The following is a 67,522-nucleotide window of genomic DNA, read 5'->3' on the forward strand; positions in this document are numbered from 1 at the left end:
CCCAGCTCCCAGCTCTGGCTGTGACCTCTTAGTTTTTTGGGTTAAAAAAGTGAAAAAATAAAAGCCCAAAGCCCCTGCTTGTGTCACATGAGACAGTGCTCAGAAGACAGCTCATCCGGGGCTGGAGCGACAACACAGCGGGGAGGGCGTCTGCCTTGCACACAGCTGGCCCGGGTTCGATACCTGTATCCCATATGGTCCCCTGAGCACCGCCAGGGGTAATTCCTGAGTGCAGAGCCAGGAGGAACCCCTGTGCATCGCCGGGGATGACCCAAAAAGAAAAAAAAAAACAGCTCATCCGGGTGCCAGGCCTCACACTGCACACCTCCCCTGTCCCCAAGCCCGCCAGCGTGACCCCCACGTGCAAGCCAGGAGTGAGCCCTGAGCACTGCCAGGCGTGACACAAACCAGACCAAAGGCCCCTGGGTCCTCTTTGGTTAGGAGTGAAGCCGGGGCGGGGGAGCACTATGGAGAGTCTCCCCTTCCCTTCCCCGCTAGCCAGGCACCGGGGGGGTTTCTGCGTGAACGGCAGCCCGCACAGCTGCAGAAGCCCCCCACTCCCTGGAAACTGGCCGAGACTCCGTTCCTTTCCGAGGGGCCTCTGGAGTCAGGGCCACCTCCACGGAACCCAGCCGAGCCCCTGCAGTGGGGCGAGTTGGGAGAAGCGAGCCCCTTCAGTGGGGTGAGCTGGGAGAGGCGAGCCCCTTCAGTGGGGTGAGCTGGGAGAGGCGAGCCCCTTCAGTGGGGTGAGCTGGGAGAAGTGAGCGAAAAGTTCCCGGCCGTGAGCAGGACACCCTCACAGGTCTTCTGCTGCTTCTGCGTGACATGGGTGGGGGGCGTGGGGGAGGGGGCTGTTCTCAGCCCCTCAGTGCTGGACACGGGTTAACCCCGGTGCTGCTCGGCCAGAAGTGTGTACCCGGCACTGGGCTGTGAGACACCACACACTCTCAGCCTCACTTGCCAAGCTGGGTACTTCGAAGTCGGTGTGGGGGCGCCTGGGAGGTGGGGTGCACAGGGCTAAGGCCAGGGCAGAGAGAGGGCGTGGAGCAGTGCTCGCCCCTTGGGTGCTGCGGCTCACCCCAGGGAACAGAGGGAGAAGACACCAGTTCAAGGTCCACCAGCAAGGGGACACAGCCGGCACCCAAACTTACAAAAAACATCTAACACAGAAATCGTCCCGTGTGTGTGCGTGTGTGTTTGTGTGGTGGGTGGTCAGCCCCGGCAGTGCTCAGGAGCCCCCAGTCGGTGCCCTTGGATCAGGGCGCGGGGGAGGGCGCCTGCCGGGTCCGCCCGGGCGTCTCTGCCCTTCCTCCGTCTGCCCCTGCACTGTAGCTCCAAGTCTGCCTGCTCGGCTGCTTTGCTGCCCGGTCCGGGCCGGTGTCTCGTGGGCTCTCAGGTGCCCCCCACGAGCGGTTCTGGTCACTCCCTGTGTTCTGTCCGACTCCTCCGGCCCAGTTTCACGGGTCCAGGCCCGGGCAGCACCTTCCCCTCAAGCAGAGAAGCCGGGACAGAGGGGACACTGTGGCCTGGAGGTGGGCAGGGGTGGGAGCAAGGCCAGGGGGTCTCAGTGGCCTCACCTGGGGCCGAGTTCAGCTGGGAAGCCCACCTGCCCCTCTGCTGTCGCTGGGGGAGGGGTGCCCGTTGGCAGGGTGAGCCGGGCTGAGCACGCGGGGCGCGAGGCCCCCGGCTGCAGGGGAGCTGGGGCTGGACCCGCCCGCACCTGCCGCTCGGTCCGGGCCCAGCGGGCCCCGCGTTGCCCTCCCCCCGCCCCCAGCGCCCCGCGCCCGCTCCCCCGGCGCCGGGCCCCGCGCGCGCCGCCCGCCCGCGCCCCGGGAACTACAACTCCCAGCACGCCCCGCGGCCGCCCCCCGGCTTCCGGTGCTGCGCAGTTTCCGGAGCGGATCGCAACCCGGAGTCGGGATCCGAGCCCGCTGTGCACGTTCCAGGGGCAGGTAAGGGCCGGCGCCCCCCGCGCCCCCGCCGCGCGCGCGCCCCGGGCCCGGCCCCGCCGCCGCCGCCCGGCCCCCGGCGCCGCGCCGCCCGCGCCCGCGCCGCCCGCTCCGGCCGCCAGGCCGCCTGTTCTTTGTCGCAGTCGGGCCGCGGGCGCGGCGGGCGGGCGGACCCAAAACCCGGCAGGATTCCCGGAGCGCGCGGGATCGGCCGCGGGGACCCCGCCTCGGCCCGCCCGCCCGCCCGCGGGGGTCCCCCGCCCGCCCGCCGCGCCGCGCCCCCGCGCCCGCCCGCCCGCCCGCGGGGGTCCCGCCGCCGGGCGTCCCGCGCGCCCAGGCCCGGCCGCGCCGCGCGCGCGGGGGACGCGGGGGCCGGTGGCCGCGGCGCGCACGGGCAGGTGCACGCGGGCCGCGGGCTGGTCCGGGCCGGGTGTCCGCCCCGCCCGGGGCCGCGCGTCGCCCGCGCCCACCCCCGGGCAGCGGCCGGCACGTGGCCGGGACCCCGCGCGGGGCTCCACGTGCCCGGCGCCCGGGAGGACGCGCGTCGCGCCCGCCAGCCGCGGGGAGGCCCGCTCGGTCCCAGCCCGCGCCCCGGTTCTGGGGGCGCCCACCCGGGAGGCCTTGGTTCTCGGCGCCTCCTGGAGCACGGGGTCGCAGGGGCCAGCCTGGACACTCCCGCTGCCGGGTCCGCGCACCGGCCGTGATGCGCAGCCCCGGGTGGTGGGAGCCGTGCGGCTCGAGCCGACCCTCGTTGCAAGGGGGGGGGGGGGGTCTCCCCAGCGCGCCTCACCCTGGCCCAGTAACCAGGACCCAGCACATGACCAGGGGCCACGGGAGGGGACACTGCCCTAGGGGACTCGGCCAGGTGACCAGGCGCCCAGCACATGACCAGGGGCCACAGGAGGGGACACTGCCCGAGGGGGACTCGGCCAGGTGACCAGGCGCCCAGCACATGATCAGGGGCCACAGGAGGGGACACTGCCCCAGGGGGACTCGGCCAGGTGACCGGGCGCCCGGCACATGACCAGGAGCCACGGGAGGGGACCACCGCCCCAGGGGACTGGCCAGCTCCCTGCCCAGCCCTGCAGGGTGATGCTGTGCCGGGCTCTGTGTCCTGGGAACGGCTCTGCTGTTGGCGCTACTCATTACTCACCGCAGGAGGGGGCCAGGTCACCCCTCCTAGCCCCAGGCTGGCTTGTGTCTCGAGGACGACGCTGGGGCAGCTTTGCTTCACCGTCTCTCCCCCACGTCTGGAGTCCCACCTTGACTGCGGGGGTCCCCTGAGAACATTCCAGCTTCCAAGTGGACACAGCAGGGCCACTGCCTTGGCAAGGCACAGACCCATCTGGGACGCGCGGGGAGTGGTGAGGGCCTAGCGCCCCTGCTGGACGTGGGACAGACGGACAGACAGACAGATGGGCAAGCTGGGCCCGTAGGAAGGGACCTGCAGAGTCCTGTATTCCCAGTCCCCGCTATCACACATCATCTCTGTGATGTGTGGGTGACCCGCCCAGCTCCCCCAGAGGGTGCCCCGTCCCCAAGCACATGCTGGCCCAGCCCCGTGTGGCCTGTCATGCTGGCGTGGGGGTCCCTGTGGACAGAGGGCCAGGGCCGAGCCTGGTGTGCCCTGGCCACCGGGGCAGAGTGGGGTGTATCCCACGAGCCCTCCTGAGGTGGGATGCAGGCTCCGAGCCCTCCCTCTGGCCCAGCATCTTCAAACGGCACCTCCGGGCTGGGGTGTCCCCTGGGCTGAACCACCTTCTTTCCCGAGTCTTCTCACCGAACCAGCCCCCTCAGCAAGTGCGTCTTCCTTCCTGCGTCCGGGGCGGCTGTCGGCCTGGGAATGTGGATCTGGGTGCAGGGATGTGCGCCCGAGGAGGGGTCTCGGGGCTCCCCTGTCCCATCTGCTGGCTGAGGAGGGAGGCTCCCTGCTCGCCCTGGGAAATGAAGACCCTGAGGGGCTGGCCGCCTGGCCTGTGAGGGGCCGAGTGTGGGGAAGCCCCGGGCCCCCCAGGTAATCCCTCCCCCATGCTTGGGGCCTTTTGCCCCCACGGACACTGGGCTTGCCTCCCAGGGCACATGCGGGCCCGCCTGAGGCTCGGGGGGGAGGGCCGGGCCCTGCTCCCCAGGACGGTCACAGCACAGGCCGCCCAGGGCAGGCGCAGCACCGGGCCCGGTGGGGGGCAGCACCCCGTCAGATGCAAAGGCCTGGGGGACCTGCTGGGAGGGCACTGAATCTGGCCTGGGGCAGGGCAGGGGGCACAGAGGGTGGTACCCACCATGGACAGGAGCCCCCACCGTACAGGTCTGTACAAGGAGATACGCGGGCCTCCTTCTCAGAAGGGACGTGGCAGAGAGCCGTGCGTGGGACTGGACAGGCCTGTCTGTGCCTGTGTGTGTGTGTGTGTGTAAGTTACATGCGAGGGTATGTGAGAGTGTATGTGACTAGATGGGTGTGTGTGTGTGTGTTTAGTGTGAGCATGTGAGTGAGTGTGCATGTCAGATGGAGAATGAGTGGGCGTGTGAGTGTGTGAGGGCGTGCAGCCTCCTGCAAACACCTTTCTCCTTTGCTTATTATGCGCCACACCAGGTGGTGCTGGGGCTGACTCCTGGCTCTGCACTCAGGGATCACCCCCGGCAGTTCTCGGGGCCCCTGTTTAGGTCTGGGGATTGGAACCCAGGTCTGCTGTGTGCAAGGCAAGGGCCTTTCCTGCTTCACTTGCCTTTGGGTCCTCCTTTGCGTTTTCTTTACAAGTGGCCTGGGGGTGGGGGGCAGGTCTCGAGTACCACCAGGGGTGTCTGCTGCAGCTCTGCCAGGAGCACTCGCCTGGCCTGCATGGATGACCCGGGTTCCGTCCCCGCAGGCAAACCAGTCATCACGGTCTTTTCCTGACCCCCTCCTGCAGAGAGCAGGACGCACTGGTGGGGACAGAGCCACTGAGCCCCTTTGCATGGCCAGCGGAAGGTCGAGGCGGCTGGAGAAGACTGCTGGCAGCCCCCTGGACTGCTGCGACTGGGGGACAGTGCGGCCATCCACAGCCTCCGCCCCCCGGGGCGGAAGCCAGCACCTAAGGTACCAGCACGCCCGCATTCACAGCAGCTGCAACATGGGTGCCACCCTCGTGTCCTTAAGCCCCTGGGAGGAGGCACAGCACACGCGGGACAGTGGTGTGAGCTTCAGGGCTCTGCCTGGTGCATCACCACCCGCCACACCCCTGCCCTATGGCTGGGTCTGCCCTCCACCAGGATATTCTTCAAGGTTCCCCCTGTGGAGGGTGTGTGTGTGTGTGTGTGTGTGTGTATGTGTGTATGTGTGTGTGTGTGTGTCTGTCTGTCTGTCTGTCTGTCCGTCTGTCCGTCTGCAGGCTGGGGAGAAGTGATTGTTCAGTGGCAGGCTCAGGATGCCCCTGGGTGCTCAGTGCCACGGCCCACCCTGGAGGTGGTTCCCTGGGTGAGCCTCAGCTTGTGACCCAGACCAGGAAGGAGGGTTTTGTAAGAACCCACGGTGTCATGCGTGACTGACAGGTGCTGTGAAAGGTGTGTCAGAGCTCCCAGGAGCCCTGGAAGCAGATCAGACCCCAGCCCAGCTCTCGGCCACCTCACTGCATGCCATCTTCGCAAGCACCCTGACACCCACTGCGGGGGCCCTGCTGGGCTTGTCCGTGCAGGTGGCCTTAAAAGCTCACCAGTGCCCACACTTGCGCTGTCCCTGTGTGCAGGTGTCTGCCATGGCCGAGGAAGGCAGCGAGGAGATCCTGTTTGTCTGTAAGTGTGTTTCGGGGGTGCGGGGGGCGGCCTTTCTGGGAAGAGGCCATGCTCTCTTCTTCAGATTTCAGAAGCTGTTTCTTTCTCGGTAAATTCCAGAAGTGTGATTTACCTCCGGAAAAGTGGCCCATGGTGGGGTGGGGTATGGACTAAAAAGAACCCTCTTCCCCAGCTGTCCCAGCACAGGGCATGGGGAGGTAGGTGGGGGCGTGTCAGGTCATGAAAGTGATCCCAGTGCTCAGAGAGAGGAGTGTGCTGGTTTAGAACCCCAGGGGTCGGGGGCTGGAGCGATAGCACAGTGGCTAGGGCATTTGCCTTGCATGCAGCCGACCCAGGTTTGATTCCCAGCATCCCATATGGTCCCCTGAGCACCGCCAGGAGTAATTCCTGAAGCAGAGCCAGGAGTAACCCCTGTGCATCGCTGGATGTGATTCTCCACCCTCCCCCGCAAAGAACCCCGGGGTGGGGGTTGAGTACGGCCCAGGTGGACTGTGTGACGCTCTTCCTGGTGCCCTGGCCACACCTCTGCTCATAGCCTTCGTCCTCGGGGACCAGTGCTGGGCATCTCCGCCAGGAGCCTGCCGCCAGGCTCATGGCTGCAGAGAGCCCCTGTGGGCCGTGGCCAGGTGACGCAGGAGGGGTGCGTTTGCAGGGTGTGAGGACTGCAGCCAGTACCACGACTCCGAATGTCCCGAGCTGGGCCCTGTGGTCATGGTCAAGGACTCCTTTGTGCTCAGCAGAGCCAGGTGAGTGGACCCCATGGGCCGGTGTCCGCCCGGGCGAGAGCCTGGCCACCATCAGGCCTGCAGAAAGGGAGGGGGAGGGCAGCCGGGGATGCACATGACCGCACTGGACATCCAGAACCTCTGTGGCTCCCACCAGGGGCCCAGGCCAGCCCGGCCTTCATGGGAACATCCCACGTCTGGCTGCCCCCGCTCTGCCAGCTGTCAGGCCACAGTACGAGCTCTGGGTACACGTTCCCCAGGCCTGGGTTGACAGACACGTCTGAGGGGGTGCTGGTGGGCGGGGTGGGGGCCTCACGCGTGTGCTGATGCAGGGGTGCGCAGAGCTTCTGAAATGGGCGGCTGAGCTCTGATGGCCCCAGGCCCGGCTGCACGGCCGCTGTTGACCCTGGCCTGAGCAGCCCAGCCGGCAGCCCCGGTCCTGCGTCCTGCTCGGGGAGGGCCTGGGAGGCCTGGAAGCTGGAGAGTGGGCGGCTAGGGGGGCCATGCCTGGCAGTGTTCAGGGCTGACTCCTGCCTCTGTGCTCAGGTCTCTCCTACTGGGGCTTGGGGCTGACTCCTGCCTCTGTGCTCAGGTCTCTCCTGCTGGGGCTCGGGGCTGACTCCTGCCTCTGTGCTCAGGGCTGACTCCTGCCTCTGTGCTCAGGGTTGACCCCTGCTGAGGCTCGGGGCTGACTCCTGCCTCTGTGCTCAGGGTCGACCCCTGCTGGGGCTCTGGGCTGACTCCTGCCTCTGTGTTCAGGGTTGACTCCTGCTGGGGCTCTGGGCTGACTCCTGCCTCTGTGTTCAGGGTTTGACCCCTGCTGGGGCTCGGGGCACCATATGGGGTTGTGGGGTTTGAATCATGATCCCGAGAGCCCTGACCTCAGAGGGACCCCTGCTGCCCCTCCCACCTGTCTGCCTTTCTTCCTATGACTCGCCTCCTGAAAGCAGACGGGAGTTTTTCTCCCTGGAGATCTGTTCAGCTGTTCCTGGTCGCCCCCCTGGGAACCTTTCTGCCCCCCCCCCCACAGAAACCTCGCTGTGCGGGTGGGCCCAGGAGGGGGCGCCCTCTGGAGGCTGCCACCTCTCCTTCAGTACCGCCCTCAGCCGCCCCGAGAGGTACAGTGCCCAGCCATATTCCCCGGGGCCTCTCTCCGTGCCACTTGCCCCGTCACCCCGAGCATGGGTCCTGCGTGTGTGGGGCTCGGACAGGGCTGGGTGGGCTGGCCCAGCCCTCGGCCTCAGCTGCCCTGCCGGCCCCCCCAGGTCGTCCCTTCCCTCCAACCTGGAGATCCGGCGGCTGGAGGACGGCGCGGAAGGCGTGTTTGCCGTGACGCAGCTGGTGAAGAGGACGCAGTTCGGTCCCTTTGAGTCCAGGAGGGTTGCCAAGTGGGAGAAGGAGTCTGCGTTCCCGCTGAAGGTAAAGACCCCGCGCCGCCCCGCTGCGCGCCTCCTGGAGTGCAGAGTCCTGCAGCTGGCTCGGTTTGGTGGTTACCCCAAGCCCCGCCCCCGAGGGTTCAGCCCCGCCCTGATGGGTTTCAGCCCCGCCCCTAATAGGCTTCAGCCCCGCCCCCTAATGTGGCTTAGCCCCACCCCTTGTGTCCAGTTTTCAGCTGGACTCAGGAAGGGTCAGTGCCCTTCCAGTTTGCAGCCTCACTGCTGCTCCTCAGCCTCCCTCCCCTGCGACCATGTTACCGTCACCCGGGCAGGGTCTGGGGGCTTCGGAAGGGGCAGCGAGAACCAGGCATCCAGTGGGTGGGAAAGGAGCTCCTTCGGGAGGTGGGGGCTGTGGAAGCCCCCTGCCAGCTGCCCGAGAGGCGGGGGCAGGGCCCGCCTTGGGCGCGGGGCCCCTTTTCTCTGGAAAGCCGGGCATGGGTAGGGCAGGGGAGGGGCCGGCGTGCGGGGGAGAGTGGAAGCCCCCACCCCCGTGCCGTGGCCAGGTCCCGGACCTCCCCTGAGATGCCATCCGAGGGCTTCTCCGCGCAGCCTCAGCCCACTCCGGCCCCCTGCCCCCGGCTCCAGGGCGCGACCCTGGGAAATCAGGGTGGGTTAGGGCGTCCCTGCCTGCCGTCCCCTGGGTGGGCCTCAGGGGCCGCGGCCTGTGCCCCGCAGGTGTTCCAGAAGGACGGGCACCCCGTGTGCTTCGACACGTCCAACGAGGACGACTGCAACTGGATGATGCTGGTGCGGCCGGCGGCGGGCGCCGAGCATCAGAACCTCACGGCCTACCAGCGCGGCTCTGACGTGTACTTCACCACACTGCGGGACATCCCGCCGGGCACCGAGCTGCGCGTCTGGTACGCTGCCTTCTACGCCAAGAAGATGGACAAGCCCACGCTGAAGCAGGCCTGCGCCGGCGCCCCGGGTACGCGCGCCCCTCTGCAGGGGAGTGGGGGTGCCGCCCCCGCGCCCCGCCCCGCCCGCCCTGCTGCCCTGGGCCGCTCGCCCTCCTGGGGAGCCTGACGGTGTCCCCGGAGCACAGATGTCCAGACGGGTCCCACAGAGGTGGGCCATCTGGTTGGCCATGGGCAGCCCCTTTCAGGGGACCTGAGTGCCTGCTGGGGGCTTGCTCGGGCTCGGGTTGTGGCACCGTGGTGGGCAGTGCTGGCTTCCCCCTTCTCCCCGCTGGCCTCCCCATCCCCCGCCTCCTGAGACCAGCCTGCGCCTCTGGGCAGTCCCGGTCTTGGCCGGACAGACAGGTGGTGGGGGTTGGGGGCGGGGATCCGTGTGGGTTCCACCAGGCCTGGGGACCCCCAGGACCTGACACTTCTCTGACACGGGGCAGCCGCTGGCCCTCACCGCCTTCCCTCTCGCCCCCCGCAGCCGCAGGCACCCCGGAGAACAGTGCCCCCGCGGACTCGGAGCCCAGCCACTGGGGGTGCAAAGTGTGTGCGGCCGTCTTCACGGAGCTGCAGCTTCTGAACGGTGAGGGGCAGCGCGGGGGGACCACCGCCTCCAGCCCAGGCCAGTGCACGCGGCCCTCACCAGCTCTGCTCTGGGGCTCCCTGCACAGCCTGGCCGGGTGCCAGCCCTGCCCCACCCCTGCTCTCAGCTGCCCACAGGGCTGTCCAGAGAGAGGCCATGGTGGCCAGCCCCGGGCTCCTGGAGCAGGCGTCCGTGGGCATGCGGCCCCTTTGCCCTGCTTCCAAGCCCCCCCCGCCCCCGCACTCCCCCCATCCCCCGCCCCACTGTGATGGTCAGTGGGGGTTGAATGTCACCAATGCCTGTCCCTGGCTGCAACAAGGCCATGCTGCTTTCTGCAGGGACATTTTAAGGCACTGTAACTTTATTTTTATTTTTTTATTTATTGAATCACTGTGAGAGCAGTTACAAAGCTTTCCAGTCTAAGTCTCAGTCATACAATGACCAAACACCCATCCTCTCACCAGTGCACACCCTCCACCACCAAGAACCCCAGTATCCCCCCATCCCACCCCTCCCCCGCCTGTGTGGCAGATGATTTCCATCTTACTCTCTTTCCGCTTTGATCCATTCAGTATTTTGACAGAAGATCCACCATTATTAATTGGAGTTTTCCCCAACATTCAGACCTGCCGAAAAGGCACCGTTAGATAATTTGTTTTCCTTTGCTGACATGAAGAGCATTTTGGATTTCTGATATTTTAGGCCTAAGTCTGGAGGGATTTCTGCCCAGAGGCGCAGGGTTCGAGGTTGGTCTGTGTGTCCCTGGGGTCACGGCCGTCCAGGAGCTGGAGGAGCCGCTCTCGGGCAGCCACTCGCACCGTGACTTCAGTGTGTGTGGCAGGACATTCCAGTCAGGGATGGCTGTTGCCCCCCACCCCACCCCCGACCTCTGCTCACCCCCGACCTCTGCTCCCACCACAGTCGCTGCCGCCGGCCCCTCCACCCCCAGCTGGAGTCGGTTTGTCTGGGCCGAGCTTGTGGGCCAGTGTCCACCCTCAGAGCAATGGGGGCGGTCACTCTTCACTCTGCTTTTTTGCTTGTTTTGGGGACACACTGGGAGGTGCTCAGGGGTCACTCCTGGTGGGCTTGGGGGACCATCTGGGGTGCTGGGGACTGGGCCAGGCCAGCGCGTGCAAGGCAGACACCTCTCCCTGCCACCCTCTGCCCTGGCACCCTGTGGTCCCGTGGCCACGCTGCCGTGGGTTCGTGCAGCAGGCCTGGGAATGGCCTCACGCGTGGCCAGTGCTGGGACCCATCTCCGGTCTGCGTGGCCAGGGCCCTGCCGCCTGAGCCTTGCTCCCTCCTGGTGCTGTGGCCGTCGCTAGACCCCTCCGGGGGCAGGGGCCGCCTGCACCTGCTCTCAGCCCTCCCCTCGCCCCCGCGGGCGGCTGGAGGAGCTGCAGAGCCGCCGTCTCTCCCCGGACAGCCGCTGTGGACATTTTTCTTTCTCTTTTCCTTTGTGGCTGGCCTGGGCTCTCAGAAGTGCAGGGCGGGTCCCTGAGCCTGTGGGCAGGGCTGGCGCCCCGGGCCCAGTGTAGCCTCCCCGCCACGCCCCTGCGCTGTGCCAGGCTGGCTTGGGCTCCGGAACCTGCCCGGAGTGGATGCCCAGCAGAGTTCCAGCCCGTGTCTCTGCTCTCTACGGGCCGTTGTTGGCCCTTGAGCCCCTGCCCCGGCCGTCCTCTGAGGCCCGGGGTCTGTACCGCTGTGTGTTCACCATGGGAAGTTTGGGAAAAGCATCTGCCCAGTTGGGACAGCCGGGGGGCGGTGTGGGCCTCCCGGCCAGGAGTCCGGCCCGGCGGGGCCCCCTCCCCTCCCACTGCAGCCCTGGCCCTGCGTGCTGGGGCCTGGCTCTCGTGTTCTCACAGCTGGGGGACAGCCCCTCACTGCCCCTGTGTCCTTGCGTGTCCCCTGCAGAGCATTTGCTGGGTCACTTGGAACAAGCCAAGACTCTGCCTCCGGCCAGCCAGCCCACGGCCTCCGCAGAGAAGGGGCCCGAGGGGCCCCCCGGGGAGCCGCCCCCTGCTCCCAAGGGCACCGGGAGCCCCAAAGAGCAGAAGAAGAAGCCTCGGAGGGGGAGAAAACCCAAGGGTTCAAAATCTGAGCAGCCACTGGCCATCGTGGAAGGCAAGGAGCCTGCAGGTGGGCCGGGAGGTGTGCGGGTGGCGGGGGAAGGCTGCGGGTGGTGGGGGAGGGGTGCAGGTGGGCTAGGAGGGGTGCAGGTGGCGGGAGAGAGGTGCAGGTGGTGGGGGAGGGGTGCAGGTGGCGGGGAGGGCTGCAGGTGGGGGGGGAGGGCTGTAGGTGGTAGGGGAGAGCTGCAGGTGGGCGGGGGGGTGCAGGTGGGCGGGGAGGGGTGCAGGTGGGCCGGGAGGGGTGCAGCTGGCGGGGGAGGGCTGCAGGTGGGTAGGGGGGGGCTGCAGGTGGCGGGGGAGGGCTGCAGGTGGTGGGGGAGGGCTGTAGGTGGGCTGGGAGGGCTGCGGGTGGCGGGGGAGGGCTGCACATGGGTAGGGGAGGGCTGCGGGTGGCGGGGGAGGGCTGCAGGGGGCGGGGGAGGGCTGCAGGTGGTCCCCCTGGGAAAGAGCCCGTAGGTGGGTGGGCCGGAGGCGTGGCGGCTGTGGGAGCCCAGCCGGGTCATCTCGGCCTGCAGGAGCTCTTCCTCGGTGGCATTAGGTGTGGCCCTGGGCTGGGCAGCCCCCTTGGAGCCGCCTCCTGGCCCTTGGCGCCTCCGGTCTTGGTGGGAATCCCAGGGCTGTGGGGGCTCAAGTGTCCGGGCCCCCGGCAATCACAGGAGAGCGGACAACAGTTCTGAGGGCCCCCATGCGCCACCCCTGCTGCGGCCCGGGCTGCCGTCGCGTGGACCGCGTCCACCCCCTCCCTAGTGACAGCACACCCCCCCCAGAGCAAGTGGCCGAGATCGTGACCGAGGTGCCCCCGGACGAGCCGGTGCCCACTGCGCCCGACGAGCGGATCATGGAGCTGGTGCTGGGGAAGCTGACCACCACCTCCACCACCACCACCGCCGCCGCCGGCGACCCCAGCCCCGCGCCAAAGTAAGTGGCGCCCGCACCACCCTGGGGCCCACGCGCAGGGCAGCGGGCACGCTCCTGGGGGCCAGAACGCTCTGAAGCAGGAGCTTAACAGAAAAGTTACTTGAGACAAAGTCGTCTCGTGGGGTAAAACACACTGGACACAAAATTCACTTCTTCCTCCTCTCAAGTACTGTCAGGGAGCCAGCCTCACCGGCTGTTCCAGAACTTTCCATCTCAGCAAAACTCCTGTGCCCATTACACTTGGAATCCCGCAGTCTCGGCCCCACCACCCACTTCCTGTCTCTGTGATGATGCAGTGTCCCGGGGCACCCCCTACCCACTTCCTGTCTCCTTGATGATGTGTCTCTCGGCACCCCCCACCCACTTCCTGTCTCTGGTGATGTAGAATGTCTCTGGGCACCCCCACCCACTTCCTGTCTCTGTGATGATGCAGAGTGTCCCTGGGCACCCCCCACCCACTTCCTGTCTCTGATGATGTAGAATGTCTCTGGGCACCCCCCACCCACTTCCTGTCTCTGGTGATGTAGAATATCTCTGGGTACCACCACCCACTTCCTGTCTCTGGTGATGTAGAATGTCTCTGGGTACCCCCACCCACTTCCTGTCTCTGGTGATATAGAGTGTCTCTGGGCACCCCCACCCACTTCCTGTCTGGTGATGTAGAGTGTTTCTGGGTACCACCATCCACTTCCTGTCTCTATAGTGACATAGAGTGTCCCTGGGCACCCCCCACCTACTTCCTGTCTCTGGTGATGTAGTGTCTCTGGGTACCACCACCCACTTCCTGTCTCTATGGTGATGCAGTGTCTCTGGGTACCACCATCCACCTCCTGTCTCCTTGATGATGTGTCTCTGGGTACCACCATCCACTTCCTGTCTCTATGGTGACATAGAGTGTCCTTGGGCACCCCCCACCCACTTCCTGTCTCTGGTGATGTAGTGTCTCTGGGCACCCCCACCCACTTCCTGTCTCTATGGTGATATAGTGTCTCTGGGTACCACCACCCACTTCCTGTCTCTATGGTGATGTAGTGTCTCTGGGTACCACCATCCACTTCCTGTCTGGTGATGTAGAACGTCTCTGGGTACCCCCACCCACTTCCTGTCTCTGGTGATGTAGAATGTCTCTGGGCACCCCCACCCACTTCCTGTCTCTGGTGATGTAGAATGTCTCTGGGTACCACCATCTACTTCCTGTCTCTATGATGTAGTGTCTCTGGGCACCCCCACCCACTTCCTGTCTCTGGTGATGTAGAATGTCTCTGGGTACCACCATCTACTTCCTGTGTCTATGATGTAGTGTCTCTGGGCACCCCCACCCACTTCCTGTCTCTGGTGATGTAGAAAGTCTCTGGGTACCACCATCTACTTCCTGTCTCTATGATGTAGTGTCTCTGGGCACCCCCACCCACTTCCTGTCTCTGGTGATGTAGAATGTCTCTGGGTACCACCATCCACTTCCTGTCCCTATGATGTAGTGTCTCTGGGCACCCCCACCCACTTCCTGTCCCCTTTGTGGGTGGACTGTTTTGTGCCCCTGGGCTCCTGGCAGGCGTGGAGCTGTCGCTGTCTCTCGGGCCTTGTACCCACTATCTTGGGGCCACCATGATGCCTTGCTGGAACCCTTCCTTCCATGGCCTGCTCTGTCCTCCTGCCCTCTCCGGGGCCCTGGAGCCTCTGGCTTTCCAGCTCAGACCCCGGGATTGGACCTTCTCAGGTGCAAGCACCCTCTGCTTTACTTCCTTTTGAGAGAAGCAGGGACGAGTGAGTGAATCTGCCGTGCTGGCTGCCCGTCCCCTGGGGCCCCTCCTGGGGTGACCTTCCACCATCGTGGCAGACCCAGGGTCGTCGGGACAGCTCCCGAGTGAGCGGCACTCTCCCTCCTGCGGATTGAGGAGGGCAGATTGGGGTCAGTCAGTGGAGGACCCCGTGAGCGCGGCAGAGACAGGGTGGCTCGGCCTACCCTGGGCTCTGCACCTGGAGCACTGGATTGAGAGCCCTTGCCCTGGCTGGGGTGGCTGAGGGATGGTGAGAGCAACCCCTCTGTCTGCGGCCTCCCAAGGGGACGGCAGCCTGGGGTGTCCCCGCCTAACCCGGCTCCCCACATGACCGCCAGGTTCCCCCATCACCCCGGCGGGCCCCTGGCCCTCAAGAGGAGCCTGATTCTGTCCAGCCGCCACGGCATCCGGCGGAAGCTGGTGCGGCAGCTGGGCGAGCACCGACGGGTCTACCAGTGCAGCCTCTGCAGCAAGACCTTCCAGAACAGCAGCAACCTCAGCCGCCACGTGCGCTCCCACGGTGAGTCCAGGGTGCCCACGGCGAGTCCACGGTGCCCATGGGTGCCCACGGCGAGCTCACGGGTGCCCATGGCGAGCCCACGGTGCCCATGCTGAGTCCACGGTGCCCATGGGTGCCCACGATGAGCCCACGGTGCCCACGGCGAGCCCTTGGTGTCCCCGGTGAGCCCCACTGGTCCACACGGCCCTACAGCGCCCAAGACCCCTGTGCCCTGTGGCCCCCAGGGGACAAGCTGTTCAAGTGCGAGGAGTGCGCCAAGCTGTTCAGCCGCAAGGAGAGCCTGAAGCAGCACGTGTCCTACAAGCACAGCCGCAACGAGGTGGGCGGCGCTGGCTGCGGGGGCGGGGAGGGGGCCTTGGAGGTGGCGCCCCTGGGTCCCGGGGCCTGGCGGGAGGGGCGGGTCCTCCGGCCTCCCCCAGAGAAGAAGCTTCTAGAGCGTCGGCGGCTGTGGCCGCGCGCGGCTCACGCCTGGCCCCCGCAGGTGGACGGCGAGTACCGGTATCGCTGCGGCACCTGTGAGAAGGCCTTCCGCATCGCCAGCGCGCTCGAGTTCCACAACTGCCGCACTGGTGAGCCCCGGCCCCCCGGCCCGGCCGCCCCGGCCCCCCCCCCCCCCCCCCCCCCCCGGCAGCTCTGGGCCCTGCAGTGTGGCGTGCCCCTCGCGGTGCTGCTCGCGGGGCCCCTGGGACAGCCGCTCCGTCCGGGCCCCGCCCTTTCCCGTGACGCGGTCAGCCTCGCTCGCTGACCACCTGGGCAGGCGGGGACCCAAATGGGCGCCCCTCTCTCTCTCTCTCGGGACCCGGCGGGGCCGTCCCAGGCCCGGGGGCCAGTGTCCTTCCTCGGCCTGAGCAGGGTGGGGGCGGGGCGAGGTGTCCGGTGCAGTGGGGCTGCGTGCGGGCAGCTGCCCCCACCCTGGCGCAGCCGCAGGCTCGGGAGCTGGAGCACGGAGGGCAGCATAGAGGCAGCCCTGCCGCCTCGCAGGCCCTGGATGGGCATGTTGGGACTTGCCGGCTGCCGGGGCTCCCGGGGGGCGGGGGCTGGGGGTGCCCTGTCTGCAGCTGGCCGCCACTGCTCGGCCTCCAGACCACCAGGGGGCCCTGGCTTCCCAGAAGCCCGCTGTCCCCAGGCCTGCGCCCCGGCCTGCCCGGCCCCGGTGCTGCGCATCTGTCTTTGGTTGCTGCGGGCTCCCGGAAGCAGCAGGACAGGGAGGACAGGGCAGACCCTGAGGTGACAGCTGGCCCTCAGCAGTTGGCTGTGTGTCAGCAGCATCTGGCCAGCAGAGGGCGCACCTGTGCGCGTCGCCTGCTCCTGGCCAGCAGGGGACACCCTTGCACCTGTGCCTGCCCATTGGGGACACACCTCTCCGGGGGGTGTCCATCTCCCTGGAGCGGTCGGTGCCTTGTGCTGTGTGTTAGGCTGACAGGCAGGCGCTTGCTGGTGGCCATGGCCATGGGGGCCTGACGAGCCTTCTCCTCTCTGCTCTCTTCCTCTCTCCCTCCCCCCCGCCCCTCTCCCCCTCACTCCCTCCCTGCTCCGTGCTCCAGATGACAAGACGTTCCAGTGTGAGCTGTGTTTCCGGTTCTTCTCCACCAACAGCAACCTCTCCAAGCACAAGAAGAAGCACGGCGACAAGAAGTTCGCGTGCGAGGTGTGCAGCAAGCTCTTCTACCGCAAGGACGTCATGCTGGACCACCAGCGGCGCCACCTGGAAGGTGGGCAGGAGACGCCAGCCGGCGTGTCTTTGGGGGCCTGGGCCGCGGGCGCCCTGGCTTCTCAGGCCAGGGTGGTCTTGGTTTTGGGATGGGGCTGGCAGGGAGCCCGGGGGCAGGTTTCGGGACGCTGCGGCAGGGCCGTGAGAGGGAGCCCCTCGCTCCTGGCTGTTCCCCTTGAACACAGACCCCAAATCCGTGCTGCAGGCCATGCCTCTGGCTGTCCGGGGCGGAGGGAAGGAGGGTGGGCCCTGGGGTCAGTTCGGGTGGGCAGAGGGCGGCGGGGAACTGGCCGTGAGTCCCAGGCCGCATGGGGGCCCCCTGGGGACACGTGGGGTCCCCACACCACGGACCTCCAGGCCAGAGGGGCAGCTGAGGCGGGCACAGACCGCACCCGGGGCCCTTCCCGGCACCAGCCCCCCAGCCCCGCGTGTCGGCTCTCCTGGCAGGCGTGCGCCGGGTGAAGCGGGAGGACCTGGAGCCCAGCGGCGAGAACCTGGTGCGATACCGGAAGGAGCCCTCGGGCTGCCCCGTGTGCGGCAAGGTGCGGTCCACGGAGGGAAGGCGTGTGCATGCAGCCCTGCGGGGTGGGGTGGTCAGACACCTGGGGCCCTGCCCTGACACCTGAGCCCACCACGCCTGCCCGAGCCACAGCACTCCGTGATGGGCAGTCCGGGGTCGTGGGTGCCCCCTTCTGCCCGTGCTGGGGGGTGTGGGTGCCCCCTTCGTGCCCGTGCCGGGGGACGGGGGTGCCCCCTTCATGCCCGCTGCCCGCAGGTGTTCTCCTGCCGCAGCAACATGAACAAACACCTGCTCACGCACGGGGACAAGAAGTACACCTGCGAGATCTGCGGCCGCAAGTTTTTTCGTGTGGACGTGCTCCGGGACCACATCCACGTGCACTTCAAGGTCCGGGCGGGCCCTGCACTCAGCTCCACCCCAGGCGCCCAGAGGAGGGGAGCAGCCCGGCAGGGTCTCCCCTGACCTAGAGGAGGAGGGTCCCGAGTGCAGTGACCGCAGGGAGGGGGTGACCACTAGACAGTCGGGGAGCCCAGGGGAGCCCGTTCCAGGGGGCGCGGCGCCTCAGCAGCAGGCCTTGCCCTTGCGGCCTGGTGCCCCCGGCCCCAGCCCTGCCCCACCCTGCCCGCAGGACATCGCGCTCATGGACGAGCACCAGCGGGAGGAGTTCATCGGCAAGATCGGCATCTCCTCGGAGGAGAACGACGACAACTCAGACGGGAGCGCCGACTCGGAGCCGCACAAGTACAGCTGCAAGAGGTGTCAGGTAGGCCAGCCGGCGGGCAGCCGGGCGGGGGCGGGGGACGTGGCCCGGGGCCCCCCTGCCGCCCCCGCCGGGATGCTAGCACCGCGGGTGCCTGTCGCGCAGCTCACCTTCGGCCGGGGGAAGGAGTACCTCAAGCACATCATGGACGTGCACAAGGAGAAGGGCTACGGCTGCAGCATCTGCCACCGGCGCTTCGCGCTCAAGGCCACCTACCACGCACACATGGTCATCCACCGGGAGAACCTACCCGACCCCAACGTGCAGAAGTGAGGCGGCGGCTGGGGGCCGGGTGCTGGGGCGGGGCTTCTGAGGTGGAGCTGGGGGCGGGGCCTCAGGGGTGGAGCTGGGGGGGCTCTGGGGTGGAGCTGGGGGCGGGGCTCTGGGGTGGAGCTGGGGCGGGGCTTCTGGGGTGGGGCTCTGGGGTGGAGCTGGGGCGGGGCTCTGGGTGGAGCTGGGGGGCCTCTGGGTGGAGCTGGGGTGGGGCTCTGGGGTGGGGCTGGGGGCGGGGCTCTGGCGGCAGGACCCGTAGGGGGGTCTCTAGGGACGCGACACATCCCAGCAGTGTCAGCCCGGCCCCTCATCCCTAACTGGGGTGCTCCTGTTCTGGGCCCCAGGGCCTTGGTGGCTTGGCCCCGCCCTCCTCCCTACCATCTGGCTTGGCCTGACTGACACCCCTCAGTGATCAGGTCCAGTCTGGGACTGCAGCCCTGACCAGAGCCCCTTGCAGGTACATCCACCCCTGTGAGATCTGTGGGCGCATCTTCAATAGCATCGGGAACCTGGAACGGCACAAGCTCATCCACACGGGTGGGTCCCTGCAGCGTGCCTCCAGCTGTGTCAACTGTCCCCGGCTGTCTCTGGGCTGTCCCCAGGCTGTCACCAGCTGTCTCTGGGCTGTTCCTGGGCTGTCCCTGCTGTCTGTGGGCTGTGTCTGGGCTCTCACCTTGCTGTGTCTGGACTGTCTCTGGACTGTCTCTTAAGCTCTTGCTGGCTATTTCTGGGCTCTCTCTGGCTGTCTCTGGCTATCTCCGCCCTGTCTCTGGGCTGTGTCTGGACTGTCTCTAGCTGTCTCTGGCCTGTCTCTGGGCTCTCTGGGTGTCCCCAGGCTGTCATGGTATGGTGGGCACAGGGCCACTCCAGCCTGGATGGGCCCTGGAGGCGACCCCAGAGCACAGGGGTGTGGGTGCTCCCGGCCCCCCGTGATGGTGGGGGCTGAGCCCGGTGCTTGCAGGGGTGAAGAGCCATGCGTGCGAGCAGTGCGGCAAGTCGTTCGCCAGGAAGGACATGCTGAAGGAGCACATGCGTGTGCATGACGACATCCGCGAGTACTTGTGCGCCGAGTGCGGGAAAGGTACGGGCCTGAGCGCCGGCCCCACACCCAGCCGCTCTCTGCTTGCAGGGCTGTTCTAGCAGCTTCCACGCCTGGTCAGCCTCGGCCCTGCCGGCTCTGCGCAGCTGCATGCGGTCCCAGGCAGGTCGGGGGTGGGAGGCTCGGCGGCGCCTGCAGCTGGGCCTGGGTCTGGGGGGCTGCACCCGTCGTCCCTGCTGCTCCCTCCTTCCCGTCCAAGTACCAGCCAGGCCGAACCTGCCTCGCTCCCGCGCTCAGACGGGACGGGGCGCGTTCCGGGTGGCGTGGCCCTAGGCATTTCCTGCCCTGTAGGCCGGTGGCAGCGCCCATCTCCTGGCTGTGGCCCCCCACGCTGGTCTCAGGCATGGCTGTGTAGCTGTTCTGGGTAGACTTGAGACCTCCCCGGCCCTTGCCCCAGTTGAACCTGTGCAGGAACCCGGCCAGCCCAGGATTCCTGCCTAGGCTCTCCCGCCACCCCGGGGGGCCCATCCTGCAGACCGCCCTCGCAGGCCCTCCGAGTCAGGGGCAGGACCAGTGCCCCTCCTCTCGTCCCTTAGAAACGCCCCACCGCGGCCAGCCTGCAGTAAGAAGACCCGGCCGCGGGGGGGCGCTGTGCCCGAAACACCTGGCACCTCGGGAGACTGCTGCCCCGCCCCGGACCCTCGGGCCTCAGAGATAGGCATGGGAAGTCTGACCTTGAGAAATACCGGGTTTCCCCAGAGCAGGTCATCAGCGCACTGCAGATGGCAGCGCCTTCCACAAGGGAGCGGCGCCCTGGTGGGCCTAGCAGGGAGGGTGGAAGGGCGGGCGCCCGCATGTCCTGTGGCCGGGCTGCTTTTCCCTCCAGGAAAGCTGCCCGGTGCACGGGCCGGGCTGGACAGTGAGGATGGTCCCTTGGTCTCTCAATCCGCCTGTCGGGAGGGGACAGGGAGGAGGAGCCCGCAGGCCTGCAGACTTGGGCTGAGTGAGCTGGGCGCAGTGGGAGAGTGGGTGTGTGCGGGCGCCGGCCGGCAGGGGAACCCGGAGACCACAGGGCCACTGCCCGCCTGGCCCCGCCAAGGGGGCCGGGGACTGGGCCTGACGCGCGGGTCCTGCAGGCATGAAGACCAAGCACGCGCTGCGCCACCACATGAAGCTGCACAAGGGCATCAAGGAGTACGAGTGCAAGGAGTGCCACCGCAAGTTCGCGCAGAAGGTCAACATGCTGAAGCACTACAAGCGGCACACAGGTGAGCGCCGCGGGGCGGGGCCTGCTGGGCGGGGCCTGGGCTGGGGTGGGGCTGATGGGCGGGGCCTGAGGCAGACTGGTGGGTGGACCACATGGGGGCGGGGCTGGTGGGTGGGGCCTGGCAGGGTTCAGGGCCTGATGGGCGTGGTCTGGTGGGCGGGGTGGGGCTGGTAGGTGTAGCCGTGGGTGGGCCAATGGGCGTGGTCAGTTTGTGTGGGCAGGATTGGTGGGCGTGGCCTGGTCTGGTGGGTGGGGCTGGCTGATGGCCGTGGCTCTGGACCAGTGGGGCTGGGGGTGTGGGCATGGACAGGAGGGGCCGGAGGCGTGGCCTGGTAGGGGGCGTGGTGGGTGTGGGTGCCGTCTGCTTCCGCCCTGCCGTGGGTGAAGAGCCGGAGTGCCAGCGTCTGCCCTGCCACCCGGGGCTACGGGAGCCCCAGTCTTTGCGCAGACCCGCAGGCCAGGCGCTCCAGGATGCTGTCCAGGCTGGGGACGGTCCGCGCCTGCCCTCCCTGCCCCCACCCCACCTGGTGTTACTCGGCTCATTTAGGGACCAGTGCGCAGCCCGCCTGCCCTCCAGCTCTGCCCACCAACCCCCCCGTGGGCCGAGCCCCCACATCAGTGTAGGCCCGGGTGGGTAGTCAGGGTCGCTGGATGTGTACTGCCCAGGCTTCCCCAGCTCTGCACCCCGGGCGTGGACATCGGAGTCCGAGGGGCCCTGGACTTCTCAGTGTGGTGCTCCTTGGGGGACGCTCCCCTCGAGACTGGGCGAACCCAGGGCCTGTGTGTGCAGCGCCGAAAACAAGCAGGAGCGAGCTCAGTGGCCACCTGGACGCACCCCATGTGCCTTGCGGGGGGGGGGGTGTTGTGGCTGGTTATTTGGACGCGGCTCTTCGGGGCCAGGCGTTCTGGGAAGCCCGGGCCTGTCCCCACGGCATGCCCGTCCAGACCGGTCGCGGTGAGGACGGCCAGACGGTGACCGGGCCCCCGTCCTGCGCAGGGATCAAGGACTTCATGTGTGAGCTGTGCGGGAAGACGTTCAGCGAGAGGAGCACCATGGAGACGCACAAGCTCATCCACACGGGTGAGCCTTGGCCCCGGGAGGGGGGAGGCCGCCCCGCGTCCCCGGGCCGGCCCGACGTCTCCCTCCCCTGGCAGTGGGCAAGCAGTGGACGTGTTCCGTGTGCGACAAGAAGTATGTGACCGAGTACATGCTGCAGAAGCACGTGCAGCTGACGCACGACAAGGTGGAGGCCCAGAGCTGCCAGCTGTGCGGGACCAAAGTGTCCACGCGCGCCTCCATGAGCCGCCACATGCGGCGCAAGCACCCCGAGGTGAGGCCCCGCCCACTGCACCCCGAGGTGAGGCCCTGCGCCCCGCCCCACCCACTGCATCCTGAGGTCAGACCCTGCGCCCCGCCCCGCCCACTGCACCCCGAGGTCAGACCCCGAGCCCCGCCCCACCCACTGCACCCGAGGTCAGACCCAACGCCCAGCCCTGCCCACTGCACCCCGAGGTCAGACCCCGAGCCCCGCCCCGCCCACTGCACCCCGAGGTCAGACCCCACTCCCAGCCCTGCCCACTGCACCCCGAGGTCAGACCCCCGAGCCCAGCCCCGCCCAATGCACCCCGAGGTCAGACCCTGCGCCCGGCCCCACCCACTGCACCCCGAGGTGAGGCCCCGCGCCCGGCCCCACCCACTGCACCCCGAGGTGAGGCCCCGCGCCCGGCCCCACCCACTGCACTGCCGGGTCAGACCCCCGAGCCCAGCCCTGCCCACTGCACCCCGAGGTGAGGCCCGTTGCGCTCAGCCCCGCCCCCTGGGCCCAAGGTAAGGGCCTGGGAGCGACTGTCAAGCGGAGGGCGCCCGGGCCACCTGCCCCTGGGGAAGGGGACTCGCCTCCCCAGTGCCCCGAGCCCCTGCCCCGCCCCTTCCACCAACGGGGCCACTGCCTGGCGACCGGGAGGAATGGAGGGACGGCACAGAGGCACGCACCCCTCGTCTGGGGCATGCAGTGACCAGGTGCTTCAGACCGAGGCTGACTGGGGGTGGGCGGAAGGTGCTGCCCCCACCTGGAGTGTGTCTGAGCGGGAGCGCAGGGGCAGGAGCAGGTGGGGGGTCCCATTTGCTGTGGTTTCACACGCGAAGGAAGCCCCTGGGAGCCCCAAAGCTGCTGGTCCCTGGCCCCTGAGGACTTTGGGGAGCTCTGGAGCAGGGGGCAGCAGGAAAGGAGGGGTCCGAGTCAGCCCTCCAGGAGGGAGGGGCTACTCCACCCCGCACTCGGCTCTCCGCAGGTGCTGGCCGTGAGGATCGACGACCTGGACCAGCTGCCCGAGACCACCACCATCGACGCCTCCTCCATCGGCATCGCGCAGGTAGGGCCGCCCCGCTCTCGTGGAGACTGCCTCTTCCTCCCGCTCTCGCCCGTCCCCAGGGCCCGTGTCAATGCCCAGAGGACGCACCGGCGGCGGCCGCCCCATCCTGTGTGCTGCGCTGTGATTCTGGGGTGCTGCTGCACCCCCAGATGCACAGGGCACGCCGGTGGGCTGCTCCCCAGAGAGGCTGTCGGAGGTCTCACATCTAAAGGCCATCTGGAGGCCACGTTCCCCCTCTCTCTGGGGGCCTCTGGGGTGTGTCTCAGGGCCCTTCCCCTGATCAGACCAGGCCCACCCATGTGATGTTTATTCCACTAATTTGGTTTAGACTTGAGTCCCCCTCTTGAACACACCTTCCTGGGGCTGCAGAGACAGCGGATAGGACGCTCGCCTTGCACACGGCCGCCCGCGGGTGACCCTGGCGCCATTGAGGACTCCCTGAGCTCCAGCAGGAGCGACCCTGCAGGCAGAGCCAGGAGTAGTCCTGAGCACCGCTGGGTGTGGCCCCAAACAACAACAGAATAGAAAACACAGAGTGAGAGAGACAGACGTGCAGGCGGCTGGTGGTGGGGGGCCGGAGGAGGCCTGCAGGAGTCTCCTTCTCTGCTGGCGTCAGCTCTGAGCACCTGCTACACGGCACGGCACTCGGCCCCCGCCCCAGAGCAGCCGAGCCCTCGGGGGCTTCGGACTCAGGATGGCCTGGGAACTGGCCCTGGCAGGGCGGGAAGGCCCCCCCACCTCGCACGGGCCTTCCGCCCCCCGCTTTCCTTCCCTTCCTCACGGGAAGGTGTCAGGAGGAGGTGCAGTGGGGGAGAGGGAACACTTGTCCGGAGAGAGACGGTCTCTCGGGGCGGGAGGGGGCTGGGTAGGAGGGTCCCAGGTGTCGGTCCTGGGTGCCCAGGCGGGGGGACAGTGTGGGTGCCGTCATGGGAAGCCCTGTGCTCTGGGGTTCCTGTCTGACTCTCATCACGACCTTTGGGGTCTCCTTTCCGGAGGGCCCACCCTTCTCTGGGGGTGCCTTAGTTTCTCCAAAGAACTCAAGATTCGTAGCCCTAAAAATCCCAGAGTTCAGGCCTTTGGGCTACTTCACTGTATCACTGAATCACTGTCATCCTGTTGCTCATCAATTTGCTCGAGCGGGCACCAGTAAGGTCTCCATTGTGAGACTTTTTGTTATTGTTTTTGGCATATCGAATATGCCACGGGTAGCTTGCCAGGCTCTGCTGTGTGGGCGGGATACTCTCGGTAGCTTGCCGGGCTCTCTGAGAGGGACAGAGGAATCGAACCCAGGTCGATCCTGTGCAAGGCAAACGCCCTGCCTGCTGTGCTATCGCTCCAGCCCTTGGGCTACTTAAAGGCTGGATAATTCCTTTTCTTTCCTTTGGATTTTGGGCCACAAAAAACACTGTTCAGGTTCCTCCTGGCTCTGCAGTCAGGAATCACTCCTGGTGAGCTCGAGACCATCCGGGATGCTGGGGGTCGAACCCTGGTCGGCTGCATGCAAGGCAAGAGCTCTCACAGCCCTGTGGCTCTGGCCCCGGGGCTGGGTAATTCTTAGATTTTATTATTTTTCAGAGCTCATGCCCAGCCCCGCCCTCTGCCCAGGGCACGTGCCTTCCCCGGAGCTTCTGGCCTGGTTTTGGCCACATACGTGTTAACAGATGGTTTCCTGGAAGCTTGGAGAAGTCAGACGCGGGGAGCAAAAACCCAGCAGGCCTGGGACCACTGTGGTCCCTGCCTGGGTTCCAGCTGCCTCCCGGGCCCCTTGCTTGGTCCTCCCTCTGTAAAGGGCTTTGTTACCTTTGTCAGAATTTGCTCCTGTCAAAGTGTCAGTGTCACCGTCCCCATGGCTCTTGGTCCCTCTATCCCATGTTTGGGGACAGTGCTCTGTGCACAGTGCTCGTGTGTGGGGTGCATCATGGCCCCGAGGATGCTGTGGCCCCCCTTTGTGTCCGAAGCCCAGGGCTGCAGCAGGTCCTCGGGGACATCCCTCTGGGCTGTGCCCCGGGAGGGATCAGTCACGGCTGGCCACTGTGCTGCTGGCCTCGGGAGGAGCGAGCCGGAGCGAGCGAGCAAGCATGCATTGGGCCTGTCCCGGTGGGGAGGAGTCAGGCCACGCGCCATGGACACCACAGAGACCCCAGCCCAGCCGGGGGTGAGTTGGACCACGCTCTGTGGACACTCAGAGACCGCAGTCAGGGGGGAAGTGGGGCCACGCTCCGTGGACACCCTCAGAGGCCTCAGCCCAGCCGGGGGTGAGTCGGGCCACGTGCTGTGGACACTCACAGACCCCAGTCCAGTCGGGAGAGTCAGGCCACGTGCTGTGGACACTGAGAGCCTGCAGCCCAGCCAGGAGAGCCAGCCACTTGCCGTGGGCACTCAGAGATCCCAGCCCCTCTGGAATGGGTCAGGCCACGTGCCGTGGACATGCACAGAGACTTAACCCAGTCGGGGGTGAGTGGGCCACGCATCGTGGACACTTGCCCACAGCCCAGTCTAGACTGAGTCAGACCGCGGTGCTGTGGACGTGCCGAGAGGCCCCTCAGATGGCCGCGTGGTCGTGGGGGGCAAACCCTTCTGACCCCAGGTTGTTCCAGCAGAGAGGGCTGCACTGGGTCTGTGGGCCTGTTCCCGGCTGGGCCCCGACCCAGGCCCTCTCGGCCTGCGCCCACCTCCCTTCCCTTCCCTTCCCTCCTGCACTCACCGTCCGCTCCGGGCGGGGCCGCCCTCCCTGCCTGCAGAGGCTCTGGGCTGGAACCGGGGGTGGTCGGGGGTGCCCGGAAGCTGGGGGCCTCCATCCCCTGGGTCTCTGGGCGGAGGGGGTCTGAGTCCCGGAGGCCGTGGGAACCAGCGGGCCCAGCACCATCTGCTGTGGCCGGAAGTGAGCTGGACGGCTGTGGGCGGCGTCCAGCAGCGTGTCTCCTTGGGCCGGGGGCGCTGACCTGCGGTGGCCACACTCAGCCCGCGGCCCTGAGCACTGCGGGGTGGTGGGCAGGTGTTGCTGACCCGCTGGCCCGCGCTGTCCGCAGCCCGAGCTGAGCGCGGAGCCGGAGGAGCCGGCTGAGGGCAAGCAGGCCAAGGCGCGGCGCGCCCACCGACGCAAGCAGAAGCCCGAGGAGGAGGCAGCGGCGCCGGGCCCCGAGGACCCGCCCTTCAGCGACTTCTCGGACAAGGAGGCGCCGTTCGCGGGCAGCGTTGGGGATGAGACGGACTCGGCCGTGCAGAGCATCCAGCAGGTCAGCGGGATAGCGGCGCTGGGCCCCTGGGCGGGACCCCCGGGAGCCTGGGTCTGGGCTGCGGCAGGACTTCCAGCGTGGGGAAGGGGGCGGGGAACCGCACAGTCCACGTTCCTGCGGAGGGTCCCGCAGCCCCTCCCGGGCCCGAGTCTCACGTCCGGTGCTCCAGCCTCTCACCTGCCCGGGGGGACCCAGCTGCTCCTTGGTGGGGAGGCGAGGGTCCCTGCACTTCTGCTGGCCTCAGGCGGGGGCGGGGAGCACACGCTGGCCAGAGCCGCTTCTCTCTGCGCCTCCGGCTGGCTCTGAGCCCGGCCCGTGAGTGGACTCCCGGCGGCGTGGGCGGGCGCCCCCTCCCTGGCTCTTTCCTGGCCGGCGAATGCGGCCGGCAGGGACACTCACGCCCCCGTCTGCCGGTCCCTCCTTCTAGGTGGTGGTCACTCTGGGCGACCCGAGCGTGACCACACCCTCCAGCTCGGTGGGCCTGACCAACATCACCGTCACGCCCATCACCACGGCTGCGGCGGGGACGCAGTTCACCAACCTGCAGCCCGTGGCCGTGGGGCACCTGGCGGCGCCCGAGCGGCAGCTGCAGCTGGACAACTCCATCCTGACGGTCACCTTCGACACGGTCAGCGGCGCCGCCATGCTGCACAACCGGCAGAACGACGTGCCGTTGCACGCGCAGCCCGAGGCCTCCAACCCGCAGTCGGTAGCGCACTTCATCAACCTCACCACGCTGGTCAACTCCATCTCGCCGCTGGGCAGCCAGCTGGCCGAGCCGCACCCGCTGGCCTGGCGCCCCGCGCCGCAGACGGACGTCCTGCCGCCGCCGCCGCCGCAGGCTCCCCCGCCGCCGCCTGCTGCGCCCCAGGTGCCGGCCGAGCCGCAGCCGCAGATGTACAGCTACTGACCAGGGGCTGTGGGCAGCCAGCGGCCGGCAGGGCGGCTAGCGGCGTGCGGGGGCAGCAGCGTGCGGGGGCGGGCGGCGGGGGCCGGGTTCTGAGCCCCGAGGGCTGGATACCAAACGCGCAGACCCCCGTGCGCAAACGTGCGCAGACCTACCCGTGCGCAAACCTACCCGTGCGCAAACGGCCCCCAGCGGCCAGCGCCTGTCCCGGAAGGCGGGAGGCCCCTGCCCAGGAAGGGCAGCCAAGGCTGGAGCGGTCACGGAGCAGGCGTGTTGGGGCCCGCCCGCCCTGCGGAGCTCGGGGGTCTCGGGGTGCGGAGCGGGGACCCTGCTTCTGCCTGGAGTGGGGCGGTGCCCGCAGCCCGCCCCTCTGCCTTGCGGGGTGGGTCTTTTGTCAGCCGGAGCTGAAGCAGCGTGCTCCCACCCCAGTGCAAGTTGGGTGGGGTTTGCCCCGCGGGCCTGGAAATGCAGAGCCCTGGGCCCCAGCAGTGTGACCCGGTTCCCAGCCCGGTCCCCTGACGCAGGTGGCCCTGACCTGCATCCCGGCCGTTTGTGGTGCTGAGCCTTCCCCAGCCCCTCCCCGAGCCCCCCAGCGGCCAAGTGGGGCGAGGGGTCGCGTTGTCCTGTCGAACCTTAATTCCGAAGCCGGTCGGTTGCCTTCCAGACAGACGGGCCTGGCCTCCCCGGAGGGGACAGCTGGGCTCTCCGGCCCGGGCTCCGCCTGTGCAAAACGACATCTTTGCCTTACTGTGTCCTGGGGCACGGCGGCCACGGGGATGGTCATATGCCGGCCAGCGGTTGGGCCGGTCCTGCAGCCAGGCGGGTCTGTCCCGTGCGTTCCTGCCCCCACCCGGCCGTGGAGGCGCGTCCCCCACCAGGACCCTCCCCTCCACCCGCCTGCTTTGTTCTCCCCCCCACCCCTCAGCCGAGCCAACAGCCAGAGACGTTGAACTTTTTATTTATGATAATTATTTTTTAATGTTATTTATGTATGAAATTGAGTGCTTTATACATAGTCATTTCCCCCCCAAAGGACCCGGGGCCAGGGGAGGTCTATTTTCTGAAATACTGTCTCTAGCCTCCAGATAGCCTCCAGAATCACCTAGAGCATCTAGGTTCCCTGTGATACTTCTTCCTAAAAATCACAGGAAGGTTCTGGGTTCTGCGGGTCAGGCAGCCTCGTACAGGACCCCGAGCGGACCCAGCCCCTCTCCTCCCGCCTCTCCCCTGCGAAAGAAAGGCCTTGGAGATCACAGGTTTATTTTTTTACAGAAGTTGTTTTTGTGCCTAGAGTTAAAGAGTGCTTCAGACATTTGTGAAGGTCCTGTTGTGGGTGGTGTGGCCCCGGCTTGGTACCCCCTCCTGGTGATAGAAACACCGGCCACAGTACGACCTCTCGCAGTCGGAGAGCCCAGAGTGAAAGCCAGTCGTAGCCCTGCACGCCCATGGCAGACTTGGGCTCAGCGCGGGCGCGGCAGAGCCAGGGGGGTGTGTGCCGGCAGCGCGCATTTGCTCGGAAGATGAAGCAAAGTCGAAAAGTCCTGCTCAGCCCCAAAGTCGGTGGGCGAGAGGTCGGTCCATGCCTCCTGCGTGGTTTTCTGGTGGAAACTCCTTCCCCATTCGTGAACCAGTTGTAGGTGCCCACTCGGGTCCTCGGGCTGGCCACCATGGCCACAAGCTCTGTGAATCCGTCTTTGTTTTATTCTAAATAAATCATGAGAATTTATTCCCAGCCTGCGATTCCATGTACCTGGTCTGGCTCAGTGCCACCAACAGGGACACTGCCAAGCTTCACCCGGGAGGTCGGGGGTCCCGGGAGCCTGTGTGCCTGGTGCTACCTTGCTGTGCTCCCACCAAGCCGCATGGAAGGATCGGGCACGGATGCACCCAGCCCTGCTGCCGTGCTTTCGGACCCACGCAGTGGCAGCGTCCGTGGCTGCATGAAAGGTGCGAGAGGGTGTGTTGAAGCCACGTGTGTCGGGGCCCCACTGCTTGCACGGAGCTAAGGCACAGTTGTTGCGGGGAGGTGGGTTCCTCCAGAGCGGGCTATCTGCTCAGCTGCTGTCCCAGCGCTCGGCAGACAAGGGGTGTTTTGCAAGCGGTCCTCGTGCCCGCTGCCAGCTCCCTCTCTGGAGCCAGGGGTGTTCGCATCGCGTGAAAGGTTCCCCCAAGAACCCGAGGAGTCAGGAGCCTCGGGCCGGTGATAGTGATTTTAAAAGTTCGGGGCTGGGGCGATAGTGCAACGGGCAGGGCACTTGCCTCGCAGGCAGGCAAGCCAGGTTCAGGCCCCAGCCCCCCACCAGCCCCCTGAGCTCCACCAGGAGTGCCCCCTAGTGTAGGGGCGCGCCCTAGGGCCGCTGGGTGCGGCCCCAAAGCTAGAGGAAAGATGCAGGGAGGCTTATCACAGCGGGTGGAGAGAGCGGAGAGGGGAAGGTGGTGGCCAAGGGAGGCCCGAGTGGGGCGGCGTTGCTCTGGGCAGTGCTCGGGCCCTTCCTGACCTTACCTGTGGGTCCAGATCTTTAGCAGTGGGGGCTGGAAACGGGGTCCAGGGAAGGCTCGTCCACTCTGCCGCGCCCCCACCCCAGCCCTTAGCTATGAAAGAGCTCTCTTTGCTGATTGGCCCGGAGTTCCCCTCGCTGATTGGCTAGGAACTTTTATCTCCTCTGATTGGTGAGGCGCTCTCGTCTTTGCTGATTGGCTAACAGCACCTTGCAGCCCAGAGCTCAGGCCTCATCCTGCGGGGCCGGGCCACTTCTAGCAGCCTCCTGGGTGACCCTCGTCGCCGGAGGCCGAGTCCAGACCCCGCCGTGGGTGCGGGGCTGCAGCTGACACACAGGCACAGGGCACCTGGGCCACTTCCTCTCGCAAAATCTGGTGTCCGCTTGGACCCCGTGGGCCCGGGACCTGGGCAGGCTGTTCAGCCCCGGAATTAGCAGCCCTAGGTGGCCTGGACAAGGCTGGGGCACACCGGTACCTCGTGGAGCTGGCCTGCCCCTCCCTGGGCAGACAGCTGTGGCCCCCAGGGCCCCTGTTGGAGACAGCCCTGAACCCAGGAGCGGCTCCTTCAGAGGAAAGTGCTCGAGGAAGGGGTCTCCTGGCAGGGACAAGCCACCTAGACCCCCGCCTGGCGCCGCGCTCTGCCACAGGATGTGGGAACCCCAGGATGTGCTCCCAGTATGTGGGCCCATCCAGACTGGGCTCCCATTCAGGCCCAGCACAGAGCTGGCGGCCAGAGAAGGTGGCGTGGCCCCTCACCCCAGCCCCCTGCACCCGGAAGACTCGGAACCCGGGGGTGGGGGCACTGCTCCCAGAAGCAGATCGCCTGCATTTCAGGGGCGGGCAGCAAAGGCCAAGTGGCACACTGAGAAGTGGAGAACTCGGCCTGTGAGGCCCAGGCCCAGCCGAGCTCGGGCTCCCAAGGGGGCCCTGGACAAAGGTGAGCCTGGCACTGCCTGTCGTGTCTGTGGCTCACGCCCATCCCTGTGGTGACCAGGGGACATGGCCAGAGCGTCAGAGCAGGCCGGCAACCTGGAGCAGAGCAAGGCTCAACCCCCTCTGCCCCCACTGCCCCAATAGCACCGGCAGGAGCTTCGGAGTCCGAGCACAGGAGATGGCCGGTTAGCCCGCCAGAGCACTCCTCTCGGGGGCTCAAGCCCAGCTCACAAGCTGGGGCCCTGAGGCTTCCGGCCGCAGAGAAGCAGGGAGGCCCCGGGAATGGTGCCTGCGGGGAGAGGCGGTTAGCCGAGGGTCTGGAAGGCCCGTGGCTCCGTCTGGAACGACTCACCCTGAGTCACGAGACCGTCCCAGCACACACAGCACAGGCCCTCGCATTCTGCCCTGCACACACCCTACACACACCGCGCATCACACACCACACACGCCACACACACATCACACACCTCCCACATGTTACACATAGCACGCTGCGCACACCCACACGCCGTGTGCTTTATGCACCCTCACAACATGCCCCCACAGACCTTAGACACCTCGTATACACACACACACACCCCACACATACCACAAAACACATTTCAGACTTCACACATTCTACATGTACCACACAACACACACCCCTCACTCCTTACACCACATACCCATATACTTTGTACACAAAACACAGCCACACACCTCACAGCCCACACAATACACATCATACACTCACACACACCTCACTCACCTCACATTCACATATATACCCCCCACGTGCACAGCACACACAGCTATATCATAGCATTTGCCACACACACACACACACACATACACACACACACACACACTCCCGAGCCCTGGCAATCCTCATGTTCCCTACCATACACCTTTGTTTACCCAGGAAGGTGCAGGATGTGGAACCTGGATGTGTGTGGAACTCTGAGACTCACTGTGCATTGCTCTTCTGAGTGCTCTCTCTCAAGTGCTCTTCCAAGCACTCTGACCACAGACGGGGCCTGCTGAATGACCCATGTGTAGATTCCTCTGGGGAAGGAGAAGGACAGGCTCGGACACCACTGGGATGTCTGTGCGGGGACCACAGGGCAACGCAGAGAAGGTGGACTGGGACCCCCGGCCAGGCACTTAGGGTCCTCGCCTTACCCCTGTCCCCCCAAACTCACCTCAAATCCTTGCCCCCCACACCGGTGAGGGTGGGCCTGGAGGTGACTGGGCAGGAGGACTGGGGAGGGGGATGGGCTGAGTCCGCATAAGAAAGACCCCAGGGCCAGCTCCCCGCCCCCCCCCCCGCCCCCGCAGGCGGTGGGCAGCACGTCCAGAGCAGCCGCGTTTGTGGTGGCTCTGAGGGCCGGGACCTGGGTGCTGGGAGGGCGTGAGTCCGTCCGGGAGCCGCGGGCAGGAAGCCCCGCCCGGACCTGGGTACCAGGTGGCGTCCGTCCATCCTTGGCCGTGCCCTGCTCGCTGTCCGGGCCCACTCCCCGGCAGCCCGGGGCCCCATTATTCACCGGGGCCGGTGCCGTGCGAGGCCGTGAGAACCAGCGCGCCCGCGACAGCTCATCGGCGCTGACTCAGCGCCCAGCCCCGCGTCTGGCGGCCCGGCGGGGCCCGGCTGCATTTTATAGCCCCGAGCGCTGTCAGAGGCGCCCCTGCCCCCAGCGCCCCGGTCCCGTGCGGCGTGCGGTGTGTGCGCGTGGGCAGCTTCGAGCTCTGCTGGGGCTCAGAGCAGGGAGAGGCAGGGCGGGGCGTGCCCTTCCCCACCCCGCAGCCCTGCCCCAGGCTTGGCTCCTGCCCGCCTGGGCTGGGCCCCCCCCCCCCCCCCAGGCTGCCCGCGGCTCCCACTCTGCAAAGCCTTGGAGGCCCAGGAGGGGAGACCAGGCTCATGGCGTTTGCTCATCTGGGTTTGCCTCTGTGGGCCACTCCCCAGGGGACAGTGTGAAGGGACAAGTTGTGCCAGGCATGGCACCCCTGGAAGGTGCCCCCACCCGCCCTGAGACTTCCTTGCCTTTTGCTCTGCCTTCGAGGACGGGGCAGGCTGCGGGCGGCTGCAGTGAGAACTTTCACAAGGCCGCGCTTTCAAGGGCAGATCAAGGAGGGGGCCGGAGCCCTCTGCCGACAGTAACCCCTGGCGGGTGGGCTGCGGGGTCCTGCTGACCACCAAGGACCCTTCCTCGTGAATCCGGGGGGTGAGGCTCCGGGGCAGACTGTCTGTGGCCTACAGGACACTCAGAGGTTTCTCTCCAAAACTCAGACTATGGGGCTGGAGCGATAGTACAGCGGGTCGGGCGTGTGCCTTGCTCGTAACCACCCCGGGTTCAATCCTCGGCATCCCTCATGGTCTCCCCCAAGCCCTATCCAGGGGTGATTCCTGAGGTGCAGAGCCAGGAGTGACCCCTGAGCATCACTGGGTGTAGCCAAGAAAACAAACAAACAAAAACCCAAAGAAAACTCAGTCTTTCTTTTTTTTTTTTTTTGGTCACACCCACGATGTACAGGGGTTACTCCTGGCTCTGCACTCAGAAATTACCCCTGGTGGGGTCGGAGGGATAGCACAGCGGGTAGGGCGTTTGCCTTGCATGCGGCCGACCCGGGTTTGATCCCCGGCATCCCATATGGTCCCTCAAGCACCGCCAGGAGTAATTCCTGAATGCAAAGCCAGGAGTAACCCCTGAGCATCGCTGGGTGTGACCCAAAAAGCAAAAAAAAAAAAAAAAATTACCCCTGGCAGTGCTCAGGGAGCCATATGGGATGCTGGGAATTGAACCCGGGTCGGCCATGTGCAACAAACGCCCTCCCCACTGTGCTATTGCTCCAGCCCCCATCAGTCATTTTTAATAATAAAAATGAAACTTTTCAAAATTGGTGCCATCTAGCTAAAGCTTTCATCAGAAAACAGCGTACTCAGTGCTTATATTTAAAAGAATTGCCAAAAATAAGTCATCCCCAAAATTTCCTTCTGGGGGTACTGGAGCAATAGTACAGTGGGGAGGGCGCTTGCCTTGCACGCAGCCGACATGGGTTCCATCCCTGACATCCTGTATGGTCCCTGACCATCGCCAGTAGGAATTCCTGAGCACAGAGTCAGAAATAATCCCTGTGCATCACAAGGTGTGGCCCAACACACACACACACACACACAATTCCTTCTGGGGCGTGGGGGATAGTACAGTGGGGAGGGTACTTTTCTTACATGCAGCAGACCCTTGCAGGATGCCCTGCAACCCTTCTGGTGCCCCAGGCTCCCCCAGGAGTGATCCTGAGCTCGGGCAGGTGTGACTCAACACAAAACAACAGCGACATCTTGCCGCTAGCCCCGCTGGCACTTCCCCGTCCTTCCTGGGCTGGCGGTGAGCGTGGGGACAGCTCGTGCCCACACCGGGGGGCTGTGGGGGTACAGGTCTGGGCACTGGTCTCTGGCTGGAGCCCTCACCTGAACTGCTCTAGGTTCCACCCCGAACCTCTGAACCCCGAGCTTCCGACCCAGCGTCGCCCCTTGGTCCTGACCTGGGCGGGGCGGGGCTCCCGGTGCCCGCCCTGTCTCCGCGGGCCCCAGACATAGTCAGTTGGTCAGAGTTTGCCTGTGCAGGCCAGAATCTGGTGACGGAGAAGCAGGGCACGTGCTCTAGGAAAGGAGAGAGTGTGGGCGGGGTGGGGGCAGCCGTTGGGCAGCTGGGTGGGCTTTTTCTTCCTTGGTTGTGGATTTTGGGTCACACTTTGTTCCCAGCTCAGTGCCCAGGGGTCATCCTGGCGGTGCTTGGTGGGCCACGGAGTGCTGGGGGCTGAGCCGGGGCTTCCACCGAGCTGCCTCACCTGTGTACCCAGTCTGGACCTCGACTCTGAGCCCCTGGTTCTTGGGTCATTGGAGGCCCGCCCCCTCCCCCAGCCTCTGCCGTTGGGGGGCTCCTGCCCCGGGTGCGGGTAGGCAGGAGGCCTGTAGACCCCAGTACCGTATGTAGAAGGTGTAGGTGCCCCGGGGGGTGGGGCACATCTGACTGAAGGCAATCTGAGGGCGGTGGTCAGGCGGCAGTACACAGCTGGGTGCCCACAGGCTGCTGCGCAGACCCCAGGGCACATGCCCCCTGCCCAGGCTTAGGGCACGTCCTAGCAGGGGGCACTGTCAGGATGAAGTTTGGCCAGAACAAATGACGGGTGCAAGACCGGCTGTAAGAGAGAGAGCGGGGTCAGCGTCAGCGCCCCCAGAGGTGGGCTAGGAAGGAGAATGCTCCGGGAGCTGCTCTCCAGGAGGGGAGTTAGTGGGGAGCAGGCACTCTGGTGGGGGCCTGGTGCTGGCCCATGGCGCAGAAATCCTGTCACGAGCAGCCTTGAGTAGCCTTGCCTCGAACACTGGAAACTGTGGTGTCTCAAATAAAAATCTGGGGGGATGACACTTGAGAGAAGCCACTAAGGCCTTTCCGAGCCCCCCGGCAGACCTTTGATGGTTCCCTGCTGGCCACCAGCTCAGGGTGACGCGGGCTCTTCTCCCGTGACCAACACTGACTTGGCTCCCCGGTGCCTCTCCACGCTGCCTGTGGGATGGGAGCATCCGAGAGGGAGTGCAGGGGAGTCGGGAAAGGACATTCATCAGGTGACTCTCACTGCGTCCCCTCAGCCTGAAAGCCCGGTGTGAGCGCCCGAGGCAGGCCGCTGGGAAGGGAGCCCGAGCCCCTTCCCAGACTCGGGACCTGCCCCATTTCTGCGGAATGCCTTTCGCCCCGTCCCTGACCTCTGACCTGCCGCTGTAGCTGAGCGAGTGGGGTTGGCTGAGCTCTGAATCCGCAGGGAAAATGGAGACCTGAGGTCTGCTCAGCATGGCTCAGGGACAGAGCAATGGAGCGGCTGACGAGGGCGTGGGCACATGACCGGCACAAGACTGGCCCGAGCTCTGCCCCCTAGGGTTCCCTGAGCACTGCCTGGGTGATCCTGAGCCAGGAGGAAGCCCTGAGCAAAGGCAGGCGGTGCAGCGGACGTTATCCCTGTCTGTGGAGACAGCGCCTCCCTGATGCACTCACGATCTGATGTTCGGGATTTTGTTTGTCTGGGGGCCACAGCTGGCGATGCTCAGGGCTTCCTCCTGGCTGTGCACCAGGAATCACTCCTGGGGGTGCTCAGACCATACGGGATGCTGGGGATCGAGCTTGGGTCGGCCTCCTGCAAGGCGCCCTCCCCGCTCAGTCCTCCATTCTGATGAACGACCAGCTCAACGTAGGGCATGCTTGCTGTGTCCATCTTTAAACATCCTGTGCATCAGTCCCCAGGGAAGGGCAAGGGTCTAACCGCCTTCTCCCAGGATGCACAGTGGCCCACTGGGTGGGCAGCGACTTCCTGGCATCTCAAAGTCACGATCACGGAGCGGAGACACCGTGAGCGGCTCCCACGGCGTGCAGCAGGGCTCGGCGGGGATGTGGGTGACATATCACCATTGGCTCTTACTAAGGACAAGCGGCGGCCGGGAGTCCCGTTTCAGAGACGCCCGTCCAGGTCACGCGTCGCCGACTTTCTCCGCGGCTGAGAACTGGAGCGTCGACACAAGCGGGCCATGCTCTCCAAACGGACTCGGCCTCCGTGGCTGTCTCGGTACAAGGTGGCAGGCCTGGGGCACGGGTCACAGAGTGGCACAGACACTGCCAGGGGGAGCAGGCTCCAGCGGGGCTGAGAGCACCGGGCTGAGAGCACTGGCTGGGGAACCCGCGTCTTGGCGCCCCAACCACGTTTGCAGCTGCCAGGGAGAGCGGCGGCGGCAAGGGCAGGGAGGGGTGGGGGGCAAAGGTCAGTGCTGAGGGCTGTAGGGCGTGCACCCACTGTCCCGGGGCCCTCCATCCGGCCCCAGGATTCTGGGCGCTGAGGGCTCAGCGGGAGGGAGGCGCCCTGTCTGCCCCAGCACGGAGCAGGGGTGCCCTCGGGGCTCGAGCTGTGAGCGGGTGCTGGGCCGGTCCCTGGGCCGTCCCAGTGCCAAGGGCAGCGGTGCGGTTCCCACGCGGAGCGGAGAGGGCTGCCCGGGGCGAGTTCCCTTGAGAATCTGGCAGCGCCTGCAGGGTGTGTGTGAGAACGGGAGCCCGGAGAGTCCTCTGCAAACACGGCGCTCCGGGAGCAAGGCCTGGGCTGGCGCGGGCTGATGGCAGCCCCGATAGGGACCCTGCTGGCATGACTCATGGGCTGGGGGGTGGGGGTCCCAGCGGGACCGTCAGGCGCAGGTGCTGCTGCGGCAGGGGCAGCGGGGGCCCCTTCGTGCCGGGCTGGCGGGGGCCTGCCCAGACAGCTCTCTCGGGCTGCTCTCCTCTCCTCTCCCGGAACGCCGTGGGCCCACACTGCAGCAGGAAGCGGCTCTTTCAGAGGCAACACAGCAGAGACCTGGGGGTCAGAGACAGGGAGTGGGGGAGGGTGCATGTGTGTGTGCATATATGAGTGTGTATGTGTGTGTGCATGTATGTGTGTGAGTGTGTGTGTGTGTGCGTGTGAGAGTGTAAGAGCGCATCCATGTGTGCATGTGTGTGGGCATGTGAGAGTGTGTGGTATGAGTGTGCATGTGTGTGCATGTGTTAATGTGTGCATGTCTGAGTGTGCATGTGTAAGAGTGTGTGCGTGTATGAATGTGTATGCGTGTGAGTGTATGAGTATAAGTGTGTGCAGTGTGAGAGTGTAAATATATGTGAGTGCAAGTACGTGAATATGTGTGTAAATTCATGAATGTGCAAATGTGGGAGAATGTGTCACTGCGTACATGTGTGAGTATGAATACACGTGAGTGAATATATGTGTGAAAATGTGTGTGAATGTGTGAAAGTACATGAGTGTGTATGTGCATATATGTGTGTGAATGTATAAATGTCTGTGTGAAGTGTGTATGAACCTATGAGTGTGAGTGTGTATAAGTGTGACTGTGTATAAATGTGTGTATGTGTGCGAGTGTACATGAATGTGTGTGTGCACCAGGGCACTTCCAGACACAAAACCAGAGTGTGTCATGTGGTATGTGTAGCTGAGTGAGTACATGTATATGTGTGTACATGTATGTGGTGTACTTATGTGCATGCACGAGGTATTTATGATCTGTGTGGTGTGTGTGACATGCTATGTGTGTTTTGTATATGCGTGTGTGTAGTGTGTATGTGTATGAGGTATACTAGTGTGTACCTGTGGGTGTTGTGCATTATATGTGCATGTGTTCTGTGTATTAGAGTGCATGCAGGTTTGTGCCTGTAATTGTGGTATGTGTATGGTGTACGTGTGTGATTCATGCACTTCACTGTGTGTGTGCATGCATGTATGATGCATGTGTATGTCCATAGTCTGCAGGCGAGCGGCAAAGCCACAGACGCTGGAGGACCCGAAGTCCATTGCTCCTCCTCAGAACCGCAGGCTGGGCCGGGAGAGGCGGCAGGAGGGGCACCACCCTGCCCCGCAGGCCTTCAGCTGATGCTCGAGCCCAGCACTGTGGCGCGCAGTCTGGGGTCCCGGCCGAGTCAGCTCTCTGCCCTCCAAAGCAGGCCCACTGGCCAGTACCCGCGAAGATTTGGGCTGGGCGGTTTGGGGCGGAACAGAGACCCTTGAATCAAACCTGTTGGTGTCACAGGCCAAGCCTCCAGCTGTGCGTGGCTGCATCCTCCCCCCCCACCCCGCCCCGCCAGCGCCTGCTCGGCCTCCCGGCCTGGGGGTGCCCAGCTCTGGTCACCCGCGTCCCCCCTGGCCCCTGTGCCCTCCCCTCGCGCACACTCCCCTTCTGTAAGGACACTGGTGTCGGCGGGCGGGCCCACGCTGGTGGCTGGGCCAAGTGAGCCGTGACCCTGCACGTGTCCTCCTACGGCGGCCTCGCCCACGGGCGTGGGGAGGGCCTGGGTGTCTGCACCCCACAGGGTCATCCTCTCCCAGTTGCTCCTGGGGGACTCAGGGCCGTCTCTGGGATGGGCTGTGCCTGGGACCCTCCCCGTTCACTCTGTCCTCTGACCCCGCAGGACCACCTGCTGCCTCCACCCTCGGATCCCCCTATAGGGCCATTCCCTGCCTCCGCCATCAGATCCCGGGGGAATACCTGCTACCTCCACTGTAGAATCCCGCGGGACATCTGCTGCCTCCACCCTCGGGTCCTGTAGGACCACCTGCTGCCTCTATCTCCAGCACAGCTGGCAGACCCCCGTGGCCCATGCCAGGCCTGAGTGGCCCTGCCAGGCCCAGGTGAGTCTGGGGGTGTCTGCAGGAGGCCCGTCTCTGTGCCGTGTCCCCGGGGCAGGGCCAGCTCTGGGCACTCTGCCAGCTGTTCCCCGGGGCGCTCGGTTGCTTCCCGCAGCTTGGGGGAGGCTGACCAGGAGGAGCCCCGGCCTCTGGTCTCCCACCTGCTGTGCCCCAGCCCCATCTCTGCGACCCCCCGGGGGCCCCATCTCAGCAGGTCAGGGGGCACTGCCACCGGGGCTGGTCACAGCATGGTCTGTGCTCTCTGCAGCGGCACAGAGAGCCAGGCCCTGCCCAGGGCTCACAGATGACCCTGCAGGACCTTCCGCCCTCAGGGCAAGAGCCCCGGCTGGACTGCCGTGCCCGCTGCTCCCCACACAGGGATGGCGGCCGGCCTCCTCCGTCTGTCCTCCTGGGCCTGGCTGGAGACTTTGGCAATCGCCATACAGAGGGCGGGGCGGGGGTTGGAACCACTGGGTGGCGGTAGGAGCCTTGGGTGCAGTCGGTTTGGGGGTGCATTCTGTCTGTCTTCTCCAGGAACGCTGATGTCCCACTGAGCAGGCACTTTGTTTTGCTTCTACCTCCAGGGAGTGTTTCGTTTCATTTTGTCTGAAAAGAGGGCGGCTGGCCACCAAGGTTACAGGGACCTGAGCTCTAGAATTATAGTATTTAACTTACTTCTTTTGAAAGTCCATTGCAGTTCATGGCAAACTGCAGGATTGCATCTTTTCTCTCTCTTTTCTTTTTTTTAATGTCCCCAGTTTCCCTCCCCTGCCCCCATAGCATCTACAGCAGGGGCTTCTCTCTCTCTCCCCTCACCCCCTCCTTCTCCCTCCCTCCTCTCTCTCTCTCCCCACCCTCCTCTCTTTCTCTCTCCCTCCCTCTCTCTCTCCTACCCCTCTCTCTCCCCACCCCTCCTTTTTTTTTTTCTTTTTGGGTCACACCCGGCGATGCACAGGGGTTACTCCTGGCTCTGCACTCAGGAATTACTCCTGGCGGTGCTCAGGGGACCATATGGGATACTGGGAATCGAACCTGGGTCGGCCGCAAGGCAAGGCAAATGCCCTACCCGCTGTGCTATCACTCCAGCTCCCTCCCCACCCCTCCTTTTGGACATTGTGGTTTGTGATAGACACCGAGAGGTGATCCGATATCTCCCTGTACCAGCTCTCAGCACCAGCCCATCTTTCCTTATAGCCGATTAGTGTTGTGTGTCCGCCCCGTGGATTCTTAACCCAGTCCTCTGTTCCTGGGCTCTCAGGTGGTCTCCAGGCTCTGGCCATCGTGACTAGGCTGTGGTGACCACAGGGGCATGCTGTTTCTCAGGCCAGCATTAAGCAGCTCCTGGGCTAGATGCTGAGAGTGGAAGTGCTGCGTCACACAGAAGCGCGCGTCTTAGTTTTTTTGAATCTTGTTCTCCAAAAGGGCTGAACCAGGCAGGAGGCACTCCTGCCAGCAGCGGTCACCTGGTCACCTGTCCAGGAGCTTCTGTTCCTGCACCCACGGTTGCCGGGACACCCCTCTCTCTTCTGGGTCCCTCCCCAGGAGCGGCACTGTGCTTGCTGGGGAGCGGCCAGCCCCGGAGCCCAGGAAGCTTTGGCACTGATGGAGGCGAACCATCCAAGAGATGGACCTGGGAGGGGGCAGCGTGCAGGGGCCAGCGGCCCGGAAGGGCTCACTGACAGGCACCGGTACCCAGCGGGGACAGGGAGCCCGCAGGACAGGCCCGGCTGGATGCAGCGCTCACCTGCTGGGTGGAAACGCAGAACCTGCCCCAGCACGTGTGTGACTTCCGGTGTGGGCGTGGCCTCCGGTGTGGGCGTGGCCTCCCGGAGAGGGGTGAGGACTTGATGATGACAGCCAGCCCTACCAGCATCTGGGAAGGCGTCCAGGAGGAGGCGTTATTGAGCAGTCAGCAGTAGGTGAGGCCCACTCCGGGTCAGGGCCCAAGCGCCCTGGGAGGATGAGTGCCCCTACCAGGCTACACTGCGGAAAGTCAAGGCCAGCCGGACCTTGGGGTGCGTGGGGGAGCACACTCACCAGCCGGCCCCCCCATAAACACGCGATGACCCAGCCCCGTGCCCGTGAGTTTGCAGCGCAGGAATCTGCCCGGCCTGGCTCCGGCGTGGGGCTGGCGTGGGGCTGACACGAGTCACACTGGCACGGGGGACCCGGGAGGTACGGCCGGGGCGGTCACTGAGGGTTTACGGGTGAGGATGAGGCGACAGAGGGGGTTGTGGGGCACTGGTCAGGCTGGAGGGGACAGCATGACCCAGTGGGGAATGGCCCGTGATCACAAAGTCCAGTGCCATGAGAGCCAGTGGGGGAGGGGGCTGGGGCCACTTTCCAGGCCCAGAGCTGGGGCTTGTGGGATACATCTTGGCTTCTGGGGTGGGGGGTTGGGGTGCACCCGGGAGTCTCAGGGGTCGTTCTGGCTGTGGGGGGCGGGGGGGCATATATAGTGCTGGGGGCGGAAGCCGGGGCCAGCGGGGTGGACGGCCAGCAGCACCTTACCCGCGCTACTATCTCTCTCTCTGACGTTTTCAGGCTTTTTAAAACATAGCAAGGGGGGCTGGAGCAATAGCACTGCGGGTAGGGCATTTGACCCAGGTTCGATTCCCAGTATCCCATATGGTCCTCTGAGCACCGCCAGGAGTAATTCCTGAGTGCAGAGCCAGGAGTAACCCCTGTGCATCGCCAGGTGTGACCCAAAAAGAAAAAAGAAACATAGCAAGGACCCTGCAGAAGAGTTCATCCCTTTCTTCTATAAAGAAGAATAAATAACTGTTAAAAGCAGCAAAACGCAGAGCCGGAGAGGTAGCACAGTGGGTAGGCTGTTTGTCTCGCACGTGGCCGACCGGGTTCAATCCTGAGCATCCCATGTGATCCCCTGAGCCCACCAGGCGTGATTCCTGAGCACTTCCGGGTATGACTCGTAAAACCAAGCCGAAACAAAAAAGGAACAAAAGCGGAGGGCTGGAGTGATAGTACAGTGGCCGGGATGCCTGCCCAGCACGTGGCAGCCTGGGGTTGATCCCTGGCACCCAGTATGGTCTCCTGAGCACCACCAGGAGGAATTCTTTAGTGCAGAGCTGGGAGTAACCCCCTGAGTATGAGCAGGTGTGGCCTAAAAACCAAAAAAAAAAAAAAACCCAAAAAACAACAAGAAGGGTAAGTCCCGAGTGACCTTGAAAACTTCATACAGCTTTCTTTCCCTAGGCGGGGCGGGGTGGCCTTTCTCCTGCGCACCTTGGGGGCTGCTCCCCAGCGCGCTCTGGGCCCCTCCCCCACCGTCTCCACCGGCTCCAGCCCGGGCGCAGAGGCAGCCGCAGACACCGCATAAATATTTGCCCAGCGCAGCGAGCAGATGATGAAATAAATAAAATTGGCATGTTTTATTGCGTGATTGGTGGCCCGTGACTCATCGCTGATGGAGCACTTGGGGAGGTGAGCCTGGAGCTGCCAGGCTGCCCCGTCCGAGGTGCTGGGCTGAGCCCCGGAGCCGGAGTCCGTGCGCTCCCCCAACCCTGCCTGGGAGCGCCCACCGTGGAGCTCTCCCCTCCCGTGGGTGCCACGCGGCGGCGCGCGCTGCCAGCCTGCAGCAAGCCCGCACAGGCCGCGGGGCCCGCGGGGCCGGGAGGGACGGCGGGCTGTTTACAGAGCGCAAGGCGGGGAGGCGCTGGGGAAGCTGCGAGAAGCGCCGGGACCCCCTCTCCCTCCCTGGCCGTCTCCGCACAGCGGCCCCGAGCGCGGCCCGGCCATGGCTCCGCGCCCCGCGCCCGTCTCTGCGCGCCCGTCTCTGCGCCCCGCGCGCGCCTTCCAGCCAGCGGTCCCGGGAGCGGGCGGCTCTGACCCAGACGTCGCTCCGGGATCGGAACTACCCGGCTGGGGACGCCCCCCAGGTGGAGACCCAGCGCTCCTTCTCACAGAAAGTGTAAAGAGATAAAGCCCGCGGCCCCTGCCGGCCGCACTAGATTTTAGATCAGCCCCGAGGGTCGTGGGAGGAAAACAAGCGAATTCCAAAGGGGAAACTTGTGCGCGAAGAAGCCAGAGAAAGGAGTCTCGGGAGGAGGGGCAAGGTGGGAGAGAGGGGGTTTCCAAAGGTCACATCCTGCGCCATGCCCGGTGCGGCACGGGGTGGGGAACGGGGCGGGGGGGGGGGGCGGCTGGGAAGGAGTGGCCAGGCGTGGGGGGCGCTTGGACAGACCCCGCTTCTCCCAGCGCTGAGCCCGGAGTAAGTCCTGAGCACCGCTGGGTGTGCCCCGAAATCCAGAACGGAAAGGGAAAGGGAAGGAAGGAAGGAAGAAAGGGGAGGAAGGGAGGAACGGAAGGAGAAAGGACGGGAGAGGAAGGAAGAGAGGAAGGGAGGGAGGAAGGGGAAGGAAAGAAGGAAGGGAGGGAGAGAGGAAGGAAGGATAGAAGGGGAAGGAAGGAAGGGAGGAGGAAAGAGAAAGGGAGGGAGGAAGTGAGGCAGGATGGGAGGAAGAAAGGGAGGGAGGAAGGAAGGGAGAGAAAGGAAGGAAGAAAGGAAGGAAGGAAGGAAGGGAGGAAGGAAAGAAGGAAGGGAGGAAGAAACAGGAAGAAAGGAAGGGTTTAAGGAAGGGAAGAAGGAAGGGAGGGAGGAAGGAAGAGAGGAAGGAAGGGAGGGAAAGAAAGGAAGGAAGGAAAGAAGGAAAGAAGGAAGGAAGGAAGGAAGGAAGGAAGGAAGGAAGGAAGGAAGGAAGGAAGGAAGGAAGGAAGGAAGGAAGGAAGGAAGGAAGGAAGGAAAGGAGGGAGGTGGGGGGAGGCCACGGCGAGTGGCGGGCCGGCCCTGCGGGTTCTGGCCCGGTGCTAGCAACGCTAACTCCACGCTGAGGCCCGAGGGGCGCAGAGTAGGTGGGAGCAGTCGGCGCCCCCCGCCCGCGGCTTCCTCTCCCCCCTGCGGGCGGCCGGGCGGGCGGGGCGGGGCGCGCGGCGGAAGTGGCGTCGGCGGGCGGGGCGCGCACCTGGGCACCTGGGCGGGCGGCGGCGGCGGCAGAGGTGCGCCATGGAGGGCGACGGGAGCCCGTGGGCCCTGGGGCTGCTGCGCACCTTCGACGCGGGCGAGTTCGCGGGCTGGGAGAAAGTGGGCTCGGGCGGCTTCGGGCAGGTGTACAAGGTGCGTCACGTCCACTGGAAGACCTGGCTCGCCATCAAGTGCTCGCCGAGCCTGCACGTCGACGACAGGTCGGTGGCCGGGGACGCGGGTCCCGCGCGGCGGCGGGTCGGGCCCCCGTCCGTGCGGGCGCGGGTGCGCCCCGAGGGAGGTCCGGGCGCGGGGCGGGGCGCGGGGGCCGGCTGGGCGAGCTCCGGGCGCACGCGGGGGCTCCTGAGCCTCGGGAGGGCGGCCGGGGGCGTGGGGAAGGGCCTCGAGGCGCAGCCTGGTTCCCGGGGGCGCCCCGGGTGCCCACGGTCGCGGGCCCCCCGAAGGCGCGTCCGGCCCGGCCGGGCCCCGCGCGCGCGCCGCTGCGGTCTGCGCCCGGCTTAGAGAAATTGCCGGGCTGGGGATGTGGGCTTTGTCGGCGAGTTTAGAGCGCGCCCGAGCTACTTAGTAATTTAGGCTGGAGCACAAATTGGTGTGAGACGGTGGTTATTTGGGTCGGAAGCACCACCGGCTTGGCCTGGCGAGGCATTCCGGGGGCCGCCGGACCTGGCCGGGGCCGCCTTGGGGGTCTCGTTCTGTCCGGGCCGGCCCGCCCGGGGCTGGGTCTCGCCGCCTTGTTCTCAGGCCCGGCCTCGAGGGAGGAGCTTTGCTTTAACCCGCTTTGCCGCGGTGCCTGACGCCGGCCCTCCCTTCAGAGCGGGCCGGGGGCTGCCCGGTGCCACCCCAGGGCGGTGGGCGCTGGCTGGAGAGGGTTGGAAGGTTTACAGCGGCCCGGGGTGGGTGTGGGCGGTGGTGTGTATTTCTGTGGGGTTTGGGGCAGGGGCAGGAACGTGTCCAAGGAACCTGTGTTGTGTGGGTTGGTGCAGGCCAGGGGGTGCCAGCAGCACCTGCTCTGAGACCGTCTTCCTGGCCAGGGGATAGCACAGCGGGCGGGGCACTCCCCTTGGACCGCCAGCGCCCGTAGGCTTCCCCGAGACCCTGCCGGGGGTGACCCCCGAGTGCAGAGCGGGAGCCAGCCCCGAGCACCCCGGACCGTAGCCCAAACACGGCAGAGAAAACAAGAAAACGGTCTTTCCCGACCTGTGTAGTTGGGGAGGGGGCTGCAGATGGCACAGTGGCCCCATCCCTGCGTCTGCCGCCCCCTCCCCACACACAGAGCCCCGCCTGTGCCTCGTGCCCCAGCACGCAGCAGGAAGCAGGCTTCGGGGGCAGGGCCCCTCCGTGACCCAGCACAGCTCCCGGTGGCTCCTGGCTGTAAGCCTGAAGTCAGCTGCGCTTCTTTGAGACTCGGGTTCCAGGGGCCGGTCATGGAGCCCCGCGGCCCCCGCCCCAGCCTCCCCAGCCCCCCTGAGGCTTCTCTGCTGCCGGGAGGGGCGCCCTGCTTGTTTTGCTGAAATCCAAGCTCCCGGGAGTGGGGCCAGGGCCGGCCTGAAAGTGAGCCCCAGTGCTGGGCCCGCAGCGAGCGGGTCTGTTCTGGGGAAGGCTCGCGCTTCTGGGCCCAGTCGGTGCGGCTGACTCACCGTGAGAATCTGTTATTTCCAGCCCGGAGTGTCGGGTCTGGGTGGGCTGCTGGGGAGGAAGCCCCCGTGAGCAGCATCAGCCCCCCTGGTCGGCACCAGGAGGTCACGGCGGGCTGCACGGCCTGCTGGGCGGGAGCACTGGGTGAGTGGCCATCTCTGGTGGCGGACCCTGGCCCCAAGCAGCTGCTCTGGTGGGGCTCACTTCCCTCCCCTGTCCCCCCCCCTGCAGGCAGTGGGGGGTGGAGGGATCAAGTTCAGGCTCCAGGTGCAGCCCCAGCCCCTGCCCGCACCTCCCCGTGGGAATGGCCTGGGGTCCTTCAGTTGGGCAGGTGCCAGGCTGCAGGGGGCCCTCGGGGGCCAGTGGCGGCCTCCCGGCCCCTCCTCCGTGCCGCCCCTCTACATAGCAGGCTGCCCTGGGAACCACACTTGTGTTTTGGGGAGAGGATGGGGTGTCTGGTTTCAAAGAGCCATGGGGGGGTTGGGGTGGCAGAGAGTGTCTGCCCAGTGCTCCCAAGGTAGGTGCTCTCATCAGCTATGGGGGGCGGGGGGTGTCTGGATGCCCATCTCGGGAGGAGGCGGGACCCGTGGAGTCCTCTGGTGGGCACTGTCACTCTGCGGGGCGCTACCCCCCACCCGGGCGCAGAGGGAACTCCAGAACAGCCGCGGCGGGCGCGGGCCCAGCTTCGGGCGAGCCCCGGCACATCCCCGGGCCGCCGCTGCAGAGCCGCAGTAGGACAAGCCCGTTTCTTGTCAGTTTAAAAATAGCAGTGTGGGAACCCTTGCCGAGCCTGGGAACGCAACTGCAGGCGCACGAGCGAGCCCGGGCGGTGAGGCCCGCTTCCGCTGCCGCCTCTCCAGGTGCTGCCCAGGCTTCCCGAGGGGACCCCCCCGGGGAGATGCCCTGTCCTGCCCCTGGGCAGGAGGGAAGTGGGGAGGACCACGCAGGGGCCAGGAATCCCGAGAAGCCAAGCCGGGCCCCGAGAGATGGCTTGGCCCGCCCGGCCCTGTTCCCCCACAGCCCCCTCGGGAGTCACCCCTGAGTACCGAGCCAGGAGTGTGACCCCCCTGCCCCCCCATGCCCAAAAGCAAAAATAAATAAAAATTAAGGTCAGCAAATTAACCCCGGCCAGCTGGGGCTTCTGCCCAAGTCGGGGCTGGCTGGTGTGGACGGAGTCAAGGGGCCGTGTTTTGGGGACGGCGCCACGGGGCTGGGGGCTGGGGGTCCCGCCGTGCTGACTTCCCCCAGGAGGGAGGGCTGCAGTGACCCTCGGGGATGGATCGGCAGCTCTTCCTGGGCTGGAGCGAACAGCCCTGAGGAAGTGCCGTGCTCCACGCAGGCACTGCCCCCCCCCCCCCCCCCCCCCCGCTGCTAGTTGCTTAGGGGTTCCCAGCCCCTGAGGGCCGAGACTATCTTACCAGGTGCGACCCTCCAGGGAAATCGTCGGGATGTAACCTGTGGTTCCAACAGACTCTCGGACCCCTGGGACCTGCTGGACCCTCGGCCTTGGGCAGAGAGGCTGGACGTTCTTCCTGGGCACCCCAGCAGGGCCGTCCCAGCACCCGCCAGCTGCCTTCTCCGGGAGGGAAGCGGAGTCTCGGCTGGGTCCTTCTGGGGCCGGCAGGGCGCTTGGAGAGAGGGGCTTGGACCCGTGTTAGGAAACCGGCTCTTCCTGGGTTGGTGTGAGGGGGGGTGTGAGCTCCTTTTTGCAGGGTGGGGGGTGCAGGCCTGACGGGGGGAGGGCGATAGGGGTCCGGGTCCCACTTAGCATGGAGCTCTTGTTGGGAAGGTCAGGGGGCCTTGGGGGCCTGTTCCCCGCTCATTGTCCGGTTTCCTGGGGCGGGGTGGGCCTGACTGAGGCGCCTGGGTCTCACCCGAAAACGTGCCTGAGTCCTCAGTTCCCCCTTCAGGGGGCTTGTCCAGGGCCCCCATGCCGGCCCCCACTTCCTCTGTGCTCAGCCCTGCCCTGTGCAGGTCAGTCAGGGCTGGGCCGGCGGTGCAGGGTCTTGGGGCCGGAGGGGGCCTTTTTCTGTTTCATCTGCTTTGCCCCCCCTCCCTCCGGATGCGCTGCAGGCAGAGGAGGGGCCCATCTGCTCGGTCTCCCCCAGCCCTGCAGTGAGCGCGTGTGGGGGTGAGGCCCCGTCAGCCCTGACTGTCCCCTATGGGCCCACACCGCTGCGCCTTATCAGTGCATTTGGGGGCTCTGCGCCTCATCAGTGCATTGGGGGGCTCTCAGGTCATAGACCCTGGGGCACAGTGGGGGGTGATTCTGTGTTGCCTCAGGGAGCTGTGTAGGTCTTTGTGGGGGCTTCTCCTGCTGTCTCAGAAATTACTGTTCGTGGGGCCAGAGCTATAGCACAGCGGGTAGGGCGTTTGCCTTGCACTGGGCTGACCCGGGTTCGATCCCCGGCTTCCCATATGGTCCCCCAAGCACCGCCAGAAGTAATTCCTGAGTGCAAAGCCAGGAGTAACCCCTGAGCATCGCTGGGTGTGACCCAAAAAGCAAAAAAAAAAAGAAAAGAAAGAAATTACTGTTTGAGGTGCTCGGGGGCCGCGTGGCGCCTGCCTCCCCCGGGACTGTCACTCTCAGAGACAGGTGTTGTGCCGGTCCGTCAGGCACTGCTCCTGCCCCTGGCTGGGGAGGGGGCTGGGGGGGTGGCAGGTGCCTCCCAGATCTGGGGCGTGTGTCCCTGTGTGCTGGGGCAGGGGGCGTCTCTGAGTCACTCCAGCAGGCGGCCCCGTTCCCAGACCTAACGGGTCATGTCTGGGCATGTGGCTCTGGAAGTTTCCTTACTAGAGGCAGATCCCAGCGCTGGCTGGAGCCTGGACCCCACCGGTGGGGTGGGCCTGCTGGAATTTCTTTGCTCAGGTTACCTTGGGCCAGGTGTGACTTGGCCGTGTCCTTGGATGCTGTGCCGGGGTCCTGTGGTCGCCCCAGAGCTAGCGAGCCTGCAGGCGGGGAGGGGCCTGCGGGGCAGGTGTGCGCCGAACCCCGGGGGCCCGTGGCATTGGCGCCTGGTGGTCTGGGCCCTGGTTGAGACTCCGCTCCGGCAGGAGGACACAGAGACCTATTCCAGGGTGTCCACGGAGACCTGCTTTCCTCGTGCACAGCGGGATGGATGCACACACACACATGCACGCACACATACACATGCACATGTGTACACATGTACATGCACACACATGCTTTCACCCCCACTCACACACATACACACACGCATGCACACGCATGCACATGCACGCGCACATACACATCCTTTTACCCCCACTCACACACATGCACACACACGCGTGCACACACATGCACATGCACGCGCACATGCACACGTGCATTCACATCCCCCCACACATGTGCACACACATGCACACGTACACATCTCCCATATGCACAAACGTGTGCACACACACGTACATGCACACAAACATACACACACACATGTCCGTCACAGCAAACCCCTCACAGGCTGCTCACACGCCTCCGGCCGTGGCGGGTGACACTCTGATGCTGGGCAGAACAGGATGACATGTCGCAGCTGTGGAAGGAGGGACCTGGGGACACTGGCATCCTTTTTATTTTATTTTTTTTTGCTTTTTGGGTCACACCTGGCAATGCTCAGGGGTTACTCCTGGCTCTGCACTCAGGAATTACTCCTGGTGGTGCTCGGGGGAACCATATGGGATGCTGGGAATCGAACCCGGGTCGGTCGCATGCAAGGCAAACACCCTCCCCGCTGTGCTATCGCTCTGGCCCTGACGCGGCGTCCTTACGCTGGGTGCTTTTCGGGGGCCGGGGCCCGCAGGGGAGCGGATGGTGGTGAGGGTGACAGTGAGGTCACGTGTGTGGACGGGCTGGGTTTAAGGACAGGGCGGAGGTCTGGAGTGGGGGCCAATGGCCGTGACCCTGCCCGGGGCCTTGACTGGGACTGGGTCATCCCTCACGGCTGTTTCTCGGCTCCCCCAGGGAAGAGATTGTGTGGGACCCCCAGCCCAGGGTGCCCAGGGACCCCCTGCGGGTTTCCTTCACGCACCCCCTCTCCCCTGCAGCCCCCCCATGCAGTGGTGTGTGAACAGCCTCCCCATGGAAGGCTCTGGAAGGACGGGAGGGGAGGGTGGCGGCTGGTGTGGGCCGTGCTCCCCTCACGCCTCGGCCCTCCCCAGGGAGCGCCTGGACCTCCTGGAGGAGGCCCGGAAGATGGAGCTGGCCAAGTTCCGCTACATCCTGCCGGTGTACGGCATCTGCCGCGAGCCCGCAGGGCTGGTCATGGAGTTCATGGAGACGGGCTCGCTGGAGAAGCTGCTGGCCGCCCAGCCGCTGCCCTGGGAGCTGCGCTTCCGCATCGTGCACGAGACGGCCGTGGGCATGAACTTCCTGCACTGCCTGTCCCCGCCGCTGCTGCACCTGGACCTCAAGCCCGCCAACATCCTGCTGGACGCCCACTACCACGTCAAGGTGGGCTGCCCGCGCCCGGCTGGTCTGGGCCGGGGGAGGGGCCCTGAGTAGGGGCTCGGCTCTGCTCTGTGCGGGAAGGGTTTCAGGGGCGGGCCGGAGCGGGGGGCGCAGACACGGGCACCCCAGGGTGGCCGCAGGGTCCCTGTCCCTCCCGGAAGGCCTGTGTCCGGGTCTTGCGTCCCTGCTGGTCACCTCTGCCCTCTGCCAGCTGCCGGGGCCCACGGGAGCACTCCCCGCGGTGCTCAGGTGCTCAAACCCAGGTTGGCCACGAGTGAGGCCCACTCCTGCCCCGCGGTGCCAGCTCTGAGGGCCCCGCCCTCGTTTCTGACTCAGAGTGGACCCCCAGCCCCGGTGGGTTGGCCTTGGTGAGCGGGGTCAGCCGCGCTCCCTGCTGCAGGCCCCCAGGGCCGAGCACTGTCCTCGGTGCCCCTGTATGTGGCTTTCTCTCCGCCAAAGGAAAGGAGGGTGACCTGCTGCACTCCCTGGCAGCGGGCACGGTGCCCAGGGCTGTTCGAGGAAGGAGCTTTCGCTTTGAAGGGTAATTGCAGGTGACCCGGGAGCGGGTGTCTCTGTGCGAGGAGCTGGGGTCGGGGTGAAGGAGGGGGCGGGTGGCCTGGCCCGTGCCCATGTGGGGCCTTTGATCTCACACCTGCAGCTCCACTCGGGGAGAGGGCAGAGAGGGGCTGATGACGGCCTGGAGGACTCGGCGGGCGAGCGGGTGGGGGGTCCCCAGGGGTTCTGGGTGCGAGGAAGAGCGCGGAGGTGGAGGAGCGTTCTGGAATCTTGGTTTTGTTTGTTTCTGAGCCACACCCGGTGGTGCTCAGGGCTTACCCCAGCTCTGCCCTCAGGAGTCACTCCTGGCAGTGCTCAGGGCACCATGCGGGGTGCCCGGGTGGAACCCTGGTCGGCTGCGTGCCAGGCAGGTGCCCTGCCCGCCATCCTACCACTCAGGTCCTGTTCTGGAATCTTCAGGGAGGAAAGTGGGAGCCTGGAGGTGCTCAGACACCTGCTCCCCCACTCCTGACACCACCCAAGGGCCTCCAGGAGTGACTGCCAAGCACCGGGCCAGGAGTGAGCCTGCACTCTGGGTGTGGCTGCCAGTCAACACTCAAACACACACACACGTACACAGTCACACTCCCACATTCATGCTCACACACATTCACTCTCACAGGTACACGCTCACACACACGCTCATCCACATTCATGTGTACACGCTCACACACACACTCTCTCACACTCACTCTCAAACACACACACACTCTCACACACTCTTACGTACACACATGCATGCTCACACACACATGCTCACACACTCACACTCACATGTTCATGTTCACACAAGCTTACACACTCACTCTCACACTCTCACTCTTATACACTCACACACTCTCACTCATGCTCTCACACACACACACACACACACACACACACACACACACTCATGCTCACAACACACCACCCTTCCTGAGGGCCCGTCACTGCCCTGCAGGCCCAGCCGGGTGCTGGCTCGTGGTGCCCGGGGGCTGTCCACTCTCCCCTAGGGACCTCCCCTCCCGGCCACGCCAGGCACCCGTCAGCTCTCCTGGTCACTTGCCGGCGGCTGCTCTCTGCCGCCTAATGCACCCGCAGGCCAGGCCTGGTGGCCATCTGGGCCTCCTGTCCCCGTAAAGGAAGGAGGGAGGTCCAGGTAGGGGCCTGGGGCCTGTGGGGGGCTCAGAGCCACCCCCTTTCCCGGCTCCTCCCGTGTCTCTGGTCACCGCTCAGTGCAGGCGGGGGCTGTCGGGCGGGCAGTCAACCCAGGATCCACACACGGGACCTCCCTCCCCCCCACGGGCCCCGGCAGACACGGACTTGATTCCCTTTTTGTTCTGCAGAGCAGCGGGCTGAGCCGGCGCCTCGCCCCCACCGGGCAGGTGCCCTGCTGCCTGCCCAGACTCGAGATACGAATTTCATTTATTTTTACTGGGGCTTTAAGGACCATGCCGAGTGGTGCTCAGTCCCTCCTGGCTCTGTGCTCAGGGTCGCCTCTGAGTGGCCTCTGGGTGGCCGCCCGCAGGGCCGCTCGCCGCGGTACCGTCTCCCCAGCCTGGCAGGCCCAGTTCAGGCCGAGCAGTGCCCACCCGGCCTCAGGTCTCCGGCTGCCCCGGGACCCAAGCGCCAGTCTCTGGGGTCTGGTACTGGCCCCTCACTGCTCTCTTCCCGTGGCCTGGGAGTGGGGGTGCCAGCGGGCCGTGGGGGTCCGCGGTGAGGTCTGGGGCGGGGAGGGTGGCACCAGCAGGGCCTGGGGACTGGGCGCTCTGAGCCCGCACACGGGCGCCGCCGCTCTGGCCTGGCCTGAGTCCGTCGTGTCAGGGGGGGTCGGCCACAGCGAGGGGCACGTGGCCGCAGCCCCCACGCCCGCTGCCGTGTCCTCTGCCGTCGCGGCTCACCCGGTCACTTTGTCGAGCGGCGGCTGGCGAGCCCCCCCCCAGGCCTTCTGCAGGGCTGGAGACCCTGCGGTGACGCTGCCCCCTCAGCCCTGCGGGCATCTCTCGGGGCACCCGGGCTCAGCACAGCCCGTGCCCTGAGGAGACGGGGTTGGTGCTGGCGGCTCCCCGCTGAGAGGGCCCCAGCCTGCGTCCTGGGGGCTCGGGGGCCGGCCTGTACTGGGGGTGGGCGCCGGAGAGGAAGCTACCCCCGCCCGCCGCCATCACCGCCCATCCGGCTTCTCCTGTCCCCTGGGCTGGGGGCTGAGCCGGACACTGCGCCTGGGGTTCGGGGAGGGAGCCCGGGCGGGGGCACTTGGGCGGAGGAGCTGCCGCCGCTGTGTTTTGTTGGCCTTGATGGGAGGCGTGTCCCCAACGTGCCACCACTTGCTGTGGCCCAGCTGGTGCGGCGGGTGGCTCGACTGGCTCGTCCGCTCCCCGCGGCCTCGCCTTTCCCGTTCTCCGGGTCCTTCTCCCGAGGGGGCCGGGTGGGCCCGGCTGCCGCGGCCTCCTCCCTGGGGGTGTGCTGATGGCGGCGTGTCCGTGCCTCTGCCCGCAGATTTCCGACTTCGGGCTGGCCAAGTGCCACGGGCTGTCCCACTCGCACGAGCTCAGCATGGATGGGCTTTTTGGGACCGTGGCCTACCTGCCCCCCGAGCGCATCCGGGAGAAGAGCCGGCTCTTCGACACCAAGCACGACGTGTACAGGTGGGCGCCGCCTCCTGCCCCGCCCTGCAGTGGCCCGGGACCCGGCTCATTCCTGGAGGAGGAGGGAGGGAAGGTGCCCCGGAGCACTGGAGCCCCGAGTCCCAGCACACGTCCTCGCCTGGCGTCCCACGGCCAGAACCAGAGCTGGGCCCTGCATGGGGTGGTGTCGGCCCGGCTGGCTTTGGGGAGAAGTCGGGGCTCCCCTGGCGGGTCTTGCACCCACAGCCCTGCTACGCCCCCACTCGCAGTGCTCCGCCCCTTAGCGCTTTCCCTGAGCCCCGCCCTCCTGCCCGCCCTGCCCCTGGGACCCCCCCCCCAACCTCTGGGGGCAGCAGAGGGCAGCGAGCCGGCGCCCTCCTGGTGCTGGGCCCTCAGCGGGGTGTCCCAGGTGGGCTCCCCAGGACACACGTCCTCGTCCTCATCCCCCGCTGCTCAGGAGGGCTCAGGGTCACAGCCCGTGCTACTGGCACACGCGGTGCCCTCCCTGCACCAGCTCGCACATGTGAACACCTGCCAGTACGCAAGCATGACCACCTGCTAGCACGCAAACATGAACACCCACTAGTACACACATGTGAACACCTGCCACCTGCCGGCACATGTGACCACCCGCAGGCACACACATGTGACTGCCCGCCACCTGCCTATGCTCACATATGGTTCCCACCCGCCAACACTCACCTGTGAACCCCCCCACCCCCAGCTTCGCCATCGTCATCTGGGGCATCCTGACGCAGAAGAAGCCGTTTGCGGGTGAGTGTCTGGGGGGCCGGGCAGACTCGGGCACCGTGTTGGGGGAGGGGCCCCCGGTGTGCGCGTCCCGTGCCAGCTCTCGTGCCGGCTGTGTCTGGCGCAACCACAGGCCCCACCTCCGAGCCAGGCACTTTCGCGGCACTCCACGCACGTCTCCGCGGTGTGGTTCTGGAACGTTCCATCATCCCGCAGGCACAGCCGTGCCCTTGACCTCCCTCCCAGCTCTCCGTCCCCGGGGCTGCCAGTGTTTCTCTCGGGGCTGTGCTAGTTCGGAGCACTCCAGTTTGCTTTCGCAGGTGCTGGGGGCTTCTCCTGGGTCTGCCCTCAGGACCAGGCCAGGGGCCTCGGCGGTCCCTGGGGGGGCGAGGACCAAGTCAGAGCTGCACGCAGGGCTGCTCCTCAGTCCCCGTGTGTGCTCTCCCTCTCCTTCCCTCCCTCTCTCCCCTCTCCCTCCCCCTCTCTGCTCTCTTCTCTCTCTTCCCTGTCCTCTCTCTTCTCCCTCCCTCCCCTCCCCCGCGTGCCCTGTGGTGTGTCCAGACACCTCCAGGTCCTGCGCACTGGCATGTGGTGTCCTGGCCTCTGTCTCCTCCCCACCCCCCCCCGTTGCCTCGGCTTCCTGTGGCCAGTGAGGTTTTCCTTCTTTGAACTCTGGGGGCGTGTGGGCTGCTGTGTGCGGGGCAGGAGCAGCTGTTTAGTGGGTGAGCACTGTGGCCTGAGTCTGGAAGGTGGCAGCTTACTGGCCCAGCCTGGCTTGGCTCACGGTGATGCCGCCTGGGGCTGGGGGGTAGCGGGGGCTGAGGGTCACCGCAGAGGGCAGGGCGGGGTCGCCCGGGCCCGGGGCCCTTCCCTGGCCGGGCTGGGATCTGGCAGAGTCTCCTTCCCCGGGGTCCCTGACGCCCCCACGCTGCCCGCAGATGAGAAGAACATCCTGCACATCATGGTGAAGGTGGTGAAGGGCCACCGGCCGGAGCTGCCGCCCGTGTGCCGCGCCCGGCCCCGCGCCTGCAGCCGCCTCCTGGGCCTGATGCAGCGCTGCTGGCACGCGGACCCCCAGGAGAGACCCTCCTTCCATGGTGAGGCCCGGGGCGGGGTGCCCGTGCGGGGGGCGCACGGAGGGCGTGGGGGCCTGCTCCCCGTGACCCGGGTGTCCTCCCCAGAGATCACGTCTGAGACCGAGGGCCTGTGTGAGAAGCCGGACGAGGAGGTGCCCGAGACGGCCCAGGAGCCCGAGCCCAGGAGCGAGGTGAGGCTGAGGCCTGGCACTGGCCTTCCGGGGGCACCAGGCTGAGAGCCCCTGGCCAGCCGCCGGGCTCGGGCTCCTCAGGGAAGGAATGGCGGGACCCAGCCCGCCCCGCCCCGCCACCCCCATGCTGTGTCCTCGTGCCCGGGGCGCCCGTGCCACTGAGGTGCGACCTGCAGCCGGGCGGGCGTGGCGGGGCGGGCCGGAGGGTTTATGGGGCTGTGTCTGGCCATATATGGGCACGTGTGTCGGGCGGGGGCAAAGGTGCTAGGCAGGTGATAGGAGGCGCAGCCCCACCCGGCCAGGTATGTGGCAGGTGTGTGGCAGGCCCGGGGCAGGGACCCCACAGCTCGGCCCTGGAGGGGGGGGGGGCTCGGTCCCCGGCCGCTCCACACCCCACTGCTCAGCGGAGAGCCCGGAGCCGTTGGCCACATGACGCCGGTGTCTTCCTGCCCACGTGTCTACCGCCAGAGCCCAGTCACGCTGGCCAGGGCTCAGCCCTGGGGTCTCCACCTCCTGCTGTCCCCGCCCCCCGCCCCAGTTGTCAGTGCTCGTGTGTGTGTAAGTGTGTGAGTGGAGGAAGAGTATGTGTGAGGGTAAGTACGTGTGTGAAAATGTAAGAGTGTGTGTGTATTCCCGGTGCCCCTACCTGTGTGCGTTGGTGTGTGGCCTACACACTCACATCCTCATGCTCTCTCACCCTCGCACACTCACACACACTCTGGCACACTCACCTCTTACATACTCTCACTCCTACACTCACACATTTATGCATATACACACGTGTTTCCACGTGTGCACGTCTGTATATGTATGTACGTGTCTCCGGGTCTGTATCTGTGTATGTATGTGTCTATGTGTGTCTGTGCATCTGTGTATGTGTGTCTGCGTACAGATGTATATATGTGTTCCTGTGCATCCGTATGTAGACGTATGTGTGTCCATGTATAGATGTGTGTGTTTGTGTGCCTCTGTCCTCGTGTGTCGATGTGTGTCGATGTGTGTGTCTGAGTGTTGTGTACAGTCGTGTGTGCCCCTGTGTGTAGATGGGTGTGTCTGTGTGTGTTGTGTACAGTCATGTGTCTGTGTGTATCTGCATCCATGTATAGACGTGTGTGTCTGAGCGTCGTGGACAGACGTGTCTGTGTGCCCACGTGGCTCAGCCCCCTGGTCCCACAGGTGCCCGTGCCCGCGCCCCTGAAGCGTGCGTCTGCGCCCCCGTCTGACGACTGCAGCCTGGCCGAGCTGCTGTCCCAGCTGGACTCGGGCGTCTCGCAGGCCCTGGAGGGCCCTGAGGAGCTGAGCCGCAGCGCGTCCGAGTCCCGGCTGCCGTCCGGCAGCAGCGACAAGAGGCTGTCGGGGGTGTCGTCCGTGGACTCGGCCTTCTCCTCCCGGGGCTCCCTGTCCCTGTCCTTCGAGCGGGACCCTTCTAGCACGGGTGAGTGGCCGGCGTTGGCGGGGCGGGGCGAGCAGCGGTGGGGGGGGTGGGCAGCAGGGGGACTCTGCCCCTGCACCTGTGCTTGCTGCCCCCTGCTGCTGCCCAGCGGCCCCGTGGCCCCCCCGAGCTGTTGGGACGGTTTCGCGTCCACTGTGGGCTGTGGCCCTTCCTGCCTCGCCCACCCAACTGCACCCGGGCCAGGCCCCAGAGCGTCCCTCTGCTCTCTGCGTCGCCCCCCGAGCTTTGCGGGGGCTGCACTGTTCGGGCTGTGTTGCCAGGGGCACCTTGGAGCCCTGAGCGGGTGCCCCCGGGGTGTCTGTCTTGTGGGGCGGCCGCAGGGGATGCTGGCCATGGGGAGGCTGGTCACGGGGAGACGGGGCTCACGTGGGGGGTACCCTGGGAGACACACCGGCCACGTGTGGGGACGCCTGGCTCTGAGGAGGCCGTGGGTGGTGGCCAGTCTGACTCTCACTGCTTTGCCCACAGACCTGGGCACGACGGACGTGCAGAGGAAGAAGCTGGTGGAGGCGGTGGTGAGCGGGGACACGGGGCGGCTGATGAAGCTGCTGCAGCCGCAGGACGTGGACCTGGTGGTGGACGGGGGCGCCAGCCTGCTGCACCTGGCGGTGGCCGCGGGCCAGGAGGAGTGCGTCAAGTGGCTGCTGCTGAACCACGCCAACCCCGACCTGGCGGACGGGCGGGGCGCCACGCCGCTGCACGCGGCCGTGGAGAAGCGGGGCCGCGGCATCCTGGAGCTGCTGCTGGCGCGCCGGGTCAGCGTGAACGCGGCCGACGAGGACCGCTGGACGGCCCTGCACTTTGCCGCGCAGAACGGGGACGAGGGCAGCGCGCGGCTGCTGCTGGAGAGGGGCGCGGCGGTGAACGCGGCGGACGCCGAGGGCCGCGCGCCGCTGCACGTGGCCTGCCAGCACGGCCAGGAGGCGGTCGTGCGCGTGCTGCTGCGGCGCGGGGGGCGACCCAGGGCTGCCCGCCAAGGGCGCGTGGCTGCCGCTGCACTACGCCGCCTGGCAGGGCCACCTGCCCATCGTCCGGCTGCTGGCCAAGCAGCCGGGGGTCAGCCTGGACGCGCAGACGCTGGACGGGAGGACGCCCCTGCACCTGGCCGCACAGCGCGGCCACTACCGCGTGGCCCGCGTCCTCATCGACCTGCGCTCGGCCGTGGACGTGTGCACCCTGCTGGCGCAGACGCCGCTGCACGTGGCCGCCGAAACGGGCCACACCAGCACCGCGCGGCTGCTGCTGCACCGCGGGGCCTGCCGGGACGCTGTCACCGCCGAGGGCTGCACCGCACTGCACCTGGCCGCCCGCCACGGCCACCTGGCCACGGTCAGGCTGCTCCTGGAGGAGCGGGCGGACGTGCGGGCACGCGGCCCGCAGAACCAGACGGCGCTGCACCTGGCCGCCGCCGCCGGCCACACCGAGGTGGTGGAGGAGCTGGTGCAGGCGGCCCGGGGGCTGGGCCTGCAGGAGGAGCCGGGGCTCCGGGCGCCCCTTCGCGTCTCCTGGGGCCGGCCCCACGCCACGGCCGTGGAGACCCTCAGCAGGCGCGTGCGGCTGCGCGGCCCTGCCCCGCTCCTGCGGAGAAGCAAGACCTAGGGGTGCCTCGGGCATGGGGGCTTCCGGCAGGGGCCCCCGGACTCTTCGGGCAGCGGCTGAGTGAGCCAGCGGCCAGGCTGGCCGTGGCGCTGGAGGCGTGGGCCCCGCGTGGCCTCTCCGTGGCAGAGGGCGTGGCCTGAACCGTCTGCTCTGAGTGGCCAGCACTGGCCCAGGGGGCGGAGCGGGGGCTGTCCAGGGCTGGCTCAGGGCACAGAGGCCGGGGGACGCTTCCCCCCCTCTGTGGGGAGGGCTCTGCCTGCGCCTTGCCCTGTGCAGCGCCGCTGGCCCTGGGAGGGTGGACAGCGAGTCCTGAGCAGTGGCCGATGTCACCTCTGAGAGCCGCGACCTGGTCGGTCAGCCTGCGTGGGGGCCGCTGGGGACCCCGGGAGCGGCCAGCTCTCCTGTGTCTTTCAGCCGAAGACGTGTTACTTGTTTTTAAAACTCTAGAGCCAAAAAAAAAAAAAAAAGGTAAATATTCCGGAGAATCTCTGGAACCTTCTCGGTTTCAGAGTGGGGGCGGGGGTCGCCCGTGAGGCGAGTCCCTCCTCTGTCATTCCCCTCCGGCTGGCATCTCGGTAGGGTGGCGGTTTGGGTGGGGCGGGGGTGGGACCCTAGGCTTCTGGGGCGCCCCTGGCAGCCCTTGTAGCTGCCCCGGACACGGGGTCCCAGCCTCTCCCCTGTGGGCTTGGATTTGGGTCAGAGAAATGCCGTGTAGACGTGAGTGGTGGCTGCAGCCCCCTCCCCGCGCCCGTGGCCGACATGGGGGCCTGCCTCCGACACACGTGTCCCGCCGTGGGGCGGTCTGGGGGGCTGCGGGCCTGCTGTGTGTGACCTGACGTACTGTGTGTGTGGGTGTGAATCTGGACACATCCTCATTTTCCAGGACGGGAGATGCCCAGACTGTGGACCTGGCCCTGTTTTAACGGGCCTCAGACCTGTACTCGTGCTGTTGTATTCCGCGCCGTCAATAAAGCGAGTGTTCTTCCCAGTGGGCCTCTGTCCTTCTGTCCTGGTGGTTGGGTCACCCCTGCAGTGCTCAGGGCTTACTCCCAGCTCCGTGCTCTGGGGCGGGGGCTGGGGATCGACACTGTGCCCGGTTTTGAGCCAGGGTCTGTATGTGTGCCAGGCACACGCCCTTCCCCCCGTCCCCCCTCCCCGGCCCCCCAGACTCCGTTTGCTTGGGGACAATACCCGGGCACTGTGTCAGCCCAGGTTCCTGGGTCCTGCGTCGCCGCGTCCTGCGGGCACTCGGGGAGGGCCCCGAAGACCCGAGGTGTCGCTAGGTCTTTCTCTGGCTGAACTTCGCACTTGGAGCATGTCCTTCGTCCAGAGCGCCATGATGTACAGTCCTGCTCTCGGTGGGGTCTCGCGTCCAGCGGAACCTCACACAGGCCAGTGTCCGCTGCTGCCACTGTGGCCTCGGCAGCCCCGCCTGCTGCCCAACTTGGTCAGCGCGTTCTGTGGACGAGAGCCTGCGCTCGGGGATCATTTCAGGTTGCCGGCAAGAGAGAAGCGGCTTGGGACTCGGCGTTCTCTCTACCTGGGCTTCCCGTGTGTTTACCTCTTACCTCACTTGGGTACGTCAGGTGTGATTTTTTTCCTCCTGTGTCTTTCACCATCTAACCACTAGGCTACCCATCCATCTGTTCGCCTGCCCCTGCTGCCATCCATCACTCGTCCCTCCATCTGATGCCCCTCTACCTGCCTGTTCCCCGTCCTTCCGGTCACACCCGCCCATGCGCTCACCCCCCTACTCCCCTGCCCACTGTCCCCACCTCCAGAGCAGTGTTGATGCCTCTGGTGTGTATGTCCCCTGAGGAAGGACCCCTCCCACGGGACCGCCGGAATCGGCAGTCCACATGCGCCCAGCTCGGCTGTCTGAGTCCCGAGGCCTTCCCGCTTTCCTGCCTCTCTCAGAAGCAGCCTGTCTGCCTCCAGGGCAGGGCCAGGGCGGTTGGGGTAGAGAAGGGAGCACTGTGACACAGATGGTTGGAGGGGATGGTCTGGATGGGAGATGTGTCCTGAGAGTGGGCAAAGGACAAACATGATGGCCTCTTGCCAGCTGCATTGCAAACCATAATGCCCAAAGGGGACGGAGAGGGAGGGGGAGGAGGAGGGAGGGAGAGAAGGAGGAAGGGAGAATGGGAGAGGGAGGGAGAAAGGGGGAGGGAGAAAGGGAGAGGGAGGAAGGGAGAATGTGAGAGGGAGGGAGAAAGGGAGGGGGAGGGAGAAAGAGAGGGAGGGAGAGGGAGAGGGAGAGAGGGGGAGGGAGAAAGGGAGAGGAAGGGAGAAAGGGGGAGGGAGAAAGGGAGAGGGAGGAAGGGAGAATGTGAGAGGGAGGCAGAAAGGGAGGGGGAGGGAGAAAGGGAGAGGGAGAGAGGGAGGGAGAAAGGGAGAGGGAGGAGGGAGGGAGAGGGAAGAGGAGGCAGACTGCCGGTGGCGGGAGGGAAACGGGACACTGGGAGTGGGACACGCACTGGCGGCGGGGTGGGTGTTGGAACGCCTTGTGACCAAGTCCCACTGTGAGAGCTTTGCAACTTTGTATCCCACGGTGGGTCAATAAAAAAAGGAAATAGTATCCTTTGCAGATGGGAAGAGACGGAAGGGGGGGTTGTGTCCTGGCTGCCACCCACGGCCTGGCAGCGGGAGGACTGCCCTGGGGCAGAGCTGGTCACTGCGACCTGCCCTCCCCGGGCTCGCGTGGAGGGCACCTTGGCCTGCGCTCCTGGAGCACTGAGCTCCCTCGGCTCGTGAGCGTGGGCTGTTCCATGGCACTGTGCTCTTGCTGTCCTCAGTGTGATGGCAGCGGCGTCCACTCGGTCGGTCACCCTTAGTCACCCTCCATGCCCTTGAGTGCTGCGAGACCGGAGGGTGGGGGCTCTGCCTGCGCCTAGCTGCACGGTGGTCAGCGCTGCGTCCAGTGAGCGGGCGGCCAGCAGCTGTGCTGTGGTCAGCGCTGCGTCCAGTGAGAGGGTGGCCGGCAGCTGTGCGGTGGTCAGCGCTGCGTCCAGAGAGTGGGTGGACGGCGGTCATGGCTGTGCCGTGGTCAGCCCTGTGTCCGGAGAGCGGGTGGCCGGCGGCCGGGAGGAGGCGGGTCAGGGCTGCACCCTGGGACCCGGACTGCTGTCTTAGGTCGACCCCCTCACTCCAGCAGCCCAAGGTCGCCATCTCTGCCCGTGGGGGCCTGGGGACCCCCCGGAGTTGCCCCCACCCCAGGGACGCTGCTCTCCTTCCTGCTGCCCTGTGGGGATCCCGCAGTCAGTGGCGCTGAGTAAGTGGGTGCAGCTCCCGGGAGCCGGTTTGTCCTGCCTGTCCCCCGCCCAGACCCCGGGGCCTTTCCTGGCAGCCGCTCCCCGGGGCTGCCCTGAGCACTGTCCCCCTCCTGCTCACTCCCGGCCACTCCTTTCAGTTCAGGGCCTTTTTGTTGTTGTTGTTTATTTTATTTGGGGGGCCACACTGGCTGTGCTCGGGGATCCCTGGAACAGAGAGGGCAGGGGGGACAGAAAGCTGGTGCCCTGCACCCCGCTTCTGCGAAATGCCTCGGACACGGGCCGGTGGTCTTCAGGGGCTGGCGAGGAGGATGGGGTGTCTGGTGACAAGGAGCACGGGGGCCACCCTGCCCCGCGCCCCTGGGAAGGACGTGGGCTCTCTGCGGCCAGGCAGTGGCCTTCTGCTGCCCCGACCGTCTCCAGCTCCTGGCAGACTCCATGGGGAGGACCCTGCCGGGTGGGGTCTGCGCCCTGGGTGAGGGGCAGCTCGGGGTAGCCCTGCCCTGCTGAGAGCGGCAGAGAAGAGCACTCCAAGATGGGAGCATGGGGGCACCCGGGCCAGTGAGGGGCAGCTCGGGGTGGGGGGACGGGCACCCGGGCAGGTGAGGGCCAGCCTGCATGAAGGACAGTGTGAGGGCAGCCGTGGTCTCACGGTGGTCTTCATGGGTGGTCTCAAAGGGTCTCTCTCTCTCTCTCTCTCAAAGGGGACTCGGGCCGTCCTGGCCGACCAAGACCCAGAGCCTCGGTCAGGGCCATGGGGTCCTGCAGGGATGTGTGGCCTGGAGCGAATGGTGCGGGTTCTGGCCGGCCAGCAGCTGGGGTCGGTCGGGACTGACACCCTCATACCCACCGCGGGCCCCTCTGGGGGCAGTGCAGGGACGGCGGCTCAGACAGGGGCTCCCCCCACCCCAGGGCTCACAGGCAGGCAGGGGCTGGGGGAGGGGGTCTGAGCCTGTCCCCCACAGTGCGGACGGAGAGAGGCGCCTGTGATTTGATTTTATTCTTTTTTTATGGTTCCACTTGGCTTTATTTATTTATTTATTTATTTATTTATTTATTTAATTGGAATCACCCTGAGAACAGTTACAAAGCTTTCCAGTTTAAGTCTAGGTCATACAATGATCAAACCCCCATCCCTTCACCAGTGCACATGTTCCACCACCAAGAACCCCAGTATCCCCCCATCCCACCCCTCCCCCCGCCTGTGTGGCAGACGATTTCCATTTTACTCTCTCTCCGCTTTGATCACATGCAATATTTCGACAAAAGATCCACCATTATTATTTGGAATTTTTCCCAACAACCAGACCTGCCAAAAAGGCGTCACTAGATGATTTGTTTTCTATTGCTGGTTATGAAGGGCGTATAACATCAAGCGGCCGCGGGATTTTGGATTTCTGATATTTTAGTAGTAAGCCTGGAGGGGGCGAGGGGCCCGTTCCACTCCCCACCCCATGAGGCCCCAGTCTCGTCACTGCAGCCTCATACCTGGCTGTCCAATAGGCTCTGAAAAGGTGGCGGCCACTGCGCCTTCCGGGAGAAAAGGCGGAAGGGACAAACGCCTTTCCCCACCGGGGTGGCACGGCGCCATAGTTTAATGCTCAGTCCAGAGGCATTTCTGCCAGAAGCCGCTGGGTTCCGAGGCTGTTCTGTGTGTCTCTGGGATCGTGGCCGTCCAGGAGCCAGGAGCCTTCGGTTTGATTTTTAATCTTTATTTTTTAAAATCACTTTTACTTATCTATTAACATGTTTCTAACCGGGTCACAGTGAGATAGACCGTCACAACGCCCTTCACGGTTGGGCTCAGTCGTGCGGTATCCAGGCGGCCCCTCCCCCGTGCACATTTGCACCAGCAGTGCCCAGGTTCCTCGCTGGCCGCTGTGGCGGGCACCTTTCTCCTCTCTCTCTCTAAGGGTCTTTAAAGCGCGCCGCTCTCGAGGCTGCCGGCCGCAGACCTGGGGCAGAGCCGTGCTGCCCTTCTAGACTGAGGCCGCCTGCAGCTGACCCCCGTCTTCTGTTTGGGGGGCACCTGATTAGGCAGGGCCCACCGGCACCGAAGGCCCTGACCCCTCCTCCGGGTCCTTGGTGTCACACGGCTGTTTGGCATTAGATGCTGAGCCTGTCCTCACCCCTCCCTCCAGAAGGTGCCGCAACGCAGGCCTGAGCTGGTGCCCAGCTGAGCTGGCCAGAACTGACCATCTGGTCCCGTTGCCCAGTCCCGCAGCCCTGGTCACTGAGGCCACAGGGAAGACTGAAGCCCCGCTCAGGCCCCCCAGTTAGTAGGAGAGGGTCACCCCCAGGGTCAGGCGCAGGGGGGACATGACAGAGAGGCTCAGGCTGCCCTCCCCGCCGGCCCCCGGCAGCCGCCCCTGCTTCTCCGGCACATTTGGGCCCCGTGTCCCGGCCGAGCCTGTCGGGGCCTGTCCCGAGGGGCCGCCCTGCTCCCGCTCAGCTCCCGGAAGGCTGGGGACAGGCAGGTCGCCTGGGCTGGGCAGGGCAGGGTCAGGCACCAGGGGCCTGGGCGGGCGGGGCCGGCAGGGAGAATTGGGGTCTTGTCCTCACCCTGCGGGAGTGGGAGGTGGGGCAGCTGGTCTGGCCTTTTTAAAAAATATTTATTTATTTATTTGCTTTTTGGGCCACACCTGGCGAAGCTCAGGAATTACCCCTGGCGGTGCTCAGGGGACCACATGGAATGCTGGGAATCGAACCCGGGTTGGCCGCGTGCAAGGCAAACGCTCTCCCTGCTGTGCCATTGCTCTAGCCCCAGGTCTGGCCTCCTGCAGGCCTGGGTCTGACCTAAGCCCCCAGTGTCTTTACCTCCTCCTCTCGGAGCTGCCCGCTGCCCCCGCCCAGGTCTCTCAGCTGACCACTACCCGGGACCACCCTGGACCCTGCACAGCCTCCTACTCTCGTTTCTGGGACGGTCCCCGGCCGGGCTATGCCCCTCATGCTCAGCCGCTCCATCCCGGGTGCCCACCAGCCTCTGTGGGAGGACAGCACCCCCTGTCACCTGGCACGCCTGGGACCAGGACAGGGGCGGCCCTCGCTGCAGAGAGCAGTCGAGGAGACGGGGAACCAGGGCCCAGCTTCCTCGGTTGCCTGTATGAGAAGCTCATATGTGTTGGAGATAGCAGGACTGTGTGCATGGATATGTGTGCGTGTGTGTATGTGCATGTGTGTGCATGCATGTACGTGCATGTTGTGCATTTGTGTATGTGTGTGTGCATGCATGTGTGTATGTGTGTGCGTCTGTGTCAGTCATGCCTGTGTATGTGTGGGTCATGCCTGTGTGGGTTCTTACGTGTCTGTATGTGCGCATATACAGACACACATGTGAAAGTGGGCACACAAGCATCACATGATACATGACATGTGTGCATATATGCACATATACAGCATGGTGGCACGTTTGCACCTGCATGTACATGTATGCATGTGTTCCGTGTGGGCACATCTACACATGAACACATGCATACATGTACATGCAGGTGCAAACGTGTGCCACACATGCAGTCCTGCTTCCCGGAATTCTAATCCTCTGGCACTTCAGGTGCAGAGCAGCTTTCCCTGGAGGCAGGTGCCAGCCCAGCGGGAGTGGCCGGGGAGGCGGGTGTGCTGGGGCAGGCTGAGGGGCGAGGGGCCGCCCGCAGGCAGGGCATGAGCCTCAGCTCAGGGGCAGTTGCGGGGAGACTCCAGATTGGTGCCAACCTCCTGGGCCTTCAGCCCACGCCTTGGGGTGCCACCCATGGTGGGCAGAGGGCGCAGGGCCGAGGGGTGTGGTGGGATTCCAGCCGGGAGGCCTGTGGGAGGGTGTGGGGGCCCGGAGAGTGGGAGTGGGCTGGAAAAATAAGGGTCAAACCAGGTCTGTTTGGGGGTGAGGGAACAGGGGGTTTGGGGTGAGGTGAGGGCTGCAGGGAGGCGGTACATGTGTGATTCTGCCTGCTGGGGGATTCTAGAACATTCCGACAGATGGATGTGCCTGGGGCCTGGGGCCCGGGGCCTGTGCACTGGCCCAGGGCTGCCCTCCCCCTCCTGGCCTCACCCCTGCCTGGCTGACACTCCGGCTGTGGCCCTGAGGCTCCCGTGGCTGAGGGGCCCCCAGGGGGCAGGGTTGGAGGACCGAGGGAGGCCATGACCCTTCTCTGACTTCCGACCCTTGACCCCAGCAGGTGTGCTGTCTCCCAGGCAACGGGAGCCGTTTACAAACAGGCAGGGCTGGCCCTGCGTGGCAGGTGCGGAAAGTGCCAGCGCGGAGCTTTATCTCCAGCACCCGGGCAGGAAGGTGTCGCAGAGGTGCAAAGAGCTGCCTCTGTCCTTGGGGAGTCAGCAGAGCGGCGGGCGTGGCGAGGCTGCCCAGAACCTGCTTTCCCGGCACCCCAGGGAGCAGGTCTGCGGGGAGCACCTCCAGCTGGGAGGTGTCCTTGGCTTTCCTCAGGGTGGCAAAACGGCTGCAGGGGCTCCAGCCATCACATCCTCACAGGACATCCCCTCAGGGAGGCGGTGGCCCCGGCTGCTCTCCTCACAGGCCTTTGATCCGGGGACCCCTCTCGCTGCAGCAGCCCTCGGACACCTCTCTGCGCGTGGACAGGGTCCAGTGGCACAGTAGGTGCTCGAGAGAAGGGGGCGAAGGGCCGAGGTTTGTGGCATCTGGGCCCTGCAGGCCAGCCTGTCCCCTCCCCACTGAGCATTCACCCCTGCCCTCACGTCTGCGCCCGGCAGTTCCCGGGGAGGGGGTCAGCTGACGCCTTCCCAGGACAGACAGCGAGGCCTGAGTCCACTCAGCCCTGACCCTGGGCCCAGGTGAACGTGGACCGCAGCACCAGCTGGACGGTGGGGCCTCGCGCCTGCTCCCCCGGGGAGGAGCTGAGGAGAGCAGGACCTGGTGTGCCGACCCCTGAGAGGCGCTGAGAGACCCTGCCCCGTGCTCTGTCCAGGGGCGTCTCAGGGTCACCTGGGCAGGGAGGAGCTGGTAGCGGGGACGCGCCCCTCCCCGAAGCCCCCAGTGTAGAGCAGGAGTGCTGGGGGCTGGCCAGGGCCCCCAGGGTCTCACACTGCAGGAGCTCGGCCAGGCTGCCGCGCCCCCCCCACCCCTGCTGGCCAGGGCCTGTTTTCCTGGCAGGGGGAGATCCCCGAGGGTCACCTGGACCAGCTGCGGCGCGTGGGGACGGGTGCCGCTGTGGGGACTCCCCCTGCGCCGTGTCCTCCTGGCCTAGAGCTGGGGTCTCGGCGGCCTGTGGGGGGCAGGTGGGGAGCTTCCGTGCCAGGGCCCCCCCTGCCCTGGCCCGGGGCCCGGGTCCTCGAAGTGCCACCCTCTGCTGCAGGGCGGGCTAGTGACTCACGGGCCGGGCAGACAGGTCCACCCAGCCCTGCCCTCTGACACAGCGGCCGGGGGAAGCGCTCTGGGAAACGCCACAGACTGGGGAAAAGGAAACCCGGCCAGACCCCCAAAGCCCACCACCTACCACGGAGGGCCGCTGACCGCCTGGTGACCCTCGCCCGGCAGGATGCCACCGGGCGCCCATTCATGCAGGAGGGGATGCTGGAGGTCGTGAGCGGGGACAGGGTGAGGACCCAGAGAGCAGAGCCAGGGCACCCTCAGCCAGGACCCCCTCAGCGTGGCCCTGAGGCCCCCAGGCCCAGTGTTGGGCTCCCTGGGAGATGGTGGTCTCGTGGGCTAAGAACTAGACGTGACGGTGGTCTCCTGTGAGGGGCTTATCGGCTCTAGGGCGGGATAAAATAACCTTCACACATTTTCACACATTTTTCTTTAACGAAACCTTTTTTTTTTTTTTTTGCTTTTTGGGTCGCACCTGGCAATGCACAGGGATTACTCCTGGCTGTGCACTCAGGAACTACCCCTGGCAGTGCTCAGGGGACCATATGAAATGCTGGGATTCAAACCCGGGTCGGCCGCGTGCAAGGCAAACGCCCTACCCGCTGTGCTATCACTCCAGCCCCTCTTTAATGAAACATTTTGGGATTTTTTTTTCCTTTTGGGTCACACCCGGCGATGCACAGGGGTTCCTCCTGGTTCTGCACTCAGGAATCACACCTGGCGGTGCTCAGGGGACCCTATGGGATGCTGGGGATCGAACCCGGGTTGGCTGCGTGCAAGGCAAACGCCCTACCTGTTGTCCTATTGCTCCAGCCCCTGGGATCATTTTTAACGCATTAGATAACAAGCCACGCAAGACAAATCATTTAGGGTCTGCTTTTGTGACGGGCTTGGGTGACAATGGGGAAACTCGAAACAATGGTGGTGGACAGGTGTTATGGCGGTGGGGTTGGCGCTGCAATATTGAATGTAACAAATTACTGGGAACTTCTTTATAAAAATAAAAGTAAATTGGAAAAAAAATAAAAGGATTAGACACGACCCCCAGAGGGCGGATGAGAGGAAATGAGCTTTAGCTGCTTGCGGGCTCAGTGTGTCCGGGGACCAGAGGGCCGGGCGGGCTGAGCCCCGAGCAGCCCCCACACGTGGGGCTGGGGGCTCCTTCCCGCAGCCTGGGCCCGCCTCGGCCATCTTGGGGGG

General features: G+C 65.7%; 2 protein-coding genes across 6 annotated transcripts; both read left to right on the top strand.

Annotated features, from left to right (window-relative positions):
- The first annotated feature begins 1,885 nt into the window (after window positions 1-1,885).
- Window positions 1,886-28,526, top strand: PRDM15 (PR/SET domain 15). 5 transcript variants are annotated; one of them, XM_055127679.1, is made up of 25 exons: window positions 1,886-1,952; window positions 4,814-5,022; window positions 5,669-5,714; window positions 6,367-6,460; window positions 7,705-7,858; window positions 8,551-8,803; window positions 9,262-9,363; window positions 11,278-11,502; window positions 12,260-12,410; window positions 14,527-14,708; window positions 14,933-15,027; window positions 15,190-15,277; window positions 16,253-16,420; window positions 16,867-16,961; window positions 17,195-17,326; window positions 17,568-17,702; window positions 17,805-17,968; window positions 18,430-18,509; window positions 18,934-19,053; window positions 20,148-20,279; window positions 21,276-21,359; window positions 21,434-21,636; window positions 22,571-22,651; window positions 25,681-25,887; window positions 26,315-28,526. In XM_055127679.1, exons 3-25 carry the CDS (start codon window positions 5,678-5,680, stop codon window positions 26,795-26,797), a joined length of 3,465 nt encoding a protein of 1,154 aa, XP_054983654.1. In that variant the 5' UTR covers window positions 1,886-1,952; window positions 4,814-5,022; window positions 5,669-5,677; the 3' UTR covers window positions 26,798-28,526. The 5 variants fall into 5 exon arrangements, with proteins under 5 accessions (XP_054983654.1, XP_054983653.1, XP_054983657.1 ...); XM_055127678.1 differs by having other exon boundaries at window positions 1,898-1,952; window positions 4,856-5,022; XM_055127682.1 differs by having other exon boundaries at window positions 1,898-1,952; window positions 4,856-5,022; window positions 21,434-21,609.
- Window positions 28,527-43,200: 14,674 nt separating this feature from the next.
- RIPK4 (receptor interacting serine/threonine kinase 4) lies at window positions 43,201-57,831 on the top strand. Its single transcript, XM_055127756.1, is given in 9 exon segments — window positions 43,201-43,609; window positions 49,203-49,494; window positions 52,522-52,670; window positions 53,374-53,423; window positions 54,338-54,496; window positions 54,581-54,666; window positions 55,843-56,101; window positions 56,588-57,069; window positions 57,071-57,831. Coding segments are annotated over 9 exon segments (2,304 nt in total). The 5' UTR covers window positions 43,201-43,430; the 3' UTR covers window positions 57,719-57,831.
- Window positions 57,832-67,522: the final 9,691 nt, after the last annotated feature.

Source organism: Sorex araneus, chromosome 2 (genome assembly GCF_027595985.1).
Source record: "Sorex araneus isolate mSorAra2 chromosome 2, mSorAra2.pri, whole genome shotgun sequence".
NCBI lineage: Eukaryota > Metazoa > Chordata > Mammalia > Eulipotyphla > Soricidae > Sorex > Sorex araneus.

What these genes read in the sequence shown, in the direction of transcription:
- PRDM15 (XM_055127679.1), top strand. Translation starts at nt 5,678, where the DNA reads ATGGCCGAGGAAGGCAGCGAGGAGATCCTGTTTGTCT. An exon ending in CCGCCACGTGCGCTCCCACG is followed by an intron (nt 14,709 to 14,932) that starts GTGAGTCCAGGG and finishes TGTGGCCCCCAG; the next exon opens with GGGACAAGCTGTTCAAGTGC. An exon ending in GCACAAGCTCATCCACACGG is followed by an intron (nt 21,360 to 21,433) that starts GTGAGCCTTGGC and finishes CTCCCCTGGCAG; the next exon opens with TGGGCAAGCAGTGGACGTGT.